This window comes from Cupressus sempervirens, chromosome 3, assembly GCF_028749045.1.
Source record: "Cupressus sempervirens isolate cs-2001-9-10 chromosome 3, ASM2874904v1, whole genome shotgun sequence".
Classification (NCBI taxonomy): Eukaryota; Viridiplantae; Streptophyta; class Pinopsida; order Cupressales; family Cupressaceae; genus Cupressus; species Cupressus sempervirens.
Window position 1 is genome coordinate 1,027,533,788 of NC_143120.1, and position 72,089 is coordinate 1,027,605,876.

The window sequence follows — 72,089 nt, forward strand, 5'->3', positions numbered from 1 at the left end:
AGTATTGTTCATCTACTTAAATTTTACAATAAAATATTACTCAAGTTAAGAGTAGAAGAAGATCAAGTATGAAAAGTGTCTGCTAAGCCTTGTCGAGTAGTTAGTGCAAGCTGAGAAGAAATTTTTGGAAGCGAGTGAAAAACAAGAGATGATGAGAAAAGAACAAAAATTGTACAAGCCAAGTTATTGTTAGTCTATGCCAAGTAAAGTTTAGTTGATGTTGAGCATTAGTAAACTTTAGTGATCACTGAGTAAACTAGTGTTGGTTGAGTGGAAGAATATTATAGAAGCCAAGTGACAATATATTGATGGTAAGTGCAAGTACTTATGTTAAATAAAATATTTGATGGATCTATGATGACTATTTTGTTTACTTGAATTGTGTGAAGCATGTGGAAGATAACAATGATGAGCTGGTGGCACAAAATTCAAGGTAAAATATTTTGTGGCAAATCCAAGAAAAGATTGTAGAAGAAATTTCTAGAGGAACCAAATGGAAAAGTGGGTGGATTCATTGTATCCTACCTAAGCCTACCTAATGCTAAAATGGACAATTGTGGTTAAGAAGAAAAATATCTTTATTCTCTATTTATACAGAGAGCTGGTTAGAAGAAAATATTTTCATGTGCGAGAACCTAAGGAAGAAAATAAGTCTAGGGTATTGCTTCATTCAGTGGCTGAACAAAAGAGTCTATAGTTGGCATGCAGAGCAAGAAGGCTTAAGAGTATGAATACTTGAAGGGTGAACAAGCCATTAGAGTTGAAGTGTGTGAATGCCAGGAAGAATGGATGATTGAAACAAAGGACTATAATCTTCAAGTGAGTTGTAATTTGTTATTAGATCAAGCCTTACTATTACTTTCTAATCATTGGATCATCCTAGGGCACACCCTTTGGATTAAGGTTGACCTAACAATCAAATTTTAAATCCTTTAATCAGGTGAAATTCTAATGGAATGGTCTAATGTCCTCTAACAAGGCTCGCTCCTAATAGGGTGATTGAAATCATTTAATTAGGTCACATTTAATAGTGTGCATTGTAGCCTTTAATAGGGCATTACTTTAGAAGAGTGAGAATTAGTAGTATGTTACTAGTGATTTTTTCCAACTTGGGTTTCCACATAAAATCCTTGTGTCAAATGTGTTATTGAATCTATTATATTTCATGTTTACATTTTTGCAAAGTTATTTTGACCTAAGATAGTAACCTACAAAGTTTAAGTATTGTATGATCTAATGGATGCATGCATAATAAGGTTTTCTAGATATGGGTCAACTAAGCATTGAAATGTTTTCTTTATACATCTAGACCTTGGATAATTGATTCACCCCCCTCTCAATTATTTTAAAGAGTTCCAACATCATGGTGGGATTTTTAGTTGGGGGCGTTTCCCTTGATGTCATCCTAGATGATAAAGCTCATGGTGTTGATTCCTGTAGCACCCAAATAATTTCCATTGGTATCAGGAACTTCCCACACAGTGAGAATTTAACAATTGCATAAATTGCCTATCCACAAATTGAGTCTCTCTACATCACTCCAACAAGATCAACTAATAATATAGCCTCATATAATAGGTAGCTTCCCAATGCACTTTTGTAGTCATTTTCATATCTACAAACATATTGTCAACTAGCTTATTGATACCTAATGGAGTAATTTCTTGTTGAAGCGTATCACACTCCTATTGCATCTATTCAACCACCATTTTCTAGTGCTCCATGTCTACTTTTTCCTTCCCTAGCCACTACTAAAACTACCTCAACTTTTCCTCACTTCATGCCAAACACTCTTGCAACTACATTGACACAGTATTCATTTTTGACATCATGTCCTTAAAAGACCTTGATTGCACTTATAGTAACACCAGCTCATTCTTCACACTTTCCAAACCTGCTTGTGCCATCCTTAGAGAATCCTACAATATTTTTTCTTTTTCTTGCTTATCTTAGATCTCCTACATCATTTCTCTCTACTTGATACCTTTCTACTAGTAGCTCAGCTTCCAACAATTGCACCTAAGACTGTTCTATGCTCAACACCACTTCGAGCCATTTGGCTTCTATTTTCACTCCATCCTCATAGGCTTTATCCATCAAACCTAACAAAAATGAAAATTATTTTTCTTCATTCTCCCCCTGGACTCTCTCTGTGACCAAAAATCTCGTCAACTCCTCCATTTCACGAGTTTCCTTTACCACACCATTTAGCTCACCCACACCCAATACACCCATCCCCTCACTCATTGACCCCTATACTAGGATTCCAAGGCTAATCAACTAACTCACTATGCTTGTTACCTCACCTAAACTAAAATCCTTAGTTTCCCTCTTACTTTTTCTAGGAGAGTCTATCTCCCTCACACCCATTGCTACTTTTGAAATTCTTTTTGTCACCCCAAGGGGACTACTCTCCACTTGCATCATAGGATTACCATCCAGTTCCTCCGACAACAAATTTTGTGGTGCACTCCTTGACAACTTTAATAATGCTGACAAAGGAGACTCTTCCACTTTGACCCCTATGTCCCCTAGATATGGCTACATTGGCTCTTTCTGACTTGACTTTCCATGCTCATAAACAAGTGCTTGGAGCTTAGGCTGATACATCGGTTCACTTAACATATGATTGACACACTTTTCCCTCCATCTTTTCCTCACCCACCCTCCCTAATTGACATTCCCCATCTGTGGCTCCTATTGTGACTAGTTTGGTGAGCCCACCATGCTAACAACCTCACACTTACTTCATCTCTCCCATAATTGAATACACCATGACTATGATAGATACTCCTTTACCATGTTTCATTTCAAAACCACATGCTCATCTATATGTGGCTATCATTCACCAAATATTAAACTTTCTCCACCTTGCCATGCATTCACTCTAAGCCACCTACCACACAAGTATCAAGTACACTCATCACTTCTTTTTGACATTACTATGACATGGTACTCCCACTCATCTACCATTGGCACACATCTTGCTATGTAATCAACTCTTTTACACTCAATGGCTTGTTAAAAGAATCATACAATGACTTTAAACTATAGAGAATTGCACAAACTTGACAATATTGTACATAATTGTTGGCATAATGGTCCACAAATATTGGCTTTTTCACTTTTATGCATTTCTAATACTTTCACTAGTAGAATTTGGACAAATAAATGACTACATGACTAAACATTTTAGTCACATGACAAAGATTGATCATATTCTATTATTATTTTATAATTATTAAGTATAAACAACTAAATAAATGACTAATTTGGTCATTAGGTAAAACTACAAGGCAAAATTAATTAAAATGACTAAAGGAATGAGGAAATAAATGACAAAATACTTATTTCTTTTTTTAAAACTTTTTTGATAATTTTAGGATAAGTGATGTATATGTTGCTACATAATCAAATCATTTTCCCTAGTTACTCCTATCCTCTTTCAATGTTATTTTTAGGATGGTAAGGTAACTAAAGGAACTTGTTAAAATGATCATTGACTACTACTTTTAGGCACACATTATCATGTTGATCAACCACCAAATTTTGATTTATGACTTTTTTTATTAGATTGACACATCACTATTCTAATTTGTTACATGATTTCATATTGAAAGTTGACTAACTAGGGTCTATTACATGTTAAAACATTTATTTTATATTAGCATCCCAGGATAGTGTATGAAACTTTTTTATGAGGAAATTTGTGACCTCCAAGATTAGTATATCATTGATAATTTTGGGAAGTTTTAGATTAATTTTTAGTTGAGAATATTTTTATTGTCATGCAAGGTGACAATCATTAGAAGAAAGTTATTGAAATACTATTTTGATCTATTATTTAGGAGGGTGACATTAAAATTTGAGTGCCCAAGTTAGCTATCATGGACCTTATATTAGGGTATGGTATAATATTTGCACTATCATGGCTAAAATATTGAATGAAACAATAATAACATTTAATATAATATTTATTTAGTTTAATTTTATAATATTGTGTTTTAATTATTTTAATAAAAGTATATTATAAAATAATATTCATACCAAGTGAAAATAAAAAAAATAATGAAACATTTTCTTGACCAATAAGATTCCTTTTCTATGAAAGAGAATTTCTAATAATAACCTATTCTACTTTTTTTTTTCTTATTAGAAAAATAATATATTAATATAACACATGAAAACATAAGTTCTGATGGAAAACTTTAGAAACAAAAAATTTAAAGTAAAAAATAATTGATAAGATTTTTTTAACTATGATCAAGATTTAGTAATGTGTCTATGGAAGTATAGGGATAAATTACTATGTGAAATGTAGAATTCTTTGTTTTGTTTTGAAACTAAGGCTCAAAAGAAACATAGTGAAAGATTGATGGAGAAGATAATTATCTTAAAAATGTATGTGTGTTTTTCTATTTTTTTTGTAAATAGATGATGGTTGAAGTTGTTTGAATGTTATAATTTAGATCCTAGATAAATAGATTAAAGTTTTTATTAAGTTAGAATATTGTTTTTATACATTATTCTATACATATAATTAAAATATTTTAAATTATATAATAAATTAGGTTACTGTATCATTATTTATATTAGGTTTTTATAATAACTTAATATTATTATCAATGATTCATTTTAATTAAAATTATCATTAAAATTAAATATAACTTAGTTTTCAATTTTCATTTTAGAAAAAAACAATTTATGTTGTTTGTTTGTCTTTTTTTTCAAAACATTTGTCCAAATATTGATAATTTTTAATACAAATTTATAATACTCTAAAAAAATATTTCATGTCATAATATTATCCATCTTACAACCTCACATATATTTCAAATTTTTAGTGTAAAACAACATCAAATTCAACTAAATAAAAATTTATAGAACACACAATGTAACTCATTTTCATCTTATTACATAATTATTACGAAATATAGAAATTTTACGAAGCATAAAGAATAAACCCATCTGATTCCTATTTTTCAATGTAATTTTAGCATGTATTAAAAGTTTAAATTTTTAAAATTAAAATAAAAATTAATAAAACTTTGTCCTAAAATGTATTGTTCTTAGTAGGAGCAATCAGATTCCCATCAAAAAGTATGATATATAGAACAACATGATTCATGGAATGGCATCAAACAGAGCATTCAATTTGGAAAATGAAAATATGTGCATCAAGGGGCTAAGAACTGCGAGCCCTTCAATTAATTTGTTTTTAGTTTTGTTGAAACCCTAATCACCATAAATTTGTAAGACCCTTTAAATCTATTAGGAATTGTTTCTTGGTAAATAAATTTTAATTTTCAGCAACCTTATACAAAATCTCCTCATCCAACATCACATTGAAAGAGGATGAATCAGATTGTTTTTTAACCTTAACCGCCCATATGATATCTTTAGAAGATCTATAACTGAAAGGAGGAGGATTGCCAATAGAAGAGTCCCCAAAATCCCTAGGAATCTATAGTATATTTTGTCTATAAACTCCCATGATAGACATGTAAGACACTGCGATAATACACTTGATCCATCTTGACATTGTTTGTAGTCATTGTGGCTAGAAGACACCTCTAGTGGGCATTTTGTAGATAAAACTCCTAGGCATAGATAGAATTGTAAAGGCTTTTGGTAGTTCAACAGACCCACGCCATCATCCATCTAGACATAACATAAGGTTTTAACATCTTGCTCCTTGGAGGGAGTGATATCATTATTTACAAAGTAATCAAATTTTGAATGATATAATTCTTTAGAAAATCATCACCTATTTGTTATATTGATTCTTTCTATTTTTATTTCACCAAATCATATAAATTTTTCCGTTATGGATATTCTTCTTTTCAAATTCTTTCAGTCTTCGTTACATATGTATTTTTTAAATTAGGGTGGAGTATATACAATGAATTTTCTGAATAGATCTTGTAGTGAAGTATGAAGGGGTTGTGCATTGCGCCTTGCCAATAGGGTAATTAATGATTAAAATAATGAAAAATAGGAAATATTTTCCACATGCAAGTTAAATTGTGACATTTCTATCAAAATTTTATTGTGTATTTTTTAGTAAAACTCATTGATCTATATCTCATGAGTCATGATTCAAATGAATCGATCTCTTATGAGAATAAATGGAACACTTAGCACTCATTGGGTTTAGGTGATGCTCATAGAGATCAAATGCATTAACATCACCTAGATCCAATGAGTACTAAGTGTTCCATCTAAAATCATGAGAGATGGATTCATGTGAATCACTACTCATGGGTCAATAAGTTTCACTCAAAAATTACACAGTTAAATCCTAATACCAATATTGTAATTATAATAATGGTCCCACCAGCTAGCCGTACAGTCTTCTAAGAAGCCAAACTTAGAAACATCCACCTGCTTGGAGAAAAAATATGATGATATGTTATAAATCAGATTGGTATTATCCCCATGGGTCTTAGGGTTGTCCTTAAACTCCACACCACAAAAGTTCATATTAGCATATATGTGTATGTATTTAGCATTTGGATTCAATTGACATTCCTCCTTAGAAGGCATCTCATGGATTTTGATTTTTCCTTTGTTAAATAATAGGGGGGTGAAAATTCATTCAATCTAAAAGAAATACACAAAAGAAAATAGAGAAAGGGCATCAAATAGCCCTATCAAGATCCACCAAATGATCTAATTAATGGGATAAACCCATAGGAAGTTGGGACTTATCAACAATGTTGCAATTATACATATGTTCAAAAGCCCACTTTGCTAAACAATCAACAACACTATTCCATTCCTTAGGAATATGAGTGAAACTAACAAACTCCAAAGAAGTACACAAGTTATAAACTTGGTCAGCAATCAAATATAACTTTCAACTGACAACTTCAGAAGATTGCTAATTCAATAGATGTATCACCACTTGTGAGTCAGATACATAGATAAGCCTTCTCCAACCAAGGTCACAAGTATTAGAATAATCTTTTTGTTTCTTTTTAATGCTCACTATTGTATCTCTATAAGTATTTGAATGTTTCTAATTTTTAGGTGTAGTCTAGAATAGAATGTTTCTATTCTATTCAACTCTTCTTTTTGTATATATAGATCGTTATGATCTCTATTTAATTAATCTTGAGTATTCTACCATTTACGTTTGTAACATGGTATCAGAGCTAGTATGAATTTTTTCTAAATAATAATTGGGTCAGTGCAAGAAGTTGGGTCTCACTATTGGCCAAAAAGTAGAAGTGTTTTTCTTGTTTTTAAAATTATTTGTCAATTGATGCCAAAATTTCAGCCATTTAGAGATTAAATATAAAGAAACTTCAGATATAAAAATTGTAGTGCTTGGAATCTTCTTTTTGAATATGTAATTTATTTGTATACCCATATGATAGATAATTTTTTTGGTATGAATCTTTAAAAACCACTTTTCCAAAATGCTTGTTTCAGGAACATACCACGCTCATGTACGGACACCATAATTTGACACAAATGAATGATTTTTTGTGAATCCTTTTAAATGGAGTTGCCTGGTACACCAAAGATTGATGAGAATATTTTTCTTGAATTTTTTAATGAATATATATTTTTATATTAATTTTAATTATCTATAAAAGAAAATTTTAAAACCTCTCATGTACGAACACCATAATTTGATCAAAATTTCACTTTTTTGAATTTTTAAAAAACAAAAATTCAAAAGAATTGAATGTAGATTGATGACATATAAATTAATTTAAGAGAAAATATAAAATAAAAAAGTTATTAAAGTTTTAGTGAACGTTGCTATTTTACATTTAGGTACCACCTTTGATTAAAAAAAAAAAATAGTAAATAAAATCATAACTCTATAAAATTTATATTTTTGAAATCAGGACAGTGAGAGATCTAATGAGTTTTTGTTTTGTAAAAAAATTTGATCGAGAAGACCCTCTAAAAATTATGGCAAGGCATGAATTTGTCAGTTCAATGCCTTAGCCAAATCTTAAGAGGCGAAGGCATAGGCTTGGTCTCACCAAGCCTATCCCAAACCAAAATCTGAGGCAAGAAAAAAAAATCCCGCCTCATGTTGTAAGAAACGGGCACCCATTATTTGAATTTCAAAAAATGGGTACCCATTTTGAAAAGCTAAAAGCTGCATGTAAAATCCACTGAAAACTTAAAAAATGGAATTTTTAAAAAATGGTTACCCATTTTTTACTTTTAAAAAATGGGTACCCAATTTTTAAAAAATGGGTGCCCGTTTCTTAAAAATTTAAATTTTTAATTTTTTGAGAAATGGGTACCCATTTTTTCAAAATAAAAATGGGTACCCGATTTTTAAAAATAACGGGTGCTCGTTTTTTAAATTTAGGGTCGGGCACCCGAACCAAAAACGGGTGCCCATTTTTTAAAATCGGGTACCTGTCTCTAAGAAGTTTCATTTTGCGGATTTGACTTCCACGGAATTACGACCCAACTTTGTGCATTCACCCAATTTCTTATTGAAATTATCTGAACCTTATTTTTGAAATTATATTTTCCTAAATAAGTTTGCTTTGTTATATCTAGTTCAGGCTAGGGTTTGGATGACATGAATCTGCAACTCGAGATTGAAAATCATTTTTTTCTGGAAAAATCATGGCACTAGAAAAATAAAAAATTGTCAAATATTTTTGTGGAAATTCGTGGGTTTTTCTTTGATTTGTTGCATGAAAATTCGATGAGTATTTACCTTTTCTTTGCAATGTTTTTCATTTTGGAATCCATTTTTGGGAGATTCGTGGCAAAGTTATAGGTGGCTCAACATTTTTCTATAACCACCATTTCTTGGTTTGGCCACATTTTTTAGACACAAGCACAACCTCATCTATGATGTCTAGGAATTTGCAGCAACGTCAAGGCATTAGATACCTTCAATCTACCATTTTTTTCTTGTAACTTTGACCTTTAAAGCCATCGACTAGTATTTTTCTTGAAACCCTAACTTTTGAGGTTCAAATTTTTTTATTTGATGTTTGTGGTGGGTTTTTCGAGATCTCAAATGGGTCTTCATCAATTTTTTGTGGGTGCCTTGTTTTCCATGCCTCAATTTTTGAGCCAATGGATTTGAATTTCGACAGCATATTATTTTTGGGTTTTTTGAGCTCCCTTCTAGGTACTTCTCTAATTTTTCTAGGTCTTTCATTTTCTCACCCAAATGTTTGTGCCATTTGAGATATTCACATATTATAAGCATTAAAAGTCATACTCAATTAAAAAGAAAGCCAATGCTGCCCAACACTCAAAGCAGAAAGAATCTATTCACCATGCCTTTATGGCTAGCATACCTACAGATCATGTGAAATCTTCTTCTTGATACATAGATTCTAGTGCCTTACAAAATTTCACTCACATGCATGATTGGTTTCTTGAATTCACTCCCTATTTTAACTAAATAATCTTTGGAGGTGGCGAAGAATACAATATTGTCAGCAAGGGCAATGTTCAGATTCAGTCTAGAGGAAGAAGACTTATGTTCCTCAATGTATGTTATGTTCCTGGCATGAAACATAATTTCTAGCTATTAGTCAGATTATGAAGCACTCCCCTTAGTTGGATGTCATTTTTAGTGGAAATAAGTGTTTGATTATTGATCATACTTCTTGCACTACACTTGCTGCCAATTTTGAGGATCATGGTATTTATAGGCTTGTAGATTTAGGTGATTCCCTTGAGCATTCTTTCATCACAAAATCATCTGCTCTCAGTAGCCTCTGGCATCAACAATACAATCACCTAAACATTCAATATCTAGCACAACTTGCTTAGGATAATTTAGTTCGTGGTCTACTTGATATCTAGACCCAAAACCATCATGTTTGCGGAGCTTGCTAAGTAGGGAAGCAACATAGGACACCATTAAGGATGGTGAATCATGGCAGGCATCTAAAGTACTCTAGCTTATCCACACTTATGTGTGTGGTCCTATGAATACTCCTTCTATTACTAGGCATAGGTACTTCTTACTTTTTGTGGATGATTTTAGTCACAAAATGTGGGTATATTTTCTTAAACAAAAATTAGATGCTTTTCCTGTATTTCAGCAATTTAAAGCCCTAGTAGAAAATGAGTCTTGTTCCCCCATTCATTTTCTTAGGACCGATAATGGAGGGGAATTTTGTTCTTCTTCTTTCTCTGCCTTTTGTACTACAGTACCATCAAATAAATGGCTAGAGCTTTCCTAGAACATAGAAATATTCCTAGAAAATATTGAGTAGAAGTAGTATCCATAGCTGTCTACCTTCTGAACTGGTCACCCACCCTTGCAATTAACCATAAGACTCTTGAGGAAGCCTGGTCTGGTCGCAAACCTAGGATCAACTATTTGAAAGTTTTTGGCTCTCTAGCATATGTATGGATTCCTGATGCCGAATGCACTAAGTTCAATTCCAAAAGCTAGAAAATCATGTTTATAGGATGCAGTCACATACATAAGGCCTACATACTGATTGATGTAAACACTGATCATTTAATCTTCATTCATGATGTTGTGTTTGATGAAGAACTCAAACCATTTTATTTCTCTGCCTCCCCACTGCATTCTGAGATTTAGTTTTCAACAATCTTTGACTTGGGTCCTTCTATTTTATATGAGTCATCTAATGCTACTGATACACCACCTTAGCCACTTCCAGATAATACAACTCTTGCCCCTGTTCCTCATCCAACTATTCCAATAGCATCTAATATTGGCTCCTCTACTTTTCAGCCAAAATGGTGGGCTCAAACGATTAGTGATCTTCATTCTGATGAACTCATTAAGGGTAGAACCTCTAGAAATAAGAGCATTCAACACAACATAGTTAATGTTGTGCTTGTGGCCAATATCCATAGTATCCCTAAGCCCCAAACATATGCAGAAGCCAAAGGAATTCCAAACAGGGAACAAGCAATGGATGCAAAGTCTTCAAAATAATCACACTTGGGTTCTTTCAAATCTCCCTCCTAGGAAGAAACCCATTAGTTGTAAATGGGTCTATAAGGTTAAGTACCATGCATATGGTACCTTGGACAAATACAAAGCTAGACTTGTTGCTCAAGGATTCACCCAGTGCAAATGCATTGACTATGAGGAGACCTTTGCCTCGATAGCCAAGATGAGCACTATTCGTATTCTTCTTGCCATTGTAGCTCAATATGGTTGGAAAGTTCATTAGATGGATGTGAAGAGTGCTTTTCTCAATGGTGAATTACAAGAAGAAGTTGACATGATGCAACCCCCAGTCTTCAAGGTTTTTAATTTAGAAACAAAAGTATGTAGACTCTGAAAGGCCATCTATGGTCTTAAACAAGCCGCTCTAGCTTCATACATAAAGATTGATTAGTACTTGGTCGCTTAGGGATTTCAATGTAGCCTATCATATAGTAATCTATATATTAAACACTTTGGTACTGATATTCTTTTTCTTGTTGTCTATGTGGATGATTTGATCATTACTGGGAGTTCAGAACATTTAATTTTAGCAATCAAAGAGGATCCATGTAGAACTTTTGATATGACTGATCTTAGATTGCTTCATTATTGTTTAGGTATTGAGGTTTGGTAGACTTACAACAATAATTTTTTGTCTCAGTCCAAGTATGTCAGAAATTTGCTTGATAGGTTTTGAATTTAGGATTGCAAACCTGCCTCCACTCCTATGGAGATTGGTTTGAAATTGTCTACACACTCTGATTCTCCTCCTGTAGATGAAACAGTCTTTAGGCAGCTAGTAGGTAGTCTCATCTACCTTACTACTATGAGACTTGATCTCTGTTTTTTAGTCAGCTACATCTCACAGTTCATAATGAACCCCAAGACTGATAATTGGATTGCAGTGAAACATGTGTTATGCTATGTACATGGTACTTCAAATTATGGTCTTCTTTACACAAGGAGTAATACTCCTTAGCTTAGTCGATTCACTGATTCTAATTGGGCCAGCTCAGTTGATGATAGGAAATCTACTTCTGGATATGTGTTGAGTATTGGATTTGTAGCAGTTACTTGGACCAATAAGAAGCTATAGGAACATCCACTCTCCTCTATAGAAGTAGAATATAGAGGAGTTGTCAAGACAACTTGTGAAGTAGTTTGGCTCTGTCAGATGCTTGCAGATATGCATATTCTTCAAGCAAGTCCAACTTCTTTGTTTTCAGACAATCAAGGAGTACTCAAACTTGCCAAGAACCTAGTGTTTCATGAACAAACCAAGCACATAGAGCTTCATTGCCATTATATCTGACAATTAATAGAAGATGGATCTATTTAGGTACTCTATGTCCCTACCTCAGAGCAACCAACAGATATTTTCACAAAACCCCTTGGTCCTGACAAGTTTGTTAAATTCAGGGGATCTATTGGTGTAGTAAATAGATTTAGAATTAAGGGGGGTATTAGAATAATCTTTATGTTTCTTTTTAATGTTCACTATTGTATCTCTATAAATATTAGAATGTTTCTAATATTTAGTTGTAGTCTAGAATAGAATGCTTTTTATTCTATTCGACTCTCCTTTTTGTATATATAGATCATTATGATCTTTGTTTAATTAATCTTGAGTATTCTACCATTTACATTTGTAACAATAAGCACTCTTCATAGCATACAAAATAGAAATGGCATTCATCAGGTTGTTAGTGTGATGACCTTTATAAATTGAAATCACAAACTAAACATCCCCTTACTATCTTTCCAACTCAACCAATGTCAGTAGAGCTTGGATTCCCCTTGGAGAATCCATCCATGTTAATTTTTGAACACAATATTGAGAAATCTAAGGAATAGGAATAGAACATTCTCTACAAATGGAGAGTGAGCAATAAAATTCACTGCTATTCTGAGTCTTGCCACACAACATGATACAACAAACTATTAAGTTAGATATTATGACACATTAGACTATTAAGCATTTTTTTGGATGAATGGAAATGTTAAAAGGCCAATTTCATGGTTTTGATGGCAGAGTGGACATTCTACAAGTGTCACTTGATGCCTTGAATAGTGGCCTAATAATTCACATGAAACTAAAACTTATTCATATGAATGATAAAACCCTGCATAGTTCTTATGGAGTATTAGGTAACTTCAAATTGTTGAGACAAATTTAACATAACCTTGAATATAGTACCATAATTACAACAGGGTTGGTAACAATGAACAAATAAAAAACAAGAGCTACAGGGCAGCCAAGTTCTTGCTAACAATGTAAGAGTCATTTAAGTTTTGTTTTGGTATCAATTACTTTTAAAAGATTTTGTTGGAAGGTTGTATCATTTTATTTAGTGCTAGCCATGTCATTCTTAGAGAAGAAAATCTGATTGGAAGGATGTATCATTTTATTTAAATACTAGCCAATTCATCATTTAATAATGTCTGAAAAAATATCACTCTTGAACTGAAAGTTCATATAACTAATCATTTATTAAATGCAAAATTTAAGTTTATAATAATGTTCGAAATGCACCAATTAGTTTGTGGTATAACAATACTATTTAGAATGTCCAATTGAATTTCATCATATTTCACAAAATCCCTTTTTAAAATTGTCATATAGTTTGTTCCAAAAATTAGAACAATTGTCTCCATGTCAACATGTTAGTCAAGATTACTTGAGATGATTGTCAAGCCAAATAGCCTTTCTCTTTATAGTCCCCAATACATTACACCAATAGACAAAAATATATGATCTTGATGTTTAAGAGTAACCAAATGTTTTTTAATTTTTAAATTTAAGATTAAAACATGATTAGTGAATTATAAAACACAGAAGATTAAAAAAATGAGGAATCAATTACAAAACCCACAGTTGGGATAATAATTTATAAAAGCATAAACTTATGTGACCTCAAACTTGCATTGAGATAAATCCAGATGTAGTTTAATTTTAATCAATGGTTTCTCTGAAAAAATCCCAACAAGACTGTTTAAATACATTCGGGCATTCTCTTGCATTAAAATTATAAAACCTACAAGCTAGCAGATAAAAATCTACCAGCCTCTGCATAAAGATCTATCATCTTCTAAAATGGTTAAGGAAAATGTAACAATACAAAAATTCTAGGATATTATTTGATTTAATCACTGTTTAATTTATATAGCAATAGCATAATACTAAATATCATTTTCTATATGATTAAAAAACATATCATATGCAGACTCACTTGGTATCACAATGTGGCAAAATCTGCAGGATGAACTAGCATTGGAAGCAATAGAAGCAGATGCGGTGCAAGATCTGTCTCCCAAAGTTACTAGGAGGAGCCAAATCATTCCAACTAGAAGCTAATGGGTGCCTAAGACCAAAGTGCATGGAGGTTTGGGAAAAAAGACACATTCCACCATCCACCAGAAGATTGGAATAAATTAAAACCTAGTTCCATGGAGGCTTGGTAAAATGGGAAGAATCTACTCGAGGATTATGTTGAATCAGAAGCACTGAGCAGAAGAATACATCCAACACTTATGGAGGGATTGACAAGATTGATTGGAAACAATAAATATTAGCAAATCTCATGGCTATCAGTACACCAAGTTTATGCGTTCAATATATCCATAGTTCGTATGCTTTCATTACTCTGCACAAGGCTAAGTATCCGTAGATGGGTTTGCGTGAATACATCTTTTTTAACAATCCTGATGATTGATATGACTGGAAAATGCTACACAGGCCATACTCTCACTTACATAGAAGGGAAGTAGTTCTAATCGCCAGTTGGTGTATTTGCACTTTCTCATAGGAATGATAGACCCAACATGCCAAAATATGCCAGCAATGGGACCATTTGCAATGCTATTCCCAAGATCCTCCTATTGTTCCTCTTCTCTTGTATTAAATATAGTGAAACCATTGTTCTCGCCACTAAAAATGTGCCATCATGTAGTTTGAACTATCAGATGGTAACAAGTGTGCATCTTCATTTATTTGAAAAAGGTGAAATATTAGAGGAGGAAATTACATAATGATAGTTAAGCAATCTAATTGGTAATTCAATGAAAGATTAATAATGGGTTATGTTGAAGCCCTAGGCAACAATTCTTTGCTACCACAGGAACTAATAAGCAAAGCTTAACTCGGGACAAGAGTATGCATGATAATTGCAACACGATTACCAACAATAGACAAATAGAAAGGTAGGCCAACATTCACTAGGGACAATACGTATGCTCAAGTCTAGGAAGGTTCTTATTGGTATTTTTTTGAAAATAATTTGTTTATTACATTTTTAACATTTCTTGTGGTCCAATGTAACTTAATAGTTTGCAACAACAAAAAAGTAAATAAATATGTAATAAGTACGTCTTGAATTACTACACCATAACACCTACATCAAATGATTGTGTCATTTTGAGAGATAGGGCTAATGGAAGAGCTTTGAAAAGTAAGATACATTTTTCTTAGCTTATTTTCATGCAAAGAAAAAACATGGACCGATCATACATATGTTATATGTATCTCATTCAATCTTGACCCAAGCCAAGCATGCTATATAAGTTTCATGCAAAATTCAAATTAAATGTACACAAATTAACATATTACATGTCAAATACCTTCAAAATAGGCCCACCATACAACTCAATAATATATCAGGAGGTCTAGCATGCAAAAACCATACAATCACGTATAGGAAAGTTTGCATACAAAATTTAATTGTTGTGTCATGTTATGTGGCAAAATAACACTGAATTTTGTTGCTCACTCTTTGTTTGTAGAGAATGTTATGTTCTTGTTCCTTAGACTTCTTTTTCTCAATGTTGTGTTAATTCTTGAAATGCATATAATAAATTTGCTAATGTTTTTTACTGTAGATGCACCAACATAACAAATAATAGAAACTATTTTTCTAGGATAAATTTCTCAAGGAATAGAAATCCTTGAATTTTTGCATAAACAAGACACTGGGTGTTGAATTCCACTACCTTGGAGAATTTAAAAACTTTGATCTATGTAGTTGATGCATTTAATCAAAGATTAATCAAATTACATAATTTTTTTGGCAAGCTAAAAGCTTTGGAAAAATTAAATCTCCACAGATGTATTAAATTGGAGGAATTCTCTAAGAACTTCCATTGCCTTGGAGCATTGAAAGAGCCTAACTTGTCAAGCTATTGTAATTCAACCAAACTTCTATATTTGTTTTGGTAAAGTTTCTTTAGTTCAACCAAACTTACTCTAGAAAATAGAGGTCTACATGCTTGACATCTTTCACAAGCTCTAATTTGGGATGAAGATACTTAATTAAAAGGTCAGCACAAAATCCCACTTGAAGTTTTGAACCATCCAAACAATTTATCATCTGCTATAGGAATTTTAGTTGGCTAAGTTGTAGTTGAAATTATTTGTTGATCATTTCTTGTGTGCATTTATGAACCCTTTTGACTCTATTTCATTCTGCCCAATTGCCTACAATAGAGCAATAGGTTTAACACAACATATTAGAGAGAAAGCACAAATTCATAATGGACTAATAAATGTAATCTTCTCCCTTGCTATTTGTAATCTTGAATGGACTTGGTTATAGATCAATATTATAATCCTAATGTAATGAAAGGGTGAATATTAAAGCCTCTTCAACATAATGAATATGGCATATATATTGTCATTGTTTGTAAATTACTAATATAGACATCATTTCTTGACTATGTTTTTCATACCTTCATAGGTCTTTAGTCAAATAATTGTTTATTTCTATTTTATCAGTGTTCCCCATATTGATGTCTCAATTTTATTCACTGTAATCTGCAATCATCATATTCTGATATATGTTGTCCCTAAAGATGTTGTTCCAAACATATAAGCATCTCTTTATAAAAAAATTATCAAAGAGGGCAACTTAATTGGTCTGTACTTTTTTATTTGAGTCAACATTTCCTTGATTCCATGTGTTCTGAAGGCCAATAGTTGATATGACATTTAATTTTTGTTAAGAAGTTTTGTGTTCACTATATTGATGCTTTCTTTAAGATTTTATTTGTGTATTAAATGGTAGGCTACAAGTTTTTAACATACTAAAATAAATAGGCTCAATATTATAGATTGATGCCTCCTCCTCTTGTTATTATATTATATTCATATTAGAAAATTAGAAAATATATGCCCTTCAAATTAGATCAACCGCATCTAGTAAAAGAAATGTTGCTTCATAAAGTTAATTAGTCTAGTAGGTACTTCCTATAGATATAACAAAAAGTACACAATTTTTTATTCAAATTTATTCAAAATCATTTTCTAGATGGCATATTATCTTTTATTGGTGCATAACCATATTATAATATTTTATAGCCTTCTTTCAAAATTAATTAATTTATGTATTCAAATCATATCTATAATGAAAATATTTATTATATATAAATTTATATGTTCATATAACAATTTATAAAAAAATATTCATTTGCTATAGAAAGTAGAGATCAATTATGGATTCTAAGATTAATTGACGTGCTAGTAAGAGACAGAAGAGTCCACTGCAAATACCAAAATAGCAAGTAAGCTGTTAGTTTCTTTATCACACATCTAAAGTCAAATTTGAAATGCTTTAGGTTTTTAATTTTTTTGAGATGATGGAGAAAATTAGTTTATTGAATCGACTTTTTTTACAACATTTGAGTGATTGGAATCTTGAGACACTTAAATGGGCATTGAGTGAGTGATTGGAATCTTGCAACACTTAAAGTGGCATTATTAATGTCATAATCTAATGAATGTTATAACACCATTTCATACGTAAATACTTTTTAGGATTTTGAGCTCACAGATAGAGAAGTTGCATGGTTACATAATAATGACCTATAGAAGTTGCTACTAAAAAAGAAACTCTATTTAGTGTTGGATCTAGATCACACATTGCTCAATTGTTCTCATTTTTTTGAAGTTCCCTCCTACCTCCAAAGAGGTGGCATATGTCACATCAAGTTACTTAAATGGCATATCAAATACTGAATCAAGTGTCCTAGTCAGTTAGTTACCTGGATAATTTTTTAAATATCATTTTAGTCTTAGAAATGATTTCTTCTACAATTGTAAGGACTCAATTTTTATTTATCTATTAATTTTCCTTGATTTCACCTTTCCATGTCTATTAACAACTCTAATTACATTTTCTATTTGCTATTTTTGTTTATTATTAGTCTATTCGTTGCTTATTTTCACTTATTTTCTGAATTAAGATTGCTTCCTTAGACTTATTTATTCTTATTCCCAGCTACATGACTTGTAATCCTTTTCATTCATGATAAAATTTTCTTATTGAGGTGGTGCTATGACAATGTATTCAATACACTATTGTAAGTTAAACAGATTTGATTTGATGCCATTTTCCTCTTGAATGTTGATTTTTGCTCTTTCAATGAGTGCTTATTCTGATTGGTTTGATCTGAATATTTGATTGTCGAAGAGTAATATTAGTGGATTATTATCCTTCTTTTTCTTCTATGCTTTATCTTTTTCCAACATATTGATTAGAGATTTTATGTCCAAGGGCTTAAAATATTGGTAAAGAAAATAATTTAAGGTTAAGCAATTATAAGAGAAAAAAAAATTCTTTTTCATTTTTGTTGTTTAGAGGATCAAGATAGAGAGTGGAATAGAAATTGATTCTTTCAACAAGAATTTTTAGAGTAGAGATGGCAGAGTTCCTCTATCTCTTGTAGAAATTGTTGGTAAAGTAATCACTTGCAAAGGTAAGATATCATCTTTCATTCTCAAATCTATATTTCTTGTCAATTTTCATGGGTTTTCTAACAAATTAGTATTTGATCCTAAGGAAGATGAAATATTTGATCCTAATGAACAGTTTTAGCACCCACCTAAGCATAAGGAAGAGGAAATATTTGATCCATTGGCACCTCCATATGTTGACAAGTGAGTATTTCAATTGATTGTGTTTTGTAGTTTTTAAGAGATATGATTTTTTGTGGGGTTTGATGTTTTTATTTAATGTAAAGGTATATTTTCTTGACATAAAGTGCATAATTATTTGTAATTTTTTTTGAGAAGTTAGCACATGAAACAATACTTGTGTGTGGCCAAAGTGCTCCAAATTATAGTTTATAAGAGCCTATCACTAGAATAATTTAAAGAAGCATAATTGACATGAAATATGTTAGAGTAAGTTTTTATTACTCTAGTTGCTTTAGCTCTCTTAGGTGCATATAATTAATATTTTATATTAATTATAATGCACAAACCTAGTTTTCTTTCCTTTAGGATTTCATTCACCTTAAAAGGTTGAACTTTTGTATTTTGTTTTCATAACTTAGAATTCATTTTTTGCTCTCACATTCTTGAGAACTTCTAAGCTCTACTTTTTCCAATTTTTGGTTTCTCTTCATTGTAGGATATTTGCATGCAAGTGTTCTTGAGGATCTACGAAGTTGGTTTTCTCAACTTCTACATTGTATCAATGCAGACCTGTTGCTTCCTCGTCTAAAGATTCTTGAACCCACAATTCAGAGTAAAAAACTCTAGCTTTTTCGAAGTTTTTTTTCTTCAAAAGGGTGAAGGGTGAATTTTTGGGGCACTTTGGGCTCAAATGGATGCTGCCATTGGATTCAGAAGGTTGTTTGCAGTCAAAATACATAAAAAACTTGTTTTTGGCCTCCGAGCATTTGGGAAAAAAATTTAGCCCCCTGGGGAGGCCGTATAGACATGTTTTTTGAGGAAAAAATTAATTTTTTTTTTAAAAGGTAGGTTTTTGGCTACTCTACCCACTAGCCACCCCAACGCCACCCCGTAGCCATCGGAGTGCCACCTGTGCCTGGCCATCACCCTATTGCAACTGACGCACCACCCATGATGGGGCCACAACCCCACCACCACCCATGATGGGGCCACAACCCCACCACCACCAGCGGGCCACCTACCGGCCACCTCCACCAACTGAGCCACTGCCCGCTCTACCTTAGCCCCTTTTCCACCAGCAGTGCCATCACTTGTGACCACCCATCACTGACATAATATGCTGGTAGCCCACGTCAACAATCTTTGACATGACATTAGTAGTTTTTGGCATTATATCATCATATTGTGACATGATGTCATCAATGTAGCAGCTAGTGTAATCACTTCATTTTCCCTAGTTGATGTCATTTCCTAGCATGATGATGTCAGATTTAGGTAGGTGACATCAGCAAATAGGTGCTAATTTTTTTACTAGTAAAATTCATTTGACAGCTGTACGACTGTCAAATTTTTTCCTGTGTCTATATTTTTGTAGTGAGCTACTCTTTTGGACCTATAGTCAGTTTTTTGCTCATAATTTGGGCATATGGATGTATTTTTGCGATCCAAAAGAAGCATCAAAAATTTGACTTAGAGATAGAGATAATGGTGCTAGTTTTGTTTGATTCCAAGTTCATTTGAGCTTCCAAATTTGGCATTAAAGTAGAGGGTTCTATTTTCCTCTTCTCTGCATCTGAACTCCAAGTTCTTTTATTAGTATTTGTGTTTTTCCATAGTTGTTTCTTTGGTTTTGGGGGATATTTTTATTCATTGTTGGGGGGGGGGAGCATTTTCTATTCTGTAATTTGCTTCAGAATCAGACCCTTCTACTTCAGTCTTTTCTTTCTCTCAATGTCAGATCCTTTTGTGATCCAATTCACACTGCACAACCATCAGACTTGGAAGACACAGATGACTAGGCTTCTCATGTCAAGAGGCTTGTGGTCCTACCTAGATGTGAACCAACCTATTCTGCAACACCCTTTTGAGGTCCTTCACCATAGAAACAAAATGGATGAAGCCATGGGACTGATTGCACTAAACATCTCAGATAGTCTACTATTTCACTTGGATGGTCTGACCACTCCACTGGCTATTTGGACCAACTTCCAAACTTTATTTGGCATAGTGAATGAGTTTTAGGCACTGCAGCTTGATGAAAAGTTGACTTCTTTGACACCTACTGATTTCCCCACCATTGAGGACTTCTTGTTGAAGTTCAAATCTCTATGCACAGTCTTGTAGGGATGTGGTAGAAACAAAAAAAGATGATGAGTGTATTTTTTTAATACTCTCAAAGTTGCAAGGACAGTATCAGATCTTTTCTTCCACTTTCTAATTCACTATGGATGCCTTGGGTAACAGACATCAGATGCCTTCTTTTGAGATATTCTATGACAAGTTAACCTGTGAGAAGCTCAAGCTCACTTAGATGGATTCACTTACAGGTTCACCATCACAAGCATTACTTGCCAAGGATACACATGAGAAAAAGTTGAAGTAGATATTTGATTCCTCTTCTCAACACTCTACTGGTCCATCCTCTTCTTCTAAGAGGAAGGAGAAAAAGAAGAGTAAGACTCCTTCCTATTCCTATTTTCAGAAAGGAGCTCATGATGAGGCACTTTTTTTTTCGAAGAGATTTGATGGCTATGAGAAAAAAATTGCAGATTTGCAAGCCCTTCTTCAAAAGAGCTCTATTTCATCTCCATCCTCTTCTACCTCATAGGGGTCTACTTTTTAGTCTTCTTCCACCTCTTTGACATCTTCACCAAATTTTGGATAGGGTCATGCATTATGGGCTTCCATTGCATTCCCTTCAGAGGTCCCTTGGATACTGGATTCAAGTGCTTCTCACCATATGGCATCTTCTTAATGGGTCTTCTCCTCTATTAAGTCTTCTCTGATTCCTCATATTCTCATGGGGAATAACACTGCTTTAAAAATCTATGGGAAAGGTTTAGTTCACATTCAATATGGCACATTCAATGATGTATTGTATGTTCCATCTCTCTCTACCAACCTTCTCTCAATATATCAGATTGCACACAGTGGATCAAGACAACAATTGAGTTCACTGTAGATTCAGTCTACATTCGAGATAGTGCCATAGGAGGCCTTCTTGCTACATGGATAGTTGATCATACCACCCATCTCTACACCTTCTTGCACTTTGGTTGTCATTTCCCCTTTTCAAATAATTAAAAATAATAATTTTTGCTAAGGCAAGCAGGCTCAAAAAGGTGAAGTTTCAGCAAAGGGGGATAATCTTTGGGAGCGAATGGACTAATAAATAAAAATTATTATTAAAATATGTTTCATTAACCCCTCTTGTACATGAGTTAGGGTTATGCCCTCTTTTAAGGGGTTTGGAGGCATTTTGGGCTCATTCTAGAACTTGATTTTTGCTCATTTCTTTGTTATTCTTCAGAGGCTGCCAAACTTGTGGAGAAGGAGACCCAAGAATGGGAGTTTGCAGGTTTCCTGGGAGACCCAAGAATGGGAGTTTACAATTTTCTAGGAAGGTTAAGGATGGGAGTTTGAAGCCATTCCATGTTCATGCTCATACAAAGCTTGCCTTTGTGCTGAACAGTACAGATTTGTGGGTTTTCAGGTGTGTTTTTTGGTATGAGTTTGGTGTTTTCAGTTGAGTATTTCATATCAGTCTGGGTTGCTGCTGTATTTCAGACTTTAAGATGTTAAAATAGAGCTGAATATATGTATTGAGACATGATTAAACTTTTGAGATAGATTATTAGTGTTTTTGTGGTGTTTCCAGGCATTTTTGTGTTAATTTCGGGAGCCCGATGAGCATAGTTTTTGTCCTACATTTGTGAGCTGTTATGTAAAGGCTATACAGATCTGGAAATTTCATTTTGTAGGCTGTTATTCTGCTGAAATTTTTGTAAAAATGTCCATTTTCAGATTTATTAATAATAGGTGAAGCTATGAAGCTTTTGGCACTATTTTCGGCATACGCGATTTGGGGTTTCCTGAGAAATTTGGTGGATCTTTGTGATATTGGTTGTTTGGTTTTAAAAATCTGATTAGAGGCATGGAATATGATATAAAATCAGTAAAGGGACATTTTAGTGGTATCAAAGCCATGATCTTGCCAGCCTGAGGGTTTGTAGAAGTTTGCATGTCGGTTTTGACAACTACCCAGATCTTGCATGTCAGTTTTGACAACTACCCAGATCTTGCATGTCAGTTTTGACAACTACCTAGATCTTGCATGTCATAATTTATGGTTGCATGTTGCTTCTAATCAGATGCATGTCAAAATCTATGGTTGCATGCTACTTCTAATCATTTGCATGTTAGTTCTTGGTGAATTTGGTGGTTGCATATTGCTTCTAATCAGCTGCATGTCAAAATCTATGGTTGCATGCTACTTCTAATCAATTGCATGTTAGTTCTTGGTGTTTGAAGAAGTTATAACCTATTGGGGTTACACTCTACTTTATCCAGAATGGACAGGTATAGTACAGAGTCTTAGAGGACACAATCTTGGACAATTGATATCCAGAGTTAGAACAGTAGAAAGGATGGTTATTTAGATATTCGAGATAAAATTAAGAAAATAAGCCATGACATGTTTGAATAGTTGGTTGAGCACCACCATATAATGAATGACATGTTGTCTAACCTAGCTAAGGTGGATAAGTTGACTGGATTTCTATTTGGTAGATTTTCTCACAGGGCAAATGACACAATTACCAAGAACTTGCATGAGGATTTTGAGAAACTAGCTTATAGCCAGGCAAAGGTCTCAGATTCTACTCTACCATAGGAGGTAGTGGGTTTAGATGATGATTATGAGGATTTTTTTGTGCATGATGGTGAGATACCTGGTAGAGATGAGAAAATATTGAGCACTCATGACTTTGCTGAGAAAGAGTACCAGGCACAGTTAGATGCTTCATCACATGAGGTTGATGCAGGTAGTACTCCACATGATTTGTCCAGCCAGATAAAGGTGAACAAAGATAGTATTGTGACTTCATTATCTCATCATGACAGTATGAGGGATATGATAGAGGATCACATTCAGATGATTCAGTTACAGGGTAGACATAAAGGAGTTTAGGAAAAGTCTCCTTGTGTTGACTTACAAGTGATTAGGGAAGGAATGGGAATGATGAAGTTGAGTTATTTACATCTTCTATCAGATCGTGACTATCTTCTTAGCCTTGAGGAGGAAGGAGGAGGAAGTTGACAGGCTTTCTCACGAGCTTGAGGACACTCGAGCTTCTTTGGTGAATACTCCATTGGCATTACAAGACTGGGAGAGACATGGGGATAAACATGGCATGGAATTGAGTTTAGTTTCATCTTGCACTCCTAATACTCAAATTTCTATGAATGGTAGACCATATGCGGACATTGATAATGTTGCAAGTTCAGCTTGCATTCACATCCAGGATATAGGGATAATGTTAGATAGGTATGTGGAATTAGTTGGTATTGGTCATATTACTCAGGTGAGGATTTTGCTTGAGTTACCAACTGATTATAGTTTACGGATATGGACTGGAGATTGTTATATTGGCATTTGGGATTCAGTTGACTAGAAATCTTTAACACTTTTTGGTAGCAGTGATTGTTTGGGTGCTATCATGGATTTGATTAGCAGATTGCATGGTGTTGTTTTTTCTTGTGCCAAGAGCTTATCCGATGTTGGTATTAGTTTTTATACACTAGTGTTGGGCTTTGTTCATATATCCAGTCGACCATACTTGCTGGAATGTGTTGATTATATTTAATATTTGGCAGTGTCTACAGATGAGTCCCAGGATCATATTGGCATTGATGACATCCAGGAGGATGCATTGGGCAGTTTTGAAGACTTAGTTTCTTTGGGTACAAAGGAGTTGGATAGTAGTTCTAATGTTTTTGATACTTTGTATGTTGATATGAGCTTTAGATTTGATTCACAGGATATGGATTGTAATACTCTAGAGACTAGTGACTTTGAGGTTACTCCTTTAGACAATGCATCAGAGGAGGTTTGTAGGAGACAATCAAGCCAGTGGCATCATGTGTCTAATCAGTTGAGAGTTAGTGATCGAGATATTGCAATCACTTGCCAGCATTTTGATGTTGCTCGTCAGTTGTTAGCAGTTTATGGATGGGGTTCTCCTACTAGTGATGAAAAGGAAGGCAATTATCTTTTCTTGACAAAGATCCACTCTTTATAGGAGGCTATTCAGATTTTGAGACAAAATTATATGCAATTGGTAGCTGACAGAGATTATCTTATGGAGTGGGGTAGTACAGCATATGATGCATTGTTGGCCAAGGGAGATGAGGTGAGTAAGCTTACTGAGCAGCTTGAGGTGACTTCTGAGATTCTTGAGAGTACACAGTTGGCTTTCAAGGAGTCACAGTTTCATTTGGCTAAGGTGACCATGGAGTTAGAGTGACTACAGTCTTTACTTGATTCTATACAGTCACAAGCTGTGGTGTTTGGTGATCCGAGGATGTCCATGGCCGAGATTGTCAGAGACAGTGGAGATGGGGATGCATCCATCCTTGATACTAACATTGGCATATCAGGTTCATTCCCACTAGAGTTAGGTTCAGTTGAGTTGGGTGTTGTAGTAGATTGTTGTATGCCTAACATGGTGGTGGCGTCTAGTACTGATGGCACAGAGACTAGAGATGTATCAAAGATGATGTGTGATGTTGGTGACTCAGTAGTTGGCATGGTTCCTACTAGTAATACTACTCCCTTGGTGATATCTTTGGAGGTAGTAGTTAGTTCCAACATGGTTAATGATCAATTGCAGTTAGTTTCATTTGGATTACAAACTGAGCCAATGACTAAGATTGGTGCATTCTATTGGCATTACACTATGAGGTATGCTCATGAATTTACCTTTGATGAACATATTGATGAGATGATGATACAAAGATGTACTTTGGTTCCTAGTGCTTGTCATCAATTATGGGATAGTTTGACGCCTCGGGATGAGAGTTGTGATGGGCATGACATGGTGATAGGTTCTGTAGTTGACAACTTGATAATACATGACTTAGAGCAGGAGTTTGGTAGTGATGCTTCAGCAGTTGTTGTTACTGATTCTACTCCTTTTGCTATGAAATCTCCTAGCTTAGTTGGTAGTTAGTCACAATGGGCTATATCACTTGTTCATGGCAAATTTGGTTTGGGGTCCATTTCTTCCTCTTTATCTTGTAATGTCTTTTCACCATCAACAGTGCATCGAAGTTATGGTTATGAGATAGTGGCCAGTGATTTGCAAAGTTGTGTTGACTGCAAGAGTTTTACAGTGTGTCGATTCTCCATACTTGGTATAGTTTTATTCGAGAGCGTTCACCATTGTTGCAGAGTTGGATTGTACATTCCATATAGGCCAGTGGGATGCGTTGATGGTATTTACTGTGTTGGTAGTTTGATTTGTCCACTTTACTTAGGTTTTGATGTTCTAATAGTTTTTGTCTCATGGGTTTCTGATTGTGGCAGTGGTGATTTTGGAGTTTGGTTGAGCTGTAATTGTCAGTTTGATTATGGATTCCTCTTGGTCATATTGCAGAGGATATTGCAAGAGCCTGTGTTAATTGGCAATAGTATAGTTCATGACTACATTTGGGATCTAGGTGGATTGATTGGTTTATTGTTTAGCCATTGCTTGAGGACAAGAAATATTTGGCAGGGGAGGACTTGTCATGTCCCATTTTCAAATAATTAAAAATAATAATCTTTGCTAAGGCAGGCAGGCCCAAAAAGGTGAAGTTTCAGCAAAGGGGGATAATCTTTGGAAGCAAATGGACTAATAAATGAAAATTATTATTAAAATATGTTTCATTAACCCCTCTTGGACGTGAGTTATGGTTATGCCCTCTTTCAAGGGGTTTGGAGGCATTTTGGGCTCATTCCAAAACTTGATTTTGGCTCATTTCTTTGTTATTCTTCAGAGGCTGCCAAACCTGTAGAGAAGGAGATCCAAGAACGGGAGTTTGTAGGTTTCCAGGGAGACCCAAGAATGAGAGTTTTCAGGTTTCTAGGAAGGATAAGGATGGGATTTTGAAGCCATTCCATGTGCATACTCATACAGAGTTTTCCTTTGTGCTGAACAGTGCAGATTTATGGGTTTTCGGGTGTGTTTTTTGGTATGAGTTTGGTGTTTTTAGTTGAGTATTTCATATCAATTTTGGTTGCTTCTGTATTTCAGACTTTAAGATGTTAAAATAGAGCTGAATATATCTATTGGGATGTGATTAAACTTCTGAGATAGATTATTAGTGTTTTTGTGGTGTTTCTGAGCATTTTTGTGTTAATTTCGGGAGCCCGATGAGCATAGTTTTTGTACTACATTTGTGAGATGTTTTGTAAAGGCTATACAGATCTAGAAATTTCATTTTTTAGGCCATTATGCTGCTGAAATTTCTGTAAAAAGGTCCATTTTCAGATTTATTAATAATAGGTGAAGCTATGAAGCTTTTGGCACTATTTTCAGCATACCCGATTTGGGGTTTCTTGAGAAATTTGGTGGATCTTTGTGATATTGGTTGTTTGGTTTTAAAAATATGATTAGAGGCATGAAATATCATATAAAATCAGTAAAGGGATATTTCATTGGTTCACCATCTCCATCATCGGAGCATACTTCTTCTCTTTTGTGAGAGCACCATGTGGTGCAGTCAGGACACGTGAACCTTTTTATTGTTCCTGAGATCACCACACCTCCTTCCATTGAAGTCTTTTCTTCTTCAGCTCTGCCAGACCCTCCAGCTCCACTCATTGAGCCTTTAGGAGCACTTGTTGTGGATTCTATAGAGGAAATTCATCTCCTCTTTCATGATAGTGGCAACACACCTGCATTGCGGATTCCATTTTAGGATCCTCATGTCTACTCCTTTGAGCATCAATTAGCCCTTCTTGTTATTCAGTGGTTTCCTTTTTTTGTGCCCTTGTTTCCTTCACATTGGAGTTTCATTGGTTCGTTCATTTCTATAGGGGCTTCATCATTCTAGGGGGGCTTTGATGTCTCATCTCTCTCTCATGGGGGGGTCGTTTATGTTTTTGAGAGAGTCTCTTGAGCCATTTTATTTTTGTTATTTTTTCATCTCTTTTTGGAGAGGGATTTTTCCCACTGGGTTTTCTCCTTTATCTCCAGTTTACAGAGATTTCCTTGTATTGGGTACCTGATTAGGCCTTGTTGCCGGGACCCATTTTCCTACTTTCATAGCTTTGCTAGGTTAGCTTCCTCCTAAGCTTCGGTTAAGGGGGGGTGTTAGAGTAATTTTTTATTACTCTAGTTGCTTTAGCTCTCTTAGGTGCATATAATTAATGTTTTATATTAATTAGAATGTGCAAACCTAGTTTTCTTTCCTTTAGGGTTTTGTTCACCTTAAAAGGTTGAACTTTTATGTTTTGTTTTCATAACTTAGAATTCATTTTTTGCTCTTACATTCTTGAAAACTTCTAAGATTTTCTTTTTCCATTTTCTAGTTTCTTTTCATTGTAGGATATTTGCATGCAGGTGTTCTTGAGGATCTGTGAAGTTGGTTTTCTCAACTTCTACAAAATATAATTTAAAAATGCTTGAATAGAAGAATTTAAAATTGTTGAATTGTTATTGATAAAGATTTAGATTATTGTTTTTTACAATAACTAAAATAGTTTGTGTTCTTTGAGAAGAGTATATCATGTTACAGTGACAATGATAATGGTAGATTTAATGTTGGGAAGACAACTTTGACAATTTTTTGCATTATTCTGTAAGGGGTACTAGCTCAATGGAAGAGCACCTACTTTATAAGTAGGAGGATGGTGGTTCAATTCCATTGTGCATCTGATTAATACCCCTTAGTTGGTCAGTTGTTGTTCCTTTGCTGGTCTTTTGCTGTCTTTTCCAGCAATGTTGTCTGTGACCTCTTTTTGTTTTTTGAGGTCTATTTCATGTTGTTTGTTTGTTCTCTTTTCATGATACTTTCTTATTGCTTTGTTGATGTAAGGTTTTGGGTCCTTGAAAACCTATTTTTACATAATCAGAACAATAATAAATGGCTAAATCAATGACCTAATCAATGATTAAAATAGTTTAGTAATAAATTTGGTTGGGAGATAAATGTCTGGCAATAAACTACTATTGGTCACATGATCAAAATTAGTCACATATCCACAATTTTTAGTAGTTTATTTAGTAATGTATTGTTGTTTTTGTACTAGTGATCTTTGGAAGATCAATGATGGTTGTATTATTGCTTCATGGAGATGCAAGGATTTTAACTAAAGCAAGAAAGCACCTCTTTGACATGTGGCATATCATGATGTCATGGACACACTTCTTTGAAAAGTAATAATTCAGTCTATACTGTTGGTAGTTGTTGGACATGTTGGTCCAAAAGAAATGCATTTATTGGTTGTTGTGGCTGAATCAACCTTAAAAGGGCATGATTTTATCACACTTTTGATCTTGGAAGATCAATAGGTAGCACTTACCCATAGTACCAAATTAACTAAACTTTAAACAAGGTGGGGAAGTGGCTACATGCCATGTGGCATAGTGGGACCTATTGCTAAAAGAGTTGTTGAGTCACACCAAGGTGGAAAAAGCTAATCAAATGGAACATAGTAATTGGCTAGATAATACATGTACTTGCTAGGCTAGAGATGAATGTACTAGTGGGGCCACATATTTAAAGTTTTACTTGCAAAGTATAATGATCTTTTGTGATCGTCAATCTTTGGAAGATCGATAATCAAGGCTTCACTACATTTTGAAAATGCTCAATGTTTAAGTAATGTTGGAATGTGCTAATTCAATGCATGAAAAATTTCATAAGGCTTTAATGCAGCTTTTTATATTTTAAAGAAGGTCGTTCGATGCTTGAGAATTGATGATTAGAATTCAAATTTTGTAGTATGGAAATTTGTGACTAAGAAAGCATTAATTCTGATCAATGCTACTTCATGTGAGCTTAATGCTATAATATAATTTGAAATTCACCATTATTGAGCCACAAAATCACAAAAAGATATTAGAACACAAGCATTTCTAGAGCTAGGGCAACAAACTTTTCAAGGTTTTTAGTGATTTGCAAAGTGATTCACTGAGAAAATAAGTAGAAAAGGATGGGTAAGTTGTCTAAAACTTCTAGGAATTGAGAAGTTACAATTGTGCTGGGTTAAATTTAGAAAATGCCTCCTCAAAAGGATTTTTCTCATAAGGTGGATTACATAAAAAAAAATTCATGATGACTTTCTTGAACAAATGCCTCCATCTGTGAATGAGTTGACTAAGGGTAGAGAATTCATTCCCAAAAACCCTAGGTTGGTGTTAGTGAGGGATTTTATGATAAGGTAAACTATTTGAGGGATGCAAAGGTTTTAGTAGGAGATTTAGAACTATTAAAAAATTGGTATACAGAACAAAACTTGGTTACACAAATGAGAAATGTGTGGAATTTTGATATAGTAAAATTGATTATTCCTAGAGTGTTTTTTTATGGTGACTTCTTACCACATATGGAAAAGAAATTTGACCCAATTACTAGGGTGGTAAGGAATCATGCAGGTGATAATATTTTTAGCATTACACCTGAATTAATTAGAGAAGTTTTCAAGCTGATCCCCAACTATTTTTCCCATGAGAAAATTGATATGGAGGATTTCCAAGCTAGATATGATGCATAGAGGGTATACTTAAGGGGTGGGCCATTACAAAAACATTTTGTCAAAATTGGGTCACTGCCCTTGGTCAGACTGAATACTCTAGAGCCCTTGCTAAAGAAATATTTCAATCCTTGGGCACAGGCCTTATATTTCTCCCTTTGCGAAATCTTTAGAATGGATGAGAAATATCACATCCAAGTCTTTGTTGTTCTTATCATAGCTCAAAATTTGCAGTATGGAATGAGCTCAATTCTTGACTTTGCTACTTACTTGGCTAAGGAAATTCACAATGGTGTGATTGGAATAGCACCTAGTAAGGCTAATAGGCCTTTTTAATGGTACTCTATGTTATTGTACATTTTTCTATATAAGGGAGTTACTTTCTTCTCCAAAGAGATGAATTTGGAACTAGAAAGTGATGGAGAAAGACTCCCAGTCCAATTATGGAGTGTAGACATGACATGGGAGGTCACAAATGTTTGTTTGATTAGATTTGATAGATATTTTTCTTTGAGGCTTAGATTGTTGGTGAAAGGGGTAGCTCTAGAATACCCCAACCCTTATTAGAACTGATAATACCTAAGGACCATGCCAAGGGGCTATTGGTCAGTCATAATTAGGGGAATATTATACCATATCCTATTTCTACTATTTTTAGAATTTAAGGTTTCTTGGGAAAAGCCCATGTGCTACCCTATCAAGTGCTCTTGAAGGTAGGAATTGCAGAATTGTTATGGCAAATTGGTACAATTGATGAAAGGGATTTACTAGGTGAATCTAAAGGGACATTCTTCATTATTGTTACTTTTGTGCATGAATTTTGTTTATTAAGAAAGGATGGAAAAGTTTGGGAAAATTATTGCATACATATCAAATGGCCCAATTTCATGCCTATTATATGGATCTAGAGGGATTTTATGACCTCCTTAGGGAAAGAAGTAAGGCCAAGGCTCACACACAAACTGTGTACTTCCCTAAGGATATAATAAGAAATATTTTTCATTGCAAGAGTAGGAGGTTAGGATAGAAAAATGGATAGTCTATTGCAAGGTTTTGGATTTCATAAATGCTTTTGAGTCCAAGTATGACCCTTTGGCAAACAAGAAATATTGGGAGCCCAAAATGGACATCTTGTTGAATAACTTTGCTAGAATAATGCAAAGTTTAAATGAGAAGAAGGACTCTTTTGCAAAAGAATACCTAGATAAATCTACTAAGGTGGAGAGAAGAATAAATAGTAGAATGGTTGTGAATCTAGGACAATATACATTCCAGAGAAAGGTTGGATATGTTGTAGCTTAGAATGTGCAATATGTCCCTCCTTATAAGAGGCCAAGATTAGAGAGCCCATCTGACACAAATGTTCCCAAGAAATAGAGGTTGGAACAAGGATCACCTTCTTAAGTAGGAGAATATCACCTTCCTAGAATTCACTCAGAATAGATGATAAGGCATCTCTTAGAGAATAGATGAAACAAATTAGAGGGGAAGGGGATATTGTAATTACAACTGCTAATTTTCAAGGAGTACTTGAAGAGCCTCTTATGCCATCCTTTGACCTTACTTTTTCTGACTATAGAGGTAGGGATATAAACCTTATAATTGTACAAGGCTCTCAAAAATTTATTAATGATGAAAACCTTTTTAATTCTAGGGCCTTTGCACAATTTTTGTGGAGAAGGAATATTGGCAATTTTGAAACCAAGTGCAAAGCAATAAAAATAGAACAACCAAATAAGTTGGACTCTAATATTGAGAAAGAGGTTAAGGCTAATTTCTTAGAGGAATTTGCACAATTGACCCCTAAGGGGGGAAGACAATTATTGAAAGAATAAGGAGTTCTAATATTTCCTAAGTGGAACATAGCTAATGCTATAATTTTTTACCTTTTCGGAAAGGAAAAATATGTCTAATACAAAAACGAAGAGAAAATTTTGTAGGTGCATAGAGGAATGAAATATAGCAATGACCACCAAGCATTGGTAATTTGGTCCATTAAAAAAATTGATAAAACTAGGATACAAGAAATATCCAATCTAGTGAATACTAGTACTCTCATAGTCTATAGAGTAGATGAAGATGACAATGAAGAGATGAGAAAAATGACTCAAGAATCATGATTTTTGGGATGGTGGTTGTTGGAAAAGAGAAGAGTAGATTCCTGGAACTCAATGCCAAGATTGAAGAAATACTAAACGTATATGAGGAAAGAGGAAACAACATACAATTTCTAGAGAATCAAGTATCCTAAATGGATAAGAAACTAGGAAAGAGGAAAGTGGTAGAATCTAATAGGCATAGAATTGTCTACCCTCACCCCCCAGTTGAGCCATTCAAGTCTACTCTGATTGTAGAACTACCTAATAATCCACAAAGGCCACAATTTTATAGTACAAATGAGTTTGAAGAAGAAAAGAATAAGCTATGGGAATTGCAAGTTGAGCTAAATAATCAATATGAGAAAAAACTCACAAAAATAATCTTATACTTAGTAGATAAGATTGACTGGCCAGTATTCTATGACCAATTGTTGGGGATCCTAGATATATGGAATGAGATAGGAAAAGATGAAGACACCCTAAAGCCCATTGTGCAAAAATGGAATGAAAGAGATAAAGATATTACTCTTATATGTATCCTAGTCATCGATTTATCTTGTGAACAAATAGAGAAAAATTTTGATATAACCAATAATCTGACAGAATTTGATGAAAAAAGGGTTATTATTCAAAAAGAGAATGATGATTTTCCATTGTAAATATATAGGAGAGAAAATTTATCTTTTTCCTGGTGCACTCAAAATGATTGATTAAATAAAAGGAAGAGTGGGGGAAAGAATTGGATGATTTACTGTGCCCCAAAATGAGTGAAGTTATTAATGAAAAGGGACATGTGTTGTGGGAAATGGCCAGCGAAGAATTTGTCAAAGTACAATTGTTCTATAATTCCATTAGAAAAGAATTTATTTAAATAGACAAAATAGGAGGCTTTGTAATCAAAAGTAGTGTGAAATCTTGAATTTTGATTGGCCTAATGATATAGTTTTCAACAAATGGACGGAAGACTTTGTGTCTTCAAAATAGATGAAGATAGAGGAAGATGATGTGGAATAGGATGAGAACTAAATTATGACACATCAATGCATGCAGAAGAGGAAAAAGAAGAACAACCAGCTCAAGTGGAAAGCACAATGGTCCCAGTTGATGATGTGGTAGAAGAGGACTTATACATAACTATTGTTTTAATAGTACATGATGATGCAAGTGGAGATCCTTTATGATAGTAATAATTGTAAATATCTTTTGTCTAAAGGACAACTATCAGTTTTGTATGCTTGAAGCCTGTTGTATCTCATGCTATATAAGTGAGATTCTCGGGCTAGAGAAGAGGTCCAAGTTATTGCATAATTTTAGTTTTACTAAGTTTTGTTTGATCCAATTTCTTGCTGTAAACTTTATGATGTGTTTCTTTGCAAATATATGAGAATACATTAATCTTCCAAGATCTTGATATCTTATCTTAAGGCATTCTGAGTTCTATTTCAATTGTTAAATAATTTTCAAAGGAAATTAATACAAAGATGAACTGTCCTCATATCTGTTCTTGCCAAATCTTGTCTCCATTTTCATTACTTGGTCATTTTGAAGTTGTATGAGGAAATCTTGTTCAATTGAATGCAATTAAATCAAGTTGTATGTTAATTCACTATTGCTTTTAATTCAATGAATTAAGTAAATTCTTAACTGAGATTGATAGGGTTTCAATGGTAATAGGCAGGATGTTTATAAGAATGATTTTCAATGAGAATTGTTGATAGTATTGATTGTAATGCAGTCAATTAGATCTAGAAATTGAATGGACTCTGAATGCCAATGGATGAGGCACTAAAATATTTCAATCTATAGATGGAGAAATCATGAATGAGAATCAAGCTAAAAAAATCAAAATCAATTTTTCTTTAATGTTTGAGGAATGTCAGTGTTGGTCAGCACTTATTTGCATTATATCTTTGAGTCTTAGGTAGCTACTATTACCCAAAATTATTTGTAGATCTAAGAAGAATTGTGACCAATCTACTCTAAGGGATGTGTATTGTTACAAAGTGTCATGGAATGAATAAAATATGTGTGTTGTATTTTTTGTTTTGTAGAGCCTAAAGAGTAGAAAATATGTCTTGATTTTGTTGAAGTTGGGTCTAGATATGAAGCACACATAATTGTTTATGGGAAGTAGTTGATCCTTAGGTTATTATGATCTTTATTATCTTGGTATTAAATATTTTTTTGCTTAATAATTGAAAAAAACTAATAGACCAAGCTGAAAAGTTTTATTTGATCAAAGAAGACCAAGTATTCAAGCTAGAATAGAGATCTTAAATTAGCAATATAGTTGCATCATCAATTAGGTTGTATCATTGTTACTCTCTAATAATTGTAGTAGTGTATCAAGTATCTTCATAGAGTTAGCTTAACAGTTATTTTTGAAATCCTCTGACAAGGTAGCATTTCTAGATTCAAGTGACTAAAGACCTCTAACAAGGCCACTTGTAATAGGATGATTAAATCCTTTAATAGGGTTACACCTAGCAGTATGTTTTGTAACCTTTAATAGGGTTGGCTCCTACTAGGGCTCACTTCAGAAGAATAAAAAATAGTAATTAGTTGCAATTGGTGGTTTTTCCCAAATTGGGTTTCCACATTAAATCTTGGTGTCATATGTGTTCATGTTATTTGCTTTCTATTTTTGCATCTAAGTTAATTGTGGTTAATAACACTAAAAATCTTAAGAAGTATATATTTGAGTAATTGTTGAGTAATAGAGATTCTTAGTATTTGTCTAGTGATTCAGTGCTAACCAAGTTACAACAATGTTTTTAGTTCGAGAAGAGTTTGGTTTTGATTTGTATTGACATCTAAGGGATCTAGGATTTATTTTTTTGGTAACTAATTTACCACTCCTGTCTTATTTACTTCTCTTATATTTCCAATAGACTAATAACAATTTTTCTATGATAATATAAAAAATCTCCCCCTTTTGAACTAATGGAAACACACCAAATCAAATAAATGAATGACCATCTCTTTATTTAGTTACACACATGCACGTCATGTACTCATAATTTATATACTTCCCTTAAGCTCCATATACTCATATTGGAATATTTAGGAAAGGATAGATTTTGAGATGGGGGAAAGGTGTGGGGGTGGAGGTTAATCAATATTCTTTAAATCTCTTATACCCTTTAAAATATGACTAACCCTTTGTAATTTATTCATGAATGGGAGATATGCACAAATATCAACGTGAAAATAAATGTATCATATCTACTTCAACATATGCATGTAATCATAAATCATAACATCATAACACATGATACAAAGATTTGGTCACGTAGAAACCCTTGGTTAGAGGAAAAACTATAGTGTGGATGACACACACAAATCCATCACTACTATAGTAAGAGGTTTATTTGTTAAGGATATAATGTTTTGTCACCTTTTGAAGCTTACTTTGTTAAGAGCAATACAAAATATATCTAAGGATATACCTTTCATGAGGAATTTACAACATAATACAATGTGTACACTCTATTAATATATTTATAACAAACTATTAAGCATACACTATTAAATTATTTATCTAGTACAATTGTAAGAAAATAAATTTGAAACTAGTGTATATATATATATATATATATATTTGTAATTTAATTTTTTTTTTGGGTCTCTCTTATGTTCAATGTATTTTAACCTCTAGTGACTCATGTATCAATTCCTTTCTTATCCTACTTGAAACATTTATCTACACTAGAACTAACTTCTCATTTCTCTAGCATATCACCTCTCTATCATTACTTCAAAAACAACTCCAACAAGAACTTCATCATTAACAACATCATAAAAAAAATCACACAATTTTTTTGTGACACCATCAAAAGTTATGATTGAAATTTGTTTTAGAATATGCAATATAGTTTAAATTGTCTTACCCCATTTATTTTTATAGCATTAATCCATTTTCATGAATATTCAAGAGGTTTAGTAATCATTATAAGTTTGGGTTAAAAAATAATCTACATACTCTTATTAATTTCTAAAGTTATCTCACTCTAAAAATTATGACTTTCTCAATACTAAGCTAGTCGTGTTCCTTAGAAAATATTGACATTCTTACTCCTAAACATTTTTAAAGTGAGTGTTGGTGTAAATAAGTATTTAATTATTACACTTTATACTTAAGGTTACTTAGGTTTATTCATTATTTTATTATTTTTTAGGTGAGACAATTAGGAGTTTGCATACTCTTATGAGTTGTCATGTTGAAAACACTGGAGTAAGCAACTCTAATTCAGAAAATGGTGTCTACAACACTAGAGTTTACATAATTAACTAAATTGTCATGTATACAACATAGTTATTCACACTCCTAATTTTGCATGCTACACCTTTGTAGGCTTATCCTCTCATCATTGCTCTTACTCCTCTGCTTAATGGAGGATAACCCATATCTATTGGACATGTCCTTGGTTGTATGACTTATCATGTTGCTGATTCCTATGCATTCTAGAAGTATTCTAGAGGCATTTATATACAAACACTCCTAGTGTACTTTCATACATTGAATGGAATACATATCATCATTCTGATCATACTCTTTTGGTCTACTATTGTGCTTGTGTTTGAGTTCCTTGGTCTTGGGTGAATTTTTCCCTAAGGAAAATTCTTACATGGTATCAGAGCTTGGGAAGATTCCCTTTACATAGCCATTTGAGACCATTCTTGCTTCAATACCTCAACAAAGATCTAGAGAATCCATGGAAATTAGGAGCATTTAGAGCCAAATTGGACCTCGCCATTACGTATAGAACATCAATTCAGTGAAAATTGGATATAACTTTTCCTATGCTAGGCCAAAGTCAATTTTGAGGCAAATTTTTTTTGCAAACTAGTACCTAAAGGCCCAATTTTCAAGTTCGGTATGGTCATTTTTAGATCTGCTGAATTGTTTTTCAGATCTAATAATTTATTTTTTCTCAGCCTTTTTAGAATATCTTTTTGGAATATTTTAGTCTAGTAGGGCTTGCAGAGAAATGTTTTTTGTAGGTACTGGGCAGTGACATCTTGGCCCCTATAGAGAATATTCGCAAAAAAATCTTCATTTGGCAGTTTAATTACAATCTGGCAACAGAAATTTTTGGGAGAATATTCCTTCCAAACTACATCGATCACATAATTCAGTAATTAAATACAAATCCTAATAGCATTTATCAACTCATAGTGACTAATCAAATCAAACCTCTAATAGCCTTTCTTCTTGCTAGTGGAGATTTGATTTTAAATAGCATCAAGCATGTTCCCACACTCAATGTGTGACTAAATCCCACATTTCTAGCACGAAAAATCTAACATCATTGGTGACATTTTTCTTCTTTGGCAACTGTTGATTATCCTCGATGCATGCATAGTTCTTTCCCAACACGACTTACACTTTGCGGCCCACACAAATTAAATCTAGCATCATGTAAACAAAACCCCTAATGCCATTGTAACAAAGCTTTGGCAACCATGGACATGTAGCCTCCTCACATTACAACGTACATCATTTTGTAGGTGCCACACATTCCTACATCCACTCGTGTGGAGGTGCCCAGTCAACATTTGGATATAGCCTACATCTATGCCATGTAGATATTTGACCTGCCAAATAATTTTCCATGTGGACAAGCTAATAAGCCACCAAATAGAGACACACAGACAAGTAGTAGTCCAGTGCCATGGCAACACCTACACATAAGCCAAACACATAAGTTACCACCTAAGCATATGACATCGACATGTAGGTAGGCAACGTCTAAACATTGTGTACAGTTTGTACAATCTATATGGTGATGACATCAACATGACATCACTAGAGGGGCCTAAGTACACTAATATCAATAATCCACTATCCTAAATTTTTTGACCATTTGACCGTCATCAAGAGGCAAAATAGAATTATTGCAACAGTCATTTGACTGTAAAATTTAACCTTGTCTTTAGCTGATCCAACCCCTCTCGAGATTGAGTTTTGATTTGACAGTCTAACTTTGGGAGGCCATATCTTAGTCATCCAGACTTCAACTCAAGTGCAATTTTTTATTTATTTTTGGTTTAAATTTCCTAAACTTTTTAGTGGTGTACTTCTGTTTCTAGTTTTGATACATGTATTTGTTAGAAATTATGTCTTTTGGTGACTATACCTATCTAATCCTATATTTTGCAGGTTAAAATGCTCCATACAGGCTCATCTGGACTTGAAAATAGGTTCCATTTTTTTTAAAGTGCATTATTTTTTGTCTACTTTCTAGATCTACAATCTGATTATAGGGTTGTGTGGATAAATGATCACTTTCAGAAATTGGTCCTTTTCTACATTGTAATGCTTTGATATAACTTCAAAATTGTTGTATATCTGAGATACATTATAATGTTCTAGTTTTGGACTCCATAAGGAGGTTGTAAGTAGGAAAAATTAGAAGTCCACCAAGGCCAAAATTGGCAAGTGGCCATTGTAAATGCACCACATGTAAAGTGCTAAAAGCATTTTTTTTGGGGGGGTTCTTGATTGAGTGAAAAGGGGGGGTGTTCTTGGTGTTGTGTTCATATTTTCCTACTATTTTCTTTCATTTTCTACATCATGGAAAATTTTAATTTTCCAAAATTAACACTACATAACTATGCTACATGGTCAATTAAAATGTGGTGTCATTTAATGCATAAAGGAGTTTCTCAATATGTATATGGTACCCTTCCTAAACCAACAGGTGATCAAGTATCTTCAATTGAAATATCATCTTGGGAAACAATGGATAGGAAAGCCCTAGGTGTTATTTGTTTGTGGGTTGAATACAAGATCATATATTAGATCTAGAATTCTACATCCAAGGAAGCTTGGGATACCCTCCAAAACTTATATCGTAAAATGTACGAGGAAGATGTTTTCAAAATTGAAGATGAACTTGTCTCCTTAGATCCAAAGACATTTGATTCCATACAAGATTTTATCATAAAGGTGAATAAATTAAGAATGAAGTTTGACAATTGCAAGAGTCCTATCAAAGATGACAAGTTAATCTATCTCATTCATAATAAGTTACCATATGAGTACTCCACATTTTTTTCTTCTTATAATACCTTAGAAACTACATTAGTGTCTACATGTTAGAAATTCTTTTTTGATTGCTATGCTATCTTGTTGGATGAAGAAGAGAAGTTGCAATCAATGGGGATTCTCAAGTCATCTAAGTCTAAGGCATCAGTGGCCAATAATGAGGGTTCTCAAAATTTAGCTGGTCAATCTTCAAATAAAGGAAAGGGAAAGAAAAAAAAGTGGAAAAATAACACATAAGAGGATTCAAAAAAGACAACACCACAATCAAATCAACAAGGTAAGTCTTCCTCAAATTCAAACAAGAAGGAGGACACCAATTAGGAGAAGAAAAAATGTGCTTATTGCAAGAAGTTGGGTTATGATGAACATGAGTGTTATCATAAAAAGATTGATGAGTTGATGACCATCATGAAGAAGCACAATGTTCCACTACCTAATGCTTATAGGGAGAAAGGGTCTTCTTTAGATTCAAAGGGTAAAGGGAAAGCACTCCTAGAAAATTCAAGTACTTCAACAGAATGGATTCTTGACTCAGGTGCCTCATATCATATGGGTTCTTCAAAAGGAGATTTTTCTTCATTTAAGTAGTCTAAGGTACCACACATATTTGTAGGAGATAATACAAAAATGGAAGTTGAAGGGAAAAAAATGTGGAAATGGAAAATGGAGATTTCAAAGATGTTGTCTATGTTCCTAACCTAAGTTCTAATCTCCTCTCAATTTACCAAATCACTCACCTTGGAGATTGAAATAAAGTTGAGTTCCTTCCAGACTCATTAAAGGTGCATAGTCTAAAAGATTATTCATTGGTTGTAGTGGGGAAAGTTAATCATGACACAAGGTTGTATTCTTTCTCCCACTTTGTGTCAAAGTATCCTTCACAAGCCTTGTTGACTCAATCAAATTCAAAAATCAAATCATGGCATGAGTGGTATGGTCATCTAGCCTTTTTCTATCTTTAGTGACTTTGGTCAAACAATATGGTCAAAGGTCTACCTAGTATTAACTTTTCTAAGGGTGAATATTCAAACATGTTTAGTGGATATGCATCTAGAGGAGAAGGTTACTAAAGGGAAGTCTTCATGAGCACCAATTGTTCTTCAGTTGGTTCACATGGTACTAGCAGGTCCTTTTGCAGTGACCTTAATCAGCCAGTGTCACTACATACTTACTTTCATTGATGACTTTTCATGCTATACATGGATCTATATTCTTCATCACAAGAATGAAGTGTTGGAGGACACCCAACAATAAGCCAATCAAACCTTGAAAAAGAGCTCGTCAACCCCCATAATGAACATCACACTCTCTAAAGTACAAAAGCACAACAATAGAGAATATGCATGGATTATCATCCACAATCACGTGTACAACTGCACCAAATTCCTCAAGTATCATCCTGGTGCAATGGACTACATTCTAATCAATGCTAGCTAAGACTACATAGAAGAGTTCAATGCCACACACTCTTCAAGGCCAAGGCTACTTTAAATCTCACAAAGAAGGGGATTTTCTTATAATGCATTTATCTCACATGCACTAGGATTAGGGATGTTGTGTTATTTTAATACAAAATCACACATAACACTAAGTGTCTTGAAAGACACCACCTTTTAAAAGGTAGCAACTTATGTGAGGAGGCCCCACCATGGACAGTTATCTAGGGGCATGACAACCAAAGTTTTGACCAAGTACGCAGAAGGAAAAGACTTGCTAGAAAAATTCTAGATTCTATTGGTTGCCATATCGCCAATGAGAAATGGGAGACTTCACTAATGTAGACATGGTGACCTCCCTAAAAATCTTAAAATTTGGTGAGGATTTGTGGGGCCCATTTGGATGTGGTGATGAATCTCAAACTGACATGTGGAGCAAGGTGGATTGAATTAGATTTCAACAATGCACCAGATCATGCCATGTGGTAGATATTATGGTGGCCACTATGTTGCAAAGACAAAGTTGCAAGGTAGTTAACCATTTGACATAGCGACTAGCCAATTGGTAGTAGGGTGGACTAGTGACATGGAACACATGTGTTGGCCACATGGAAGATGTCAGATAGTTATGCAAGATCTAGTGAATCAGAGCATGACACATGTCACAAGTATGTCAACCAAGTTTGACCTAGATAGAACCTGTGAGGGAAATTTCAAATAGATTTTAAAATAATATTTTTTTAATGATATCCTCTAGAAAAAGCATATGCAAGTTAGATTTTTAAATAAATTTGATTTTATATCCTATAGTGTAGACTTTACAAAAGATTAAATATTTGCAATAATCTAGTTTCTAAGCCTAGAAGGAGCCTATTTTTTGTTTTAAGATCTTGGGACTTCCTAGTAAGTTCATATAGGCATATTATATATTGTTAGAACTAGGAGAAGATGAACTTTTTGATTCTAGAGTTTGTTTTTGCATAGGAAGTTGCTAGTTCTAGTTATCTAGGGATTTTTCTTAGGTACCCAATTTGCAGTTTCATTTAGTTGGGGAAGTTTAGATCTAATTTCCAATGAAATGATGGACTAAATGAACATAAAAGGTAGCATGAATGCAGTTGTGGGAAATTTTTGTTATATCTAAATTAGTTGAATCAAGGGATTATCAACATTTCATCATGTTTTTTAGATATTTTGGCAAACAAAAATGGTTTTCATCATTGAGTAGGAGATATTTCAAGTTTATTACAAAATAATGATGAAAACTAAATCAGTTCTCATGGCTAGAAAGATGAGGGAGGTTTTACAACAGCAAGGAATGGAGATTCAAGTGGACACATGTAATCTTCAAATCAAATCTGGTAATTCATTATCTTCTATATCATTCTCTTTCTTTCTCTTTGGTGGTTGTTGATAGTTTTCTTTGTAAAACCAGCAAGGTTCCAATTTTTATTCTTAGACCAAGTTGTTGTTGCTTTTACTTCTTGTCTAATTTAATAGAGCTCTAACTATGAAGGGCACACATCCATTCTTGTGCAAGTTTCATTTCATTTCATGTATTCTTTCTCTAAGATAATGAAGATTGAAGATAGATCAAGTAACATATTTTGAGTTTCATTGAGTGTTCCCAGTTAATGTATTTTTTCTTTCCAAAGATGAATAAAAAAGGGGATTTATAATGAATTATCGGCATTCTCTTATTATGTCTCCTAATTCTTCATATACTATTAACTTTTTGATTGAATGAATAAAGTTCATTCAATTTAAGATAGCTTGGATGAGTTGTGTGTCAGATCTGTTGTTGGTTTTAATTCAAGGAATTAAGTTAATGATTCAATGATTTGATACGATTTCTAGGTGTATGGAGGGTATCCTAATAAGAATGGAATTTGGGAATTTCAATTGATAAACTTAATTGTAAGGCAGTCAAGTTTGGTCATTCTATTAGTAGTGACTCTATGTTGCAATGAATAAGGTACTGATCACTAAATCAAATGCAAGCTGAGATGAAGGTCATTTGCACAAATCTTTTTAATCAAAATCCATTTAGTTCTTCACATTTTGTATTGGGCTAAAAGGAATTAACCCTCACTTAGCTTATGGGTTCATAGGTTATGATTTGTTGCTCTTTTATTATTATGTTATTGCATAAGTATCAGAAGATATATGGGTTTCATCTAGTGTTATTAGGTTTATATTATATGTTTAATTGCACTGGTACCATATATTAGAACATCAGGGTTAACCAACCTAAGGTTTACAAAGCCTAAAGTGAAGAAGGAGTTATGCCTTATAGTTAACCCAAGATTATAGTCAAGTGCATCCATTGTAGGAATTTTTTAGCCTTAGATGTATTGGTCTAGTTTCTTGGTTAATTTTAAATCTATTAAATTAGGAGCCAACACAGTGAGTTTCAAGTCACTCATATGCCGAGTCACTCAAGTGTAGAGTAGATAGTATGTGTAAAGTCATTCGAGAGCCAAGAAAGCAATGCATGTCAAGTTATTTAGATGTTGAGTGACAACATTGAAGTCACAGTATGTACCTACCACCAGAGAATTCAGATGCTGAGTAACATAGTTGTGTCATACTTGTTTGTATTGGCACAAGCTGCTATGTAAACCATTTTTGAGCTAACTTAAAGATTGAATTATGATATTTTGGTGATAAGGATGAATCTTAAATTGAAATACATATGTATTAAATGCACCCAATAAAGTAAATGGAAGGTTTAAGTGGCAATATGGATGAATCATAGTCATTGATACATACCTAACCCTAAGTCACCTAGGTTTTCTTAAGGAGGACAAACCCTAAACTTCTTATGAGTGTGAAAGGGAACAAATGAATGATCAAAGAGATTTTTACATGTGCAAATCAAGAAATTCATTGTGACCAAGGTAGTATCATCTGAATTCAATTCTTGAATCAATTAAAAGAGAACATAGGAAGGAAACAATAAACAACAGAGAGTCATCTAATCAAGAAGGATCAAGTATACATTAGTATAGAGGTGATATATCATCAAGAAATAGAGTGCTAATAATAGGATCAATGTTAAGACATTCTAATAGGTGAATCAGTTAAATCTCTTATTAGACTAGTCTTAATAGGCTTTTTTGAAGTTCTCTAACAAGGTACTTACTTAATTTTGAGTTGAATTCCTTTAATCAGGAACACTTCTAACAAGGTGCGACCTAAAAGTCTTTATAAGCCTTTAACAAGGCAGACCTTTCATAGGGTAGATCACAATTCATGATCAAACATTGTAACCTTCATTCGATATAGTTTATTACTATAGTAGTGAAGATTTATAGGTGTCATCCCTACCCCAATTTTATTTTCTCATTGGAGGGTTTCTGGGTAATCATATCTTGTGTCATATATGTGTGAATGCTTACTTGTTTACATGCTTTAGATATATATGGTTTAAATGGTATTTCAATTTACTTATTAAATGTATGAGATGGATTTGTGATGAATATTTTATCAATCAAAATTTAAAGCTTTGATTCATCCACCCACCCCCCATCATCTCAGAGTTTACCTTTCCTATTGTAACTCCAACAATTTGTATTAGAGCCTAGTTCTCTAAAATTGAAGCTTTACAACTTGAGGAAATATCTTAGAAAGAGAAGTCTACAAGTTGGGAAGGATTATTGAGAACTAGGAGATTGAAATACATCTCATTCTATATTAGTTGAATGAAGCAAGAGAAGATATAAGAAATCATTAATGAGAAGGAAGGAAATTTCTAATGAGGAGAATGACACAAAATACCAAGAGATGGACACTACTAAGGTATTTTCAAATAGAAACTCCAATGAATATAATGTAGCAGTTATAGATCTAATGGAAAAGAATAGAACCCTAGCTAAAGAGATAAAAAATCTTAAGATAGAACAAGAACCACAAGCCATATTACTATGTGAGGTGGTTAATAGAAAAATAAATCTATGGAAGAAAAATTCATGATTGAAGATGACAAAAGAGTTTTGACCAATAGACTAGAAGAGAAATCATTAGAGGTAACTAGGATTGCTAACATGCACTTAGAACCTTTGAGTCAAATGATGAATTCCAACCATGAACTAAATGCCAAGGACTTTTAAATAACAACACTAAAGTTGTAGAATGAATAGTTGATTAATGACCATAAAAGGGAAAAGGAGTATGCTAAAAGTTTCAATAAACTAAATGAAGCTATCAAGTACTTTGAAAAATTAATGAGAGCTCCTAGATCTAACAATGATACATCTGGAATGGGATACACAAGTACTAAAGAAGGAGAATCATCCAAAAGTGTTGAAGAAAGAAGTAACAAAGGTAAAAACTCAAAACCTACTTGTCATAATTGTGGTACGAAAGGACATACTGCTAATGTGTGTAGGAGAAAGACTATAAATCATAATGTTAAGTAGAAGAGCATGGGTTACTACAATAAGTGCAACAAACATGGTCATCACGCACATGAATGTAGAACCAATACCATGCACACTAAAATATTTGGAGGATATTGTTATAACTATAAAAAGTATGGACATAGAGCTTTTGAGTGCAAATCCAAACCCATGTGGTCATCAAACAAACAAACAAAGGTAAAGAATAATGGAAAATTTTATAATTGGGATTATAATACAAGGTATAGTTGTCACTACTATCAAGAGTATGGATATGTTCTTGAGAACTATATTATAACATATTTTAGAAGTGATTACAAAAGGTGGTTGACTAAAACTACATGTTTTAGTTGTTTGAAGACTGATCACATCAGCCGATAATGTCCAACAAGGTCAAAGAAACCTAGTTGTGACTTCAACAAAGGTAAAGGCAAGGTAGATCTTGAAAATGCTAGAGATGAGATGAATAGGACATGGAAGAGAAAGGAGGATTGTAGCACATCAAGTGTAGATGAGATCACTTCACCCAATGGGTTAGGTGATCATACCTCATCAAAATAAGAAATCATGAGGTTTGTGGGATTGATATCTAAAAATTTATACCATGCATCAGTTCCAAAGGATCTAATTCTAAAAAGATTACATATGCGTGAATAAAGATGCAAAGTTTTATTAGAAACCAAAGAAAAATCTTTATGCTTTACTAGTTTTTCATGTTACTATTGAGCATGAAAAGTATCTTATGGTTGTCAACTAAAATATTAGTGGATGCTGAGCTCGTAATGGTTTTCAAGCGAATGGAAAGACATGTGGATGCAAAGCTTAAAGTTGTGTAAGCACTTAGCATTAATTGTAGTGTTTAAAGGGCTATTTTATTGATTTATGCTCATCTAAAGTGTTTGTAGGAGATTTGAATAGTTGTTAAACACCATTTCATAAGGATTTCTAAGGTATTTACCATGTGCCAAGTTATGAAGTTTCAAATTTCATAATGCCTAGATGTATAGAGTGTTGTCTAGTTCTTTTAAAGCGAAAGGTATAGAGGGTAAAGAGGTTTTTAAAGTTAAATTAATCAATAATGAGATAAAATAACCTTTTTTCAAGGCTATACCAGATATAGCATACAAACAGGATCCCTCCAATGCCTTGTCTATAATACCACCATGAGTCATAATGATACAAGATGTCAGGAATTGTTATACCTACAAGATTGGTAGCATAGGTGTCATGGAAATTAGAGAAGAGTATAGAAGATTACGTGAAAGTGAAGCATTGAAGGAAGCATACAACATTGTTGAGAAGAAAGGGTTAATTCATGCCATATATTTTTTGAATGTCTTCAAAACTGAGTGGATAAGGATTGTCTTAAGAAGAATTCATGACAGCTCAATATGGTTAGATAATGGGCTAGTTAAAATAACAAAGAAATTTTTTCATAGGGTAATAGGGTATCTAACCCTATATCAGCCAAAGAGTATGAGAAGTGAGTCAAAAGGAGTCAATGAAAAGAACACAAGGGTTGTAAGGAACAAAAGGGGAATGACCATTGACACTATCACCAATCCCCTAATAGCATTTGCAATGAGGGTAATAGCACACAAGTTTTATCAATCAAGTAGATTAAACAGTGTACCCTATATTGAAGTGGACATGGGCTACAAGATTGTGAAGAAAGATCATACTTATGATCTTGCTGACTTATAGTTGCAATAATTGATTGAAAATCTAGGAGCAATAACAAAAACAAAGAGTGCTCAATGCAAATTTGGATCTATTTTCATATGTATGTTCTTCTATGTGTGGTATACATTTCCTACATTTGGCAAGGTTGCATGGAAGACAAATAGATCAATTACAGTACACATAGGATAATTCATTGAACAATTAGGCAATAACTTTCAATTAGTAATGACTAGTTATTTTCAAGATTTTAAACAATCTATGAAGAAGAGATTAAGGATACTAGTCTCACTAGTGGAGAAATATTATGATGATGTTTTCTTCCTAGTTGACACTAATCATGCATATGTTCAAGCAACAATTCCTAGAGTGAGATGGATAAGGCCATTAAGGTATGAGATAAATGTTGATGAGGCCTCTCTAGCAATCACAACATTACTTGTAGAAGAAGTGGACAAAGAAGCCAAAGAATTTGGTAACTATGAGTTGGCAAAATAAAAAATCCTTATGGAGTTGAAGACTACCTCTATAATGAAAAAGAAGAACAAATTGGTGAAGAAACTGAAAGAAAACTTTGGTGAAAGAGTCGAGGAAGAAGAAGAAAAAGAAGAAACACATGCTCAAGCACCACTGGCACTAACACAAGGTAAATGAGAGGATTAGCAAGAGGAGGAGATAGAAGTTGCAGAAAGTGTTGAGAGAGAAGAAGTTGAGGAAGCACCTACTCCTATTGACAAGATGAAAAGAAAGGCAAAGACACCTACAGTGACAAAACCAAAGAATTTTTCAAAACCAAGTCAGCCCAAACCAGCAACACCTACCACAAGGGAAAGCAAAAGAGTCATTGCATAAAAGGCTAAAGAGGTAGCCAAGGCTAAAGAGAAAGAAGGTGGACCACAGAAAAAGACCAAGAAGAAAGTATGTTTCTCACGCTGAATCTGATGAGGAGAAGACTAAATTTGATGACAATAACCAATTCAAAGTGGTGAGTCACAATCCATACTCAGACCTAGATAAACTATGTGAGAATGTAAGAAACAATGCTAATTTGTCAGGTTTCTCTCACACTGAATTTGATAACCTTGGAAAGATTGAGAAGAATCAAGTAGAGGAGGCAATATATGCCATGATGGGTACTTTTAAGAAGGCTCCTCTAGTAATTCCCAACTCCATCCCTAAGAGTTTATATGAAAGAGTTTAGAAAAAATAGCACTATTGTTTAAATATGGATAAGAAAATTAGGGAGACATCTGTCACTCAAGTTATGCTAAAAGTCAACAAGGCTGAAATATATAAAGTCATAAAGAAATATGTTGAGAGATTTGTACCTAAGTATAGGGCATTCAAAATATTACAGAACAACATAGAGGATGTTGTCAATAAGTCCAAACAAATGTGGAAGATCACATATGGACTAGCCATAGCTAAAGATGATGAACAAGAATCTATTGAGGTATAAGATGATGAAGAGAATAAAAATGAAGAAGGCACAGTTGAGGGAAGCACTTATATGAATATCGATGATTAGGCAACAACTTAGGAAGAGCATCAACCATAATAGAGTGTACAAGATACACAAATGTTGAGTGCCACCCCTCCATAGGTAATAAGTGTAAATATTGAAACTCTTATAGTATAGGATGTTTCTTATCCTACTACTACAAACATCAATCCCCTAACAAAGGAAGATTTGGAAAGGATACTTGAACAATCCACACTACAGGGAAAATTATGTGACAACCTTGTATTTAAGTGTTGATGAAATTAAGATGTCAGAGTCTATGACTGTAGGGGAGGAAGTAAATGTTGGAGATATAAGATAGGCTATGTTACTAAAAGGGGACAGGTGAATCAGTAACCAATAAAACTTAATCTTAGTTCACCAATTAATCCTTCATATGTATTTTGATCTAACTGCATGCATGAAAAACTAAAAGCATTAAACATTCATAACACTTTGACACACAATATGGTAACCCAAAAACATTCCAAATAGAAAGTAAAATTTAGGTGGAGATGATACCCAAAAGCTTTAGTACTACACTATAAAGTTGGCCTATTAAGGCTTATAATGATCACTTCTGATGATCTACCCTATTAGGAACAATAAGGATGGCTAGGTCCACCTTGCAAAAGGATTTACAAACATACAGTGAACTATGCACTTGGTAAAGAGATTTACAAAATATTGTTATGTCTACCTTGTGAAAGGACTTAACTATTCCACCTGTTAAGATCAACTAGTGGTTGGTCTCTGATCTATAACTTAGATTTTTTTCATGAGATTCCTTTGGAGTGTAATGATCAGCTTGCTATGATAGATAGATCTTTGTTACTCCTTATACTACTTGTAGCCTTTGTACTTTTCACTTCTACTTCTTAAATACTTATTACATTCTTTCTTCCTTACACCTTATTGGATGTGATACAATACATTACATATATACCAATCAAATTTATAATTAATCAAAGTTAGATACAATATAAATTTCACCAAAATACTCAAAGTTGGCCCAACTGTAGGTACTTGGGTTCTAGACACAAACTTGGTGACGTTCTAATACTCGAAAACCATTGTCAACACTTGGCATCATCATGCACTTGGTAGATGTAGAAGCTCACCTATTACTAATCACTTCCAAGTAGTCTAAACTCGATTATCATTGATGAGTCAGTGAACACTATGGAGCTTGACATATAAACTAAATCACTTGGTTGGCATGGCATAGCTCAGTCAATACTAGATTCACATTACTAAAGCTGCAAACTTGGTAAGCACTAGAGAACATGGTTTGCACTAAGAAATTTGGTAAACACTGTGAAGCTTAGTTTACACTAATATGTTGCTAAATAGATTGTTCTTTCTAATTTTTACCCTTAGGCACCCAAATTTGTGAATAATATCTAATTAAAATAGTTGGAAAGTTGCTCCTAAGAAGACTAAGTTTCCTCTGAATTATTAGGTATAGCTCCCTAATGCAAATTTGCAATGAATTATGTTTGTTCCTAAATCTAAAATGGGGTATGTTCTTAACCCAAGAATAGGAGAGGTAAACCAATCCAAACCTACACATGATTTAACTTAGGCAAGAAATGATTTTAGAAGATTTATTAAGTTTATGAACTCACACATCTTATGAACTCATAAGGCTTAATGATTTAAAATTGCATACAAATTAATATTAAACTGATCTTGCTATAAAGTAAATTGTAGAGAGAGAAAGATTAACTGGTGTAAATACATATTTACTATTTAGACTTACTTAAGTTTACTCAGGTTAACGCATTATTTTATTATTTATTTTGTGAGACAATTAGGAGTTTGTGTACTTTCATGAGTTGTCATGTTGACAACATAGAAGTAAGCAACTCTAATTTAGCACATAGTGTCTCTAACACTAGAGTTTGCATCATTAACTAAGTTTTCATGTAGATAACATAGTTATTCGCATTCCTAATTTAGCACATGGTGTCTATAACATTATTTTTCATGATACACCTTTGTAGGCTTATCCTCTCATCATCACACTTACTTCTATTCTTAATGGAGGATAATCCATATCTAGTGGACATGTGCCTGCTCTCTGTTGGACATGTGCCTAGTCATATGACTTATCATGATGCTAATTTCTAGGCATTCTAGAAGCATTCTAGAGGCCTTTATATATAGGCACTCCTAGTGTACTTTGACACTGAATCAAATACATATCAATATTCTGATCATACTGTTTCTGGTCTACTATTGTGTTTGTGTTTGAATTCTTTAATCTTGAGTGAATTTTTCCTTAAGACAAATTCTTACAGTGTATCAGAGTTTGGATAATTTCTCTTCACATAGCCATTCGAGACCATTGTTGCTTCATCACCTTGACCTAGATTTGGGTCATTAGGAGCATCTAGAGCTAGAACAGATCTCACCATTATGTCTAGAACATCGATATGGTGAAAATCAGCTATAAATTTGCCTACTATAGGCCAAAGTCAATTTTGAATCTTTTTTTTTTTCAAATTGGCACCCAAAGGCCCAATTTGCAAGTTTAGGTATGGTCATTTTTTAGATATATTTAACTATTTTTCAAATTTGATAATTCTCTATTTTTTTAGATAGATTTTTTGAAAAAAAAATTTCACTAGGCGGCCCTACAAAGAAATTATTTTTTGCTGGAACTAGGCAGTGACGCCCTAGCTCCTATAGGGAATATTCCCTGTACATATGGAATATTACTCTAATTAATTCCTTAGGTTCAAATTCAGTGGCCAAAGTTTCCACCGACGGTCTGACAAAACTTCACACATTTGATCATTGGTGGCATTGCAACATATTCTAGTTAAGCATCCACTGGCATCGGGCTTTGAATTTATGTCTGCCGAGTTTGCCTTATAAACCGAGAAGTCTTCACCATTCTCACCAATGTGAGATAAATATTGAAAAGTTTGACATCCTATTACTAATGTTCAGCCCACCAAAAGGTTTCCATCATAGCAATGATGTAAAGATTTTGGCATCCCCATCAAAAACCTTCATTCCTGCTACTCCCAAAACTTTGACGCATGGTTTTTACTATCTCTGGCATTGCACAAGGGATTTCAATCGATTGCATTTTGCATCAAAACCCATAGATCAGCTCCTAGTGGAAAAGAATTTTCACTCACCAACCAATCATCAAGTCTGCATTTCCTAGACATGCAACAAGTGTTGCAACTGCTATGCAAACCCATCAATAGGCAACACGTAGCACTCTGGACATCCACGTAGGTGCCCACGTAGACTACCATGCTGGCATCCCTATCAATGCCACATAAATCACCAATACAGTAGACCACTAGGCAGTCTATACATTTCTGTACTTGCACACGTGGAGCCACATCATTTTTCTACCTAAGTAGCTATATAGGCCATGTGCCATTCTTTGTACTATGACACATGTCATCCAGTAAACAATTCATACTACCACGTGACCTAGGCAGCTATTTTTCACTAACATAAGCCCAACACATGATTAAATTTGATGGCTATCAGACCATCATTTCCAAGAATTTTCTATCTATAGTGATAGTCATTTGACCATCAAATTTAAGCTCACATTTTTCTACCTAGCCCCCTCTCTAGATTGATTTTTGATTTTGTAGTCTAACTTTGAGAGGCCATAACTTAGTCATTTAGACTCCAAATTAGGTGCATTTTTTTAATATTTTGGGTAGAATTTTTTGAAATTTTTACTGGTGGTGTTCTTTTCTAGTTTTGGTGCAAGGATTTGTTAGAAATTGTATTTTTTGGTGACTATACCTGTTCAATCCTGTATTTTGCAACTTCAAACGCTTTGTATGGGCTCATTTGGACACATTTTGAGGTTGCCTTTTTTTCTTAAAGTGTGTTATTTTTCATCTAATTTCTAGATCTATAATTAGATTATAGGGTTGTGTGGATAAAAATATCGCTTTCAACATTAGGGCCTTTCTTGCATTGTATTGCTTTGATTACTTTTCAGAATTCTTGTACATTTGAGCTATAGTGATTAGTGATAGATTTGAGCCTCAAAAGATAGTTGTAAAAAGAGAAATCATAAGTCCACTTTGTACATTTTGACAAGTGGCCTATTGTACATGCACTACATATAAAGTGCCAAAAGCATCTTTTTTTGAGGGGTCTTTTGATTCAGTGAAAAGTAGGGGTGTGTATTGCATCTTTTATCTCTCTTTTGTGCTCTTTTAATTTTATGCATCATGGGTTCACCTAAATGTCCACTTCTAACTTTATGTAATTATTCTACATGGAAAGATATTGCATGGAATAGATTACTGGAAAAAGGTTTAAGTCTTTATGTTGATTGTACAATTCCAAAACCCACTGATGCTACAACACTCGTTGATTGGAAAAAACAAGACCAAAAAGCTTTAGGAATTATTAGAAATTGTGTACATAGAGATCTCTTCTTTTACATTTCCAATTCCAAGGAATCCAAACCTACATGGGAAAAACTCGAAGCATTGTATGGTAAGGTGGATGAGGAAAAGGGTTTTCAGATTGAGGACAATCTACTTCTATTGGATCCAAAGAACTTTGACACAATTCAAGAGTACATCAGCAAAGCCAATGAGTTTAGGGCACTACTTAAAGATTGCAGAAATCCCATGAAGGATGAAAAGTTGATTCATCATATCCTGAAGAGGTTACCTTCAGAGTATGCTTCCTTTATTTCAAGTTATAATACTCACAAGTTAACCATGGGAAGTGCTTTCTAGAAGCCTACTTTTGATGCATTTGCAAAGATGTCAATTCTTGAACAATCTCACTTGATAGATTTGGGACTTCTCACGACATCAAAGACCTAAGAATTAATGGCTAGTGATGACAACCAATCAAGTCAAAGAGGAAGAAGTTCTAACAAAAGAAGAAGAAGTAGTGGAAGTAGAAATCATAATCTGAGACACAACAATCCTCCTCATAGCAAGACAATTCTTCTTCCAACGAGAAGGGAAGTAATGAAAAGAAGGACAAACTTTTTGTGCATATTGCAAGAAGCTGAATCATGACAAGCATCATTGCAAAACTAAGAGATTCGATGAGTCAAAAAATCTACTCAAGAAGAACAAAATTAAAGTGCTAGGTACTTCCAAGGATTCAAATCCACCCACTTCCAAGGGAAAAGGGTAAGCACTTATGGCAAATACAAGTTCTTCATCGGAATGGATTCTTGACTCAAGTGCCTCCTATCATATGGGTTCTACAAAGGGACACTTTTCTCATTAAAGTAATCACAAGTACTACACATCTTTTTGGGAGATTATACAAAAATGGAAGTTGAAGGGAAAGTACATGGGGAGATGGAAAATGGGGAATTCAAAGATGTTATCTATGTTCCAAACCTTAGCTCTAATCTCCTCTCAATTTACCAAATCACTCACCTTAAAGAAGGCAACACATTTGAGTTCCATCTAGATTCAGTAATGGTGTGAAGTCTAAAAGATTATTCATTCATTGTAGTGGTGAAATTCAATCATGATAGGAGGCTTTATTTCCACTCCCACTTTGTGCCTAAGTCTCCTTCACATGCCTTGTTAAATCAATCTAATTCACAAATCAAACTATGGCATGAGTGGTTTGGTCATCTTGCCTTCTGCTATCTTCAACAACTTTTCTTGAAAAACATGGTCAAAGGTCTACCTAACATTAACTTTTCTAAGGATGAGTGTTCATCATGTTCAGTGGATATGCATCTCAAGGAGACGTATGATAAAGAGAAGTATTCTAGAGCACCAATTGTTCTTCAATTGGTTCACATGGTACTAGTAGGACCTTTTGCAGTGACATCAGTTAGCCAAGGCTATTAAAATCTTACTTTCATTGATTAATTTTCATGTTACACATGGGTCTATTTTCTTCATCATAAGAATGAGGTGTTGGACAAACTTCAAGTCTTGTAGATTCATGTTGAATAGAAATCAAGGAAAGCCATCAAGGTTCTATAGATGGAAAATGAAAGCAGATATGTGGATAGAAGACTTAAAGAATTTGTAAACTTGAGGGAATTGATCTTCAAAATCCACCAGCATTTAGTCTGCACAAGACAAATGTTGCAGAACTGAGGATACAAACTCTTAAGTATATGGAAAGTTGCATGATTAAAGCCAAGTCTCTTGATCCTACACTAGAAGTTTAAGCTATCAGCAATGCCACTCACATACTTAACAGGTCTCCTCATAATGCCTTAGATGGGAAGACTCCTTTTGAAACATGGTACAACAAAAAACTAGAACTTGTGAGTCACTTCAGAGTGTTTGGTTGTCTAACATGGGAAAAAATATCTTCCAAGGGAAGCAAGGCACCACCACCTAGGCCTTGTACTTTCATCAGATGTGAAGATGGTATTAAGGCATACACACTTATGGATCCAGAGACACGAGATTTTTGTGAAGGATGTTCACTTTGAGGAAAGTTCACCCAGCTTATCCTCTAATCCTCTTCACACTTCATACACTGTGGAAATTGATATTGACACCTATGATAGTGCTTCAATAGATTTAGATACGTGGGATTCTATCGACATTTATAGTGAGAGGTCATGGCATCAATATAGTCCACATGCATACATTTCCACAATGATAGGTCCAATGCAGGAGGGTACATCTTGTCTTCTAGCTCTACCTTTAGTCGACAACTTCTTGGTAGATATTTCAAGTTTGTTCATGGACTCACACACCATAGATTTGGGAAACATCCTTGATGATTTACATCTTCTTTTTGATGAAGATGATCCTTCTATATTTTTTGTGAGGGCTCACTTTGACCCTCATGTCCATTCTCTATATGATCAATCTTTATAGGTTGACGTGATTATGGATCCTTATGAACAACAATTGTTAGAGGTCTCTTTATCTATTGAGAAGAGATGGTTCATTGAGATAGGTTCTATAGGCATCCTTGCCAAATCTGCATTCATTCTTTTTAGCATTTTTGGAAGGGGCAACTATCAACATCAACACATGGATAGTTGAGTAGGTTTCAAGGCCACCTTACATGTTTGTATATACTTAATGTATGTCATAATAAAAGGGTCTTGATTACTCCATCCATCCTTGCATCTTGTCTTTTCATCTCTTTTTTTGGGGGAGTTTTTTTTCCCATGAGGCTTTCCCTCTTTCTTCACTTTATGAGAGATTACATTTTCATTATGTACATGGATACCTAACATGGCCTAGTAGCCAAGACCCATTATGCATTTCATCCTAGTTTTTGTAAGCTTAAGGGCATTCCCCTACATTGCACTTAAGGGGGGTGTTGGTGTAAATACATATTTAATATTTACACTTACTTAAGTTTACTTAGGTTAATGCATTATTTTATTATATTGCATTATTTTATTATTTATTTTGTGAGACACTTAGGAGTTTGTGTACTTTCATGAGTTTTCATATTGACAACACAGATGTAAGCAACTCTAATTCAGCACATGGTGTCTACAACATTATTTTTCATGATACACCTTTGTAGGCTTATCCTCTAATCATCACACTTACTTCTATGCTTAATGGAGGATAATCCATATCTAGTGGACATGTGTCTAGTTGTATGAGTTATCATGATGCTGATTTCTAGGCATTCTGGAAGCATTCTAGAGGCCTTTATATATAGGCACTCCTAGTATACTTTGACATTGAATCAAATACATATTGATATTTTGATCCTACCCTTTTTGGTCTATTTTTGTGCTTTTGTTTGAGTTCTTTGATGTTGGGTGAATTTTTCCCTAAAACAAATTCTTACAGGATCTCTTTCAAACCTAAAATGACAATACTTATCATATTCAACTCACTATCTCAAAATAGTGGAATGAAGCTCTATTCATTCCTTGTTTTAATTCATATAAAAGAGAAAACAAACAATTAAAAACTAATAGATGGAATAGAAAATGATTCACACAAAATACCCTTCAATTGACTCTGTTACATCAAGTATTTCACACCAAAATTTAGTCGACCTTCTATTAATCTTTCATTCCAATACATATAGGATTCTGAAATGACCGTTACAAAGGAAGCTTAATTAGTTCATCTCCTCAAAAATGACAAATGACAAGGAGATAATTTTTCTATTACAATAATTACAACAAAATATGAAAGAATTAGAATATGAATTGCTTCGCCTTCTTTCCCTTTTTTACTTTTTTCCTATAGGCCTTAGCGGCTATAGTGATTGGAATTAGTTCTTCATGCCTATGGATATGTACATTAGTATAGCGGCTATAGTACTCAATCAGTCTTGCAATTCCTCCATGGCCACATGTACACATCCACCAAGTTTTTGGAGTTTGAAAACTCTATTCAGATGATTGGAAGATGTCTCTGTCAAAATATGTATGAAGTTGGAGAAATTTGTCTACATGATAGTTAATCCAATGATTCCCTTTTCTTTCCCACTAGTCTACAAGTTTGTATACAAACCTCCCATGAGCTCATAATCTCTATCTTGATCCTTCTTCACTTTAACTTCAGTTTCCTTGAACCTTCCTCTGTTGTCGTGATCATTTTGGACTTGAACTACATACTTTAAAGTCACTTATACAAAGACTCAACTCTTTTGGGCAAGACCTTTGCTCCTAAATCCTCCTTAGTTTTCATATAAGTGGTCATCTTTAGCAAGGAGACACATTCTGAACACTTTTAATCTTTTCAACTACTAGTGTAGCTCTATTAGTTGAAATGTTGTCCTTTTCAATTTCTAGCCTCAATATGACATTGCCAATTTGCTATATAATAGCAAGCCCTTCCAACTCAAGTTTCCCACTCTAGTCTTTACTAATCTATTCAAAAAATTTATCTTCCTAGAACTAGGAGATGAGTGCTTGGACATTTGTAGTGGTAGGATCATTAGTGATAGGCATTCCAGAGATACTCTTCAATGGGGTGACCAATTATTTGATGAAGATGTTCAATTCTTGAATTTCTACCTTCATCCAAACCTTTGACAACTTAAGACTCTCTAGTTGTCCTTCAATCACTTCATTAGTTGACTTCCACAAGGAAACTTTGGTATCATGCCTGGCTTCCTTGAGATCCACCAAATGCAAGGTAAAATCATTTGTAGTCATGTCCTCAATTATTCCCTCTTTGGTAGGCTTTTCTATCTCCACTATTAGATGCTCTATTTCAGGGTCTTGTCTGAGGATAGACAAGGTCTTCTACTTCTTAACCTTACTCAATGTTGATCCAAAGTGGACAACAAGAGATAAGGTATCCTTGTTGGAGCACTTTCATCTTTTCTCTTTCTCTTCCTATCTAGACTATCCGCCAACCATGAACCTATGCCTATCACTTTGGAGGCCATCCCAAGAGAGTCTATGATAAACATCTTTCTCTTGGCTAGGGTGGTTGTTCTCATAGTTAAAGAGAAAGGATTCTTTGGATTTTGTGAAACAAGCTTTGAAGAATCTTTTCCTTTCTCTGTCTCTATGGTCTTCTTTACTACCTCATCTAAATTCACTATAACTACTTCCTCCATCTCCTAAGTCCACTACCTACACTTAAGGGCTACTCAGCAGGAGAAGTGCAATAGTTGCAGACAGAATTGGGCTACTATGAGGTGAGGGGGCTAGAGTAACTGCACCATCTTTTGCTTCCTCCACCTTCTTCTTCTTAGCTTTTGGCTGGGTTCTAATCATTGAGAGGGATTTCTCTTGGAAATTCTTAGCCATAGGAATATTTTTGTATGGATGTTAATCACCTCCACTTGATGGTTGAGCCAGTCCTTGAGTGATGGCCAAGTTTACACTTGATGTGCCACCTTAAGAGGAGGAATCCATTACATCTATTGGAGAATCTTGAGTGGGTGTGCTTATACTTTGACTCCTTCTAGCTATGGTCCATTCGACCCACTTCCCAATCCTCTTGATAATCTAGGTAATCATGATATCTAACTCCTATCCTCCATCTTCATAAGGTTTAGAGTTGATAGGAGTGTTTCTTAGCTTTGTCAAATAGGTGTTACTGTACATACTATATCCAACATCCTCTACTCCTTCAACATCAATATTAACTTTATACATCTTCACTTGATCCATTGTAAGCCTAAGAAAAGCATAGTCATGGCTCTCAAACTTGTCCTTGCAATCAAACCAATAGACTTCAATGGTGGTGATGTGTTTGATCACACTTCCAATCCGCAACACCTCCCTTGCATATCCATTTGAATCAAAAATAGGCCTTAAGACCTCATACATCTCCAATTTATATTTCATTTCAAACACCTTTAGCATGTTCTTTGCATCACAAGGAGACTCACAATTGAAAGCTCACACCTTCATTGGAAACTCATACCCTTTATTCTTTAAACTCTCGCTCAACACATTCACTTGGATTGCTTGCCTAACAATCTTGATCAATGACTATCCAATATAATATAGCTGCAAGATTAGACATCCTTCACTACCAAAGGACTATGCTGATTGCCTCACAATAGGTGTATCATGGTCATGCAGTAGGCCTTGCTTAGGAATAATATATTAAAACTAAGGACTATTTCTCCCATTATGAGGTTCATTTAAATTATCAATCCAAGGAAATATAATTGAAAAAAGTCTACAAAGTATATGCACCATGACACTCTCTAAGTTATTCTATCATTGCAAAATAACAATGCTGGAAACAAAGTAAATACACAGTAATGGCTACATGAAACTGCACAATAGTTGCTGCAGGAACTGTATATTATCTAAATTATTTACATCTCTATGTATGTCTACCTCTCTACCTCTATCTCTCTACATCTACCTCTACTTCTACCTCTAACAACCCTCTAACAACTTAACAAGTTTCTCCATCATCCTTTTAAATAAGGAAGAATCTTATTACAAAAGTAATGACAAAGTGCTGAATTTCAGTTCCACATTTTTGGCAGTCCACTCAAACGCATGGATCTCCTTCATTATTGTGAATTATACCAAACCACTTTACCATGTTATTCTACTCCTTTTAAAATTTCCAAATCGTTTTGAAAATATCAATTTCATTAAGTAATGTGGAAGTTATGGTCATTTTTCTAAAAGTGGTTTTATGTTGCTTGAAAACATGCCACTTTTTCCTCAACCAACTTTTGATTCGTGTTGCTCATTAACTGCTTCGAACCAACTCAAATGCTCAAAAGGGTTTATGCTCCTTCTTCTTAAATTTCCAAAAACATAAGCCATTCTTAATTTCATTGAGAATTGAGCAAGATATGCCTACTTTTCTGGAACTGGCTTTTAACTTTTTCTTTATTTTCTGCACTTGCTGACTATTGACAAGTGTCAACTTTCTTTTCCTTCTTTCCAGATGCATGAATGAGTCAAATAACTCACATACAACATGTTAACCACCTCAAGAATATTATTATTCAATGTTAACCATTTTTCACAATAAATCATCATTTCTAGCATCAACTAGCTATACATGCAATTGTTAATCAATACATCATTTATCATAGTTAATGCTTCATAAACCAAGTTAATATGTGGAAATGTCTTGGATATATATTGAAACTATTGGTTAAAGTGTTATAAAAAATGGATATAGATATGACATTTTTTAGGCTCATCAATCAACATGATCATATCACTAAGATATCTTGGCAGCTTCAAGGGGAATCCATCAAAATCTACAATATTCAAATATTAAAATGATGAGAACTAGATAAAATAACTCTCAAATTGACTAATTGTCACCATAGCTTCAGGTCTAAATCTCCTCTCTATACATCCCTAGAGTTTTGTAAAAATTCTCATCGTAAATGCATCATTAACTCTTATTAACTCTGCATAACTATTTTACAATTATAAACATGGGTAGAACTCATAAGACTTCACATCATCAGGGAAATTTTCCACCCTTAGGAGGCGTAGCCATAATTTTCCACCTCTTTAGCTTCAACTTGGTGACCTTCATTTATGACACTAGATTTTTAGTACTTCCACCATCAATGATCACATCACAACACTTATCTTCATATTTGCACCTTGTGGAAAACAAGCTCCTTCTTTGTTTAGGTTCATTCTCACCACTCAACAAGACTCTTCAGTTAACTAGGACTTCTCCTCTTTCAAAATCTTCAAAATGTGAGAGTCTAGCATCTTCATCAACATGTGCAACTCTCGCTTGACCTTGTATTCTTTCATCTTTCCTTCCTTGGAACTAGGTACATTCAAATTCTCTATTCCCTTCTTCTTCATAGTGAAAACATTTCTCACAAAAGCCTCCTCTTCCAGATCCTTGTTTAGATCATGGAAATGATTGGAATGGTTTCCCCTCTGGTTTTGACTACTACTCATAGCCTCATGTTTTTTCTTTTGAACATCATTGTGACTACCATAAGATCGTCCATCAAGTCTTCCACCACAAGCACTTCCACTATTCTTATTGTCAAAGTTCTTGCTTAGTTTCTCCTCAACTCTTAGGGAAAACTAATATACCTCCTCAAAACTATTCATTCAAACCAAACTCAGCTTGTCCTGAATGCTTGGCCTTAACCCATTAAGATAATGAGGGACTTTCTCCTTATTAGCTTCTGCATGGTTGGTTCTAATGAGAACTTGGTAGAACTCTTCAGTATACTCTTGAATAGATTTTCCTACTTGCTTCAATCCTTGCATATTCTTCAACAAATCAAGTTCATAAGCAACATGAATCAATTGTCACTTTAGTTTAGCTACCATCCATTCCCATCTAATGATTTTTTCCTTTCCCTTTTTATTTCGCTCCAACTAAATCTCCTACCACCAGATCTTCTCATGTCCCTTTAGTTTTTCCTTTGCAAACTTGACCCTATCAAGATCTTCAATATCTTCATATTCAAAGTATTCCTCCAGTTCATTGATCCAATCGATCAAATCCTCAAGATTAAGATTTCTCAAAAATGTGGGAACTTCAAACTTAAGTCTTTTTCCAATCTTAGAGATGGGCCTAAAAATCCTTTCTTTCTCTAGGTTTAGAACTACCTCTGCTCATATATTTTCTTCTACTTCATCCTCATCCTCACTTTCATCTCTTATAGGAATATTTATTCCTCCTCGCGTATGTTCTTCCAATGCTTGCATTTTCCTTTGGAGGGCTTGGAAACCATCAGGTGTAACACCTACAACTCTTCCACCATGCTCTCTTCATGGAGGCATTTTCGTGCTTCTACTAAAACCCTAGTGCAAACTACCTCACAATTGGTGATCTATCTACACACTCAACCCAAACCATGGTCCTAGTGTGAATTACCTCATAATCATAAATCTATCCACATGCTTAAGATCTCCTTCTCTGATACCATCTAACAAAGGATGCTCCCCTTAATATAATAAACTCATAATAGAAGCAAAGAAATCAACATTGATGGAGATCAACATTGTATCATTTGGCAATACAATCTGTCTGGTGTCTAGGTTGTAATGATTTATGCATTCATGGATTAATTTTGAAGCCTGGACTGCAACTGGAAAACTACTGCCTCGACTAGCCTGTATCCTTGAAGCTTCTCAGTAATGGGATGGAATTGGCTCTGATCTCACTCTCTTCTAAAAATCTTACATGTCATAGAAATGAAGAGAAGTATCCTTGAAATTCTGTAGTGAAGACTAAATTCCATTTCACTCATCAAAATCCACAAATCTAGTTGCCATTCTTGTTTGGAAGTGAATTGAATCAAGAAAAAGAAATGAATAGCCAATGCATAGATATTGGCTTTTTGAAAAGGTTGTGCAAATCAATAGAATAATAGTTCAAGAAAGGGTAGTAGTTTTTGTAACTGTTCATGTTTCCATCTATATAGGAGCTTTAAAATTTATCTGTTGATCTTTAGAATTTGCACCACATGAATGAATTGAAGGAGAGATCTGTTGAAATAGTAAATGCATGGTTTTAATGGATATCTTGATGTCTTTTAACTATTCTATTGGTCCAATGGTAACTTTCTATCTTCCCATACTTTCTTGTTTCCCTTTATGTTTTAGGAAGTTATAAATAGGGTACTATGTAAGAGAATATCCACTGAGTTGTATTTTTCTTAATAACTTTTCCCTGCAATTGTTAGAATATTTCTATCATCATCTCGAGAAGTTTTGCACACAAATTGTGGGTCCAATCCACTTACAAACTTGATTTTCCTTAAATTCCAAAAAATTGTCCTCATGGGTTGAAAACCCACCAAGGAGAAGACAATTTCCATTTCTCCAACTAGGATTCTCTTTTACTTTACCTTTTGACTATGGTTTCCTTGGGTTTCGAAATGCCCAAAACAAGTGAAAAAATTAATTAGGGACCCACCTTTTGTTTCCTTTCCTTAAGAATGGCCTTTTGTAGGAAATAGACTTCACGGGTTGAAATCTTGCTAAGGAGAAGTTAGTTTCCCTTTCTCTACCCAAGAATGATTATAAGAGTTGTGATGAATCCTAAATATTTCCTAAGGTAGATAATAATAAAAGGAACATGGATCTTCAATACGACACCTTATTATTTTTTGTCTTTGATCCAAATACATCATTTGGTGCTCTTCATTGGAAACCATCTTCATGGGTTGAAAACCAACCAAGGAGAAGATGAAGTCTAGATTTCTGCAAGCTTCTATATTTTTATTGAGAAAATGGTAGACCACAAGAAGATATAGCTTTTTAAATGATCTTTGCACAAGCAATGCAAATCTCCATCGGATTAGGCACTAAGTTACCTTAAAAATACCTCTTTCAAAAAGGAGAACCACCTGATGGGGCTTAGACCTAGGCTCAAAGACAAGTATGAAACTACTACGACACAAGATGTCACTTTTACTACTCAAGTGTAGGATGAAAAATGAGGCAACATGATAATCACCAACTTGGTAGATACTACTCAATGCAAACTGAAAATCGTTCCTAGAACTCAATAACAATTATTAAACTCAGTAGAGCTAGAATTATTTGGTTAACATTGTAAACTACAAGATAAGCTCAGTAGCTCCTAACTATCTAATTAAATGTGTGTGCCCCTAATCAACAAACTTGATTGTGATGTTAACAATCTCCCACTTTGGCATTAGTGAAAAAAATACTTATCAATCAAAATTGAATTCTTAAAAAGTTCAAAGAAATTTTTAGTCTCCATCTCGTGTCTTCAACTTGGTAACATACTCTTTTTTTTGAAATTTTCAAAATTTCTTTTGTAAGAGATGTTTATCTGAATATTTGTACATGTATATGTATAATATTATGGTGGTCCCCCATACATATATATTCAATATGGGTATGTGCAAGATCATGGTCAACCAAACTATGCTCTTAAGTGGCAATAAAAAATTAGAAAATCAGGGTATGTCAACTTGATATGCAATTTTCTACTTGTTATTAACTTTATATCAAAAAGTTGAGAGAAAATAATCTCTAGAAAATTGAATCTAGTTTCTAAACTACTAGGAATTATCTCAAAAAAATAAAAATTGATTGGTCAAAATTTTGAATTTTAATGCAATATTACAAAAATTTCAGAATAACAATAAGAGTAGAGGTATGTTTGACCACCTTAATCAAAATCAAATGATAATATTTTTTAATAATATTCTAGATATAAGTAGTAGACTAATGCCTTGATGCGACACATATTTTTGGGTATTTTTATTCTAAATAAATAATTAATAGTTAATTTTTGACTTTAGTATTTTTAGAATAAAAAATCTCTCATGTTTGACCACCTTAACTAATTCAAAACTCTACAAAATTCTATTTTTCATTATTTTTCCTTATAGTAGAAGAAACATGGAATGCGATGTATCTTTTGGATTTAAAAAGTGTTGTACCATTTGAAAGTTATAGTTGTTTTTCAAGTAGTGTGTCAATCAACACTTTATACATAACTTCATTAGAAAATAAGTAATAATTACTTACTAAACTCATAATTTGACAAACCTTACATTTATGGAAGGATAACAACATTCTTAATAAACCCTTTTCATTTCATCAAATTTTGGTGAAAACAAAGTCGTCAGCTACATGTTTGAAGTAAAAATCACATAAAAATAGGCCAAAAGCACATTTTAAGAATGTTTTAAAAGTTGATCATATAGGTTTGGTATCAAAAGGTATAGTAGACCTTATAAAGATATTAATTATTTTCATTTAGTATTAGGGTGGGCAGGAAAAAATTTGGAATAGATTTTGAAATGGTTTGAGATATTTCATAAATACAAATTTTTAAGATCGCCACTTTTTGCAACACCATGATTCTACACATACCCATATACTTTACATGTTATATACATCTTCTATTTTCTCGCCTTTTATTGCATCATCAAATATTTTTCCTTTTTTACATATTCTACATCTTTTCCCCCTTTTTGAAATAAATGCCAAAGGTGTATGCTACATGGTGATGCCAAAATGTAACAAGAAGTTAGAATGTACCTTTAAAATTAGTAACATTGTCTTGTCCCAATCTTCTTGCAACACCTTGCTTACATGCAATACAATTTGAACTTCTATTGCTAATTCCATCATGTTGTAAATATGGAAAATTTATTCTCATGGATGAGAGTTTTGGCATGTGAAATGTTTTTTTGCAATGCATCCATGTTCAGAAGAATCATGCCTTGTATTTTTACAAGTGTGGCTTTTATCCTAGCTTCTTCCCTTAGTAATTTTTCTTGCATATTGATCAGAAATCTGATCATTGTGTAATGAGCAAAATTGTAGCTCAAATTAAGTGACAACTAGTGCGCACTTTCCTTCAAGTGTTCATCTATATTGGAGAGTTTATCTTTGATTTCCTGCATGAAGATAGATGTATCACAGAGTTTTCCAAATAGAGAAATGACATTGTTGACAGAGCTTTCCACTAAGCTGAGAAAAGTTGACAAGTCTACTTGTTATATTGCAATCTTGTTGCAATTAGCTCCAATTCTTTATTTACAAATTTCTTCTCTACACTTTACAACAATTTATCTTTCCCATTCAAATCTTCATTAAATTTCTAAACCACTTTTTCTAGTTGAGCCAAAATAGGATGAGAATTATCAACCTTAGTGTTGGGTGCATTTGCAAGAATGTTCTTTGCATCTTCTATCACTTGATGTTCTTTATTTCTCTCCTCTTTAAACCTTTGTTGCTTAGCTCGGGATTCAGAGTAGAGATATCCCAATTTGAGATAATTATACCCTCATCAAGATCAATGTCCTCTTATTTTTCTTTGCATTTTCTAGAAATCTTAGTACTTAGTTGAGGTTTTTTCTCAACTGTCTTTGTACTAATTATTTTCATATTAGGAATAGTAATAATAGTGGAAATGAAAGGACTAGCAACAAACATAGATATTGCAGTGATAATAAAAATACCTTGTCATGGAGTGACCAAAATTGATGAAGGAAGAAACCTTGACTACTTAGTAGATGAAGTGTTGATTACTTCAGTCAATAAAGTAATGAGCTAAACTTGTGAACAGATTGGTTGAGTGCTTGGATTTGCAATTTTTGTCACCACCAAATTGGTAGTAGCTTTCTCTAAGCTTGATGGCTTTAAAGCTTTTCTTGAAGAGTGAGAAAGTGAGGCTATAACTGCTACTATAATCTTTTCTAGGTCAATTTCCTCAATGCTCTGAATCTAAGGGAGATTTTCCTTGGTTACTTCTTGTTCTTGCTCCTCATCATCTTTATTCTCATCAATTATTTCTTCTTTTTCTTCATCATCCATTTCTTCCATTTCATCTTCATCATCATCTTTATCACTGACATGAAGGAAAAAATTACTCTTATGATGAATATTTTAGATATTCTTCCATGTATTAGTAGCATTCTTCACCACATGTTCAATTTCATTGATCAGTATCAAGCAATGTTAAACTTCAAAGTAAGTTTTTCTTCATTCTGCTTGATGGAATCTTTTACTTCTTTGTCATTAAGACTCAACGTGAGTTTCCTTAGAGTCTACTCATATATTTCCTTTGTAATTATCTTCTCATGTTCCCATCTTGGCTAGATTCTTTCCATTAGTTCATTGGGAATCTATTGTGCAAGTTAGTTAGGTGATAATTTCCATTTTCCTAGCTTAGACATAATCATGTCTTCAACTTGCTTTCTTTCCTCTCCATTTATGGTCTCATGCCTTAATGATTTAAAGTTTTCCATACCAGCTCTAGAATCAATCTCTTTCAATTTTTCTTAAAATGTAGGTGGAGGCTGTTTGAAACTACTATCCTCTATTTCTTCCCCAATTTTAATTTCTCTCTTGATGTTCTTCTTTTAAATATTGTAGTAGATGACTTGGTAGGTTTGGTTATAATAACTTTACCTTTCTTCTTGATTGGTTCTTCTTCTCCTTATTTTGATTCATTTGCCTCATCTTTTGTGTCATCTTCTTCCATATCATCTCCTTTACCTTCTCTCAACAAGAGAGTAAAACTAGTTTGTCTCAATTTTGTTATCCTTATATTTCCTTTGTTGACAACCTAAGGAAGTTTTATCTCTAGTTAAATTCTAGCTTTGGTTTCATCATATGTACCAAAATTTGTGGCCTTGTAATCCATAGGATCATTCAACAATGCATCAGTGATATCCCTGGTTTCATCAATATTAACCTCATGGCCTAGAGGCTTAATCCATACAATTTTTGGCTTGACTACTTCTATGTACACCTTGTCACAATCTACCATAAATCAAACATCATGCTTGTATTCTTCTACAAGTTTCTTTGGAATTCAAAATATATTATTGATCTTGTCCTTGAATAAATCAAAATAGTTGTCCATCATACTAACATACTTTTCACCCATCTCTGCTATATAATCATTGATTTGATATAGTATAGGTACATCCTTTCTCTATACAACTGTACCTTTTGAAGGGAAAAAATTTATACATAGAAGAATAAATAGGTTAAAAGTGAACCAAAATTACAAGGGTTATTATTTGAAGTTTTGATGCTTTCCATGTTTTTGTTGAATTGGTTCAACATCAACTCAACAAGGTCGAAGGACATGTTTGATGTAACACCCCAACCTTGCTTCCAAACCCCAAGCTCTCTCAGGGATACCTTAGGTCATTCACTAGAGCCACTAGGGCTTCTTCACACCCTATGCCTATTACGACCTTGCTCAAGAGATCCTAATCCTTTAGTTGGGGCACACCAAAAAAGTAACATCAGATTTCTTACTAGCTGACTCCAATCTGCTACTAACCCTCAAGTCCATCTATAGCTCCAAGGGCACTAGTTCTTCATCCAAGGTTTTTTTATAATCCTTCTAACATCCATGACCCTAAACAATGCTGATTTCATAGGTGCATTCAATCTACTAGGGAAAATACACCAAATTGCTCCAAAAAGGCTACTAGGAATTAACCCTCATAAATAGATGGAAACAAGATTTCTTGAAAAACTTCTTAATAACCCTACAAAAAAATTACATTTTTGGATACCCTTATTGGAGTACTTTAATATTCTATGATTTTTCAACCCCCAAACTATTCATACAACCAAAGTATAGTTTTAGGCCAAAAATGAGGATTTCAAGTGCTTTATCATTGTTTTGATAGAAAACCACCTCGAAATATGTTCCAAGACCTCTCCCTTGCAATAAAGCAAGGTCATACATTCTCCTTACTCATTTTGTGACTGGATTGAGGTGTTTTGCATGCTCAATCCCCTCCATAGCTCATTTTTCCAACTGTGATTCCTAGCCAAGTTACATTTGGCTTGCCTAAGGCATCACTTTAAAAATGCTTTCCATGATTCCCATGGGCTCTCCTTTTCTATAAATAATTTACAAGGATTCTAGATCCAAATCCCTAGAGGCCATACATTTAATACAGGGGGAAAAGGCCCTAAGACTCCATTTTTTATTCGCTGCCTAGTTCAGAACAGCAACCTGCTAACTTACAAAATAATTTATTCAACCACACACAACTCTCTATAAAAACACAAAAAATAAAAAAAAAATTGAAGGAAAAATAATACTAAAACTTCAAACTCAGAAAAACTTAAGTCTTATTTGTACAAAGCATGAAAAACACTCTGAAGCAAGAAACTATTGTAATATAGTAAAAATGTTGATTACAATTCTTAAACTCTCATTTCTCCTTCCTCCAACCTCTTGAAAAGGTTTAGTTAAAACTAATATAGGCTTGGAATGGATGTTTCTAACTACTTTAAGTGGTTAAAGGTCTCCCACAAAGAAGTTTCTCTTTTTGCATAAAAGTTACAAAAGTTGTCAATGACAACTTTGCAAAAAAATGAGCCATTTTTGCAATTTTGCAAATTGTCTATCCAAACTTTCTCTACTTGCTACCAAACTTTTCAAAAGGCTTAAGATGGATCCAAAACACCTAATAAGGACCCTAAAACACTTTATTTCCCTATTTGGCCCTCAAAAACCAAAAATTCTCTATTGAGCCAAATGAGCAATTTTTAGCAATTAGGAGCAATATTGCATTGTGGGGCTCTTCTGACCTATCTAACCTCACATTAGGGCCTAGTTGATCCTATTATTAGACTATTTATGTGGCTAGCATAACTAGAAGTGAAAAATAAGGAAATACCTAGGTTTCACACGTAGCCTACCTAGGTGCTCCTGCACCATACTCCCACCTCCAAGGAGCTAAGAAGAACTTGATGGTATCATGTCCAGGGGTATGCCAATATTCTTGAAATCTGCCTCACCAACCCAAGTAGCCTCTGAAGTTGGTTTTCCCTTCCACTTGATGAGTTGCTCCATATACACCTTATGCCTTGTAGACTTCTTCACCCTTGAGTCTAACACCTTTTCTAACTCCAACTTTCTATTTGTAGGTGCTAAAGCAGGTTCAAGATCTTCATGAACATCTAGACTGATCTGAGGTGAGTCACCTTAGTATGCCACCAAGTCTTGCACATTAAAAATAGGGGATATTCCCAAATCGAAAGGTAAATCTAACTTACAGGCACTTGCTCCATATTAAGCCAGTATTTTGTAAGGCCCTACCCTCTACATTTGTAGCTTAGTAGGAATACCTTTTTGAAGCCTTGCTTTTTTCAAATGGACCATCACATGGTCTCCAATAGCAAACTAAACATCCTTCTTCTTTTCATCCACCTTGGCTTTGAGTTTTAGAGTGTTGTCTTGAATAGTCTTCTTGACTTGCTCCTGAATCTCCTTCATGGTTTGTACAAAGTCTTCAACTTGACCACTAATCTGATCCATGTTTCCAAGACACCTTAGTTCACAAACACCTCTTGGATGCATGCCATAAACAATTTCAAAAGAACTCTTTTCGGTAGTCCTATTCTTTCTATCATTGTAGGCATATTCCACTTGTGATATGATAACCCAAGTCTGACCATACTCCTTAGTTAGGCACCTAAGAAGGTTACCTAAAGTCCTATTAACCACCTCAGTTTGACGATCAGTTTGAGGATGGTAAGCTGAACCAAAAGACATGTTAGTGTCAAGCTTCTTCCATAAAGTGACTCATGAATTTCACATCTCGATCCAACACAATGCTTAATGGAAGACCGTGAATCCTTACAACCTCTTTGAAAAACAAATGAGCTATATGACTTGCATCATTAGTTGTCTTACATGGAATGAAATGCCCCATTTTACTGAATCTATCAACAACAACATAGATGCTATCATATCCTTGCTTAGTTTAGGCAAACCTACAACAAAATCCATACTTACACAATCGCATGGCCGGTTGGGAATTGGTAGAGGTTGATAAAGACCTACATTTCTCATTCCTCATTTTTCCTTCATACACACCATGCATTGGTCAACATACTTGATTACATCTTTGACCAATTTAGGCCAATAATAGAACCTTTGCACTTGTTCTATTGTCTTGCCAATACCAAAATGCCCACTCAAGCTGCCATTATGCTTATGTTGTATTAGGTTCTCTCTCATGGAACCTCTTGGTATGCACAACTGGTTACCCTTAAATAGCAACCCATTTTGCAAAGTGTATTCTAAAAATCTGCTATGAAAGTGGTTTTCAAAGTCCATGGATACCTTATAGGCTTTAGAAAAGTCCTGATCATTCTTGTAAAGATTCTGAAAAATCTCCACTCCAATGCTATGGAGCTGAATCTCTTGGACTGTTAAAACCCTTCTACTTAATGCATCCACAACCTTGTTCTTTTATCCTTTCTTATGCTTGATTGTAAAGATGAAGGATTACAAATATTACATCCACTTTAAGTGCCTGTTGCTCAACTTCTCCTGTGTGTTGATGTAGCTAAGAGCTTGATTATCTATAAACACAACAAATTCTTTTGGCAACAAATAGTGTCTCCATTTCCTAAGACATTGGACTAAGGCATAAAGCTCTCGGTCATAAGATGAGTACTTTTTCTTGGCCTCATTTAGCTTCTCACTATAGAAGGCTATTGGTCTACCTTCTTGACTCAAAACCTCACCCACGGCTAAAGCACTTGCATCACATTCTAGGGTGCATAGCTTGTCAAAACTAGGCAATTGTAGGATAGGTTGAGTGGCTACTTGCTTCTTCAACATATCAAAGGACTTTTTAGCTTCTAAGGTCCACCTAAACTTAGACTTAACTCCCCCCTTTATTGTATCAAGTAAGGGTGCACAAATACCACTAAAACTTCTAATGGATTTCCTATAAAATTGGGACAATCCATGGAAGCTTCTTACCTCAGTGGTAGTGGTAGGTGTAGGCCAACTTAGAATTGCAGCAACTTTCTCCTTGTCCATCTTCAAGGTTCCTTTAGACACCACAAAGCCTAGATACACCAACTCTTTCTTGAAGAAGTCACATTTCTCAAGGTTGATAGCTAGCTTCTCCTTATGAAGCCTCTTCAAAACTACTTCTACATGCTTGACATGTTCCTCTTTGGTCTTCATATAGATGAGGATATCATCCAAGTACACCATGGAAAATCTACCTATGAAGTCTTTGAACACTTCATTAATGAGCCTCATGAATGTGCTAGGGGTTTTGGAAAGACCATTAGTAGTCTTAAATGTTGTCTTCCATTCATCTCCCTTCTTTATTCTGATTTGGTGATACCCACTTTTCAAGTCCAACTTAGTGAAATACATAGCACCTCCTAGACAATTGATAAGATCTCCAATTCTTGGAATAGGAAACCTATACCTAATTGTAATGCAGTTAATGGCCCTTGCGTCAGTACACAACCTCCATTTTCCTCCCTTCTTGGATGCCAAAACCACCAGGACTGCACAAGGACTTATGCTCTTTTGGATCAGACCTTGGTCCATCAACTCTTGGACTTGTCTTGCCACTTCAAGGTTCTAATCTGGAGTGAGCTTATAGGCTACCTTATTAGGCAAAGAGGCACAGGCAAAGAGGCACCTGGTACAAAGTCAATTTGATGACTTATAACCCTCCTAGGAGGTAGGGTAGCTGGGGTACCATCACTCACTATATCCTTATACTTTTCAAGCAAAGTTTGGACTTCAACCAGTAAGCATTCCTTGACTAATTTTTCTTCATTAGTGGACTTCAGTATCACTGAAAAATCCTTGGCTCTCCTTATGCTTAAGGTCTTTTATAAACTCTTTCTCTCCACATAGAAGTACACTAGGTAATTGGGATTGTGGCTCTTCCCCTTCCAACAAAGACTGAATCCTTTTTTGAATGTTA